Consider the following 72,089-nt stretch of genomic DNA (forward strand, 5'->3'; position numbering starts at 1 on the left):
ATAGGGTTGGCTTGGATGCAGTCATAGAGACATTCCTTCCATCTGGTAATAAAACCCATGATACCGTGACACATTTTCTACTTTTTCTGCTACAGGAAATGTTTATTTTTTCAGTGTATTAAACACAATTTAAATTTAAATTAATTTTGATACTGAGGGTGCATTTCTTTCTAACACAAACGATGCAAACGAGGCTAAGCGCGCATAATTGTTTTGATCATTTGTCACGGTTCTAACATACGTTTGCAAAGTTTACATAAACTTTGACAAACTATGCAACCGCTAAAGATGCGTCTACAGTTTGTCGTTCGTCGTTTGATAGTACAAACGCTACATTTGTTTCTAACTTGAACTTGATAAAACGATATATTTTTCTACGTTTGTAAAAAATCTGTTTACCAACAACATGTGCATGCATAATTGAAAGTTCAAACAGGGTCAGTAAAGACTTATTAAACGTTGCATTTGTTTCTACTTTCGTTTAGAAAACACCAACAAACGCCACACAACGTTTACAAAATTTTGGTAAGAAAGAAATGCAGCCTGAATAAATTGTTGCCAAAAAATTTAATGGTCACATTTTTTGTTGTTCCTTTATACTTATTTAATCATCCAGTGCAATTTTTAATTACAATTCAACTAGCGTCGGTTATTCAGAATTTTTTTTTACCGAAAAGGTATATAATAATATCTATCACACAACAAAATTGTCTAACCATTAACTAACTTTTCATGTACCTTTAAAAAAACTAAAAAACCCACTGAATATACAAAACATTCAAGTTAATGGGATATATAGTTCATTGTATTTGTTAATGAACTTCGATATTGATTCAAGACTACGGAAAATATCCATATGATCAATGGATGTGTCATTGCCCCATACACTACTTCAAGCTACTATGTAAGTCTGTGTTGTTGACTCAAGAATGCCGTACTGAGATTTATACTTGTTATATAAATAAGTTTTTTTTTTCTAGCACAATAGTTTGGAGGATATGTATTAATCACAATAGACATTTTAGAACAACTTTATGAATTTAATGTTATTAGGGTATATAAAGTTCCACGAAACAGCAACATATCGACAAAAGGACTTCTAGAAGGCGATATTCAGTCTTCAATTAATAGACAGGGGTCTAGATCTAAACAATATGCCGAGCTCTAAACCGTCAAAAATCTATAAAAGTTGGATATAAATTTATGAAACAAAAAAAATAACAAAATTACTCCTAATCAAATTCTTGGAACTATATTTTCACTGACAAAAAGCCAAGTTCAAAGAAGTATACACAGCGCTCGAACGTCTTTGCAGTCATTTGTTACTCAGAATGTAGGGTTTCAGCACATAAGCCATGATGATTTTGTTGAGAATCATACACTACCAATTCTCAAACACTTTTTGGCAACAACAAAAAATTAGCTATTATAGTACTGGACGGCACTTGCATATACATCCAAAAAAGTTCAGATTACAAATTCCAACGATGAAAGTAAATCAAAGTTTGCGTTAGCTGTTATGTATTTTCTTATCGGTTATAAAACAATTTAGGACATTAAAGCTCTTAAACTGCAATATTCAGCAAATAAAAACTCCGTTTCCAAGGAAAAAATCGGTTGCTATGGTGATAAAACTAAACAAAATTCCACGCATTTTTCTATTTAATTTGGTAAAGTAGTATCCAAACTTCATAACTACAGTGCTAACTATTCTGTACACATTTGCACTTTTCTGAAAAACACCATTTGATAATTTCGCAAAAATCCCAATTTCAGAAAAGTTGAAAATATGCATTTTTTCGCAAATTTTTCAAAAAAATTTACAAATTTGGTTGACATGCAATCTTCACTAAAATGAAGCTCAAACCAAGTTGTATCAATGTTAAATATTAACATGATTCTATTCATAATCAGGCTCTAAATTGTGGTGATTTTACTGATTTTTGAAAGATTTTACCACGCAATTTAGTAAAGCTTAATTGATATTTTAAATAAATTAAACATTTTTGTGATTTATCAAAAAGAAACAATATATTGAAAACAACTTTCAAACCTATGATTGAGTTGGATAAAAACCGCAATTTTATACGCGTGCATGCAAACTGACAAGTTTCCTGGTAGAGGGAGCCGAGGGGTCTTGATACAATACAATACAATACAATATACAATACAATATTTTTATTTTCCAAATTAAAGGGCCCATTAAGAGCATAACATTAATTACAACATGACATAAACATTACAGAGTGATTAAAGAAACATAAAATAATAATTGAAATTCAAATGCATGAAGAAAGGATCAGTGGTCAAGGGGAGATAATTTTGATATATTTTAGAGTATCTAACTAATTTTCTGATTTTCTTAGTTGCAGGCCTTTATCCAGGTATGCACATAAAATAGATAGAAATCTGCTATCTTCATTAATCATGATCCATGAAAAAAGATCATTTATATCTAAACTATCTAAACTGGGGTATTTTTTTATATAATCAGTGATATCTCTTCTGAGGTTATTGTAAATAGGGCATTCCAGAAGAAAGTGCATTTCATTTTCAATACAATTTGTATTACAATATAAACATATCCTCTCATGTCGAGGTAATATTTCATATTTACCACATACATTGGTAATTCGTTCATGTCTGCCAGTTTCTATTCTTAAACAGTGATTGCTAAGTCTGTATTTTGTTAATAAATGTTTTTGTGGGTGCTTTAAATCTAAATAATTTTCATAGTCAAATGACTTTTTGAATGAAAAATAAGTGTCCAATTTGCCTTGATTCTGTAAATAAAAATCTCGCATTTTCTCCCAATCATTTTGAAAATTTGATTTGAGCTGTTTTTTCAATAAGTTTTTAAATTTATTTTTTCCTAGATTTTTACATATATTTAGGTCAATACCCAATTTTTCACTGTAGAAAATGATATTAGAGAGCCATGAATTATTGGAACTGGTTTGACCTTTACTTTCTATCATTTTTAACTCAGCATAAGCATTTTTCAATAAATCAGATGGAGAATTCTCTAGTCTATGCCAATACATAAACATATGTGTTAGCAAATTTATATAAAGAGGATATCTACCCAATTCAGACAGGACTGCTACATTTGTGCACATCTTTGTAACACCAATAATATACTTACAAAATTTTAAATTTAGCTTCTCAAACTCCCAATCTTTAAATATGTCATAAAGGGACAAATTTTTCCTTTTAGAAGTAATGTTAATAACACCCCAATTTTCACAACCATAAGTTACAATTGGCTGTATACAGTGATCAAATAAATGCAAAAGAGTTTTAATAGGAGGATTAGATGATTTCAAATCTTTATAAAGTTTAAAACTGGCCTTTTGACCTTTTTGGAATAATTGTTTCCTGGCTTCATTAAAGTTTCCAGTATTTTGGATGACTATGCCAAGATATTTGTATTGTTTAACACATTCAATAGAATTATTTCCTACATTAAAATTTTCATTAAGGAGTCTACCACTCCTATTGAATATTATAATCTTGGTTTTCTTCACATTTATTTCCATACACCAATCTTTGCAGAATGTGCACAAAGTATCAAGTCTCTTCTGAAGCCCTTCTTTTGAGTCAGATATTAATACAAGATCATCAGCATAAAGTAGACATGGTATCTTTTCATCATTTAAATTGACATCATCATAATTGTTAGATAATATATCTGGCAAATCATTAATAAACAGTTTAAACAATGTGGGACTCAAAACGTCACCTTGTCGTACACCAACATTATATCTAAAAAAATCAGTTATTTTGTCTTCTACTTTAACACACACTTTGTCGTTACTATACATAGATTTCAAAATGTTATAAAAAATACCATTATTTGTATGCTGTAATAATTTGTATAATATACCAATATGAATAACCTTGTCAAAGGCCTTGCGAAAATCTACAAAACATACATACAATTTACCTTTGCCTCTTTTAACATATTTTTCTATGAGACATTTTAGTACAAAAATGTGATCCGAAGTGCGAGCTTTCTTAGAAAAACCAATTTGAGTTTTGTTTATGATATTATTATCAGATAAAAATTTATCAAGTCTGTTATACAGAATGGTATTGAAAAGTTTGCCAAGACTATTATTGATGGCAATACCTCTGTAATTTTCAGGGTTCTGCGGGTTATCAGATTTGAATATAGGAGTAATGTAGCTCTCAGACCAATTACTGGGATAAATGCCAGATAGAAGAATGGCATTAAAAAGTTTTAGTAAGCAATCTTGCATATAACTCTGTGAAACTTTTAACATTTCATTTGTAATAGTGTCTAGACCTGGACTTTTCCCAGATTTTAATTGCCTCAGGGCTTTTTGGAGTTCACCAGGGGTGATTTTAAAGTCAATCTCACTGAATCCAAAGTTTTTCTTTTCTAATAGTTCAAGTTTACTCTTTATCTCTTTTATCTTGGTCTTTATGTGTTCATTTTCAGGAATGGATGACAAGTCAGAGAAATATTTATACCAAATGTCACCATCTATGTTGTTTTTAGTTTCTAAATTAATTTTCAAGACGGAGTTGATTGACAAGGTTCCAATAATCCTTTGGATTTTCTGATTCTAGATTGCTTAAACGGTCCAAAATATTTTCTCTAAATTCTCTTTTCTTTTTCCTCCTTAGTTTGGCAAATTGTTTATTAAGTTTAAAAAAAGAGCCACGCACTATCGGATACAGCACAAGCACAAACAACACACAACATTTTCCAAAAGACCAAACTATATAATAAGTACGTCTAAACAAGGATTTTTACTAAAACTTCAGGTTCAAACAAGTGACAACTCTTCGACAGACCCAGTTATTGGATCACCAGTGAAGGTGGTATTCGAATGAAAACACATATTATACCCATAAGTTAACTGCTCTGAATATCAGCGCAACAATGTTAAATCTCTAAATCTGCGGATACACATTGTTTCTTTCTGATAAAATTAGATAATATTATTTGCTTGTGAATGACGGCATTGAAAAAATAGCATTAATAATTTCCGAATCATTCCCCTTTTTTATATTCATCTAATCGGAACAATATTATAAAGGACCAATTGTGAAACTCCTATTCTCGAATAAAATTGAGAATGGAAATGGGGAATGTGTCAAAGAGACAACAACCCGACCATAGAAAAAACAACAGCAGAAGGTCACTAACAGGTCTTCAATGTAGCGAGACATTTCCGCACCCGGAGGCGTCCTTCAGCTGGCCCCTTAATGTACATTTTTATACTTGGGCGTTAAATAAAATCTTTTAAATACTGCAGATTTCAATAAATTCTGTGTGGAGATTTCGCCATATCTTTCAGCCTATGGAATATTGTTTTGAGTTTTTGTCTGATCTGCAGTATTTCTCCAACAATTGTAGCTATCATCTGTACTCTGAGAATTTGTAGTGCATGTAGTAGCAATCGTATCCTTGTTTATAGATAGACTAAGCATTTTTAATTGTGTATTTTACTTTTAACCAGAGACATATAATACAACTATATGATTATGTTTTAGGTAGGTAAACATGAGGCTCGCCTGTGTCTTTTTGGCTCACCTGAAAACAAACAAATGCCAGTAGTTTGAAGATAACTGACGAAACAGCAAAAACAAACAATATTCAGTGGCAATTACTGCAAAACGGGTAACCCAAAATATAAAATTAGATAGGTGTTTTCATGCTGATCAATTTTGTAGTATGATAGGGTGGTATGGAAGTATAGTTTGCAAACATTTAATTTCTTTTGAGATGTTTAAAAATATAATAAAATTGATATCTCCGAGCTTTTTTTTAAGCTACATGCTCTGAATCGGACACGTTTTGCAAGGATTGTACAGGGCAACTTTATTATGTGGATATAATTTAACTATAGAAAGAACAGTGATATAAAATACGAGGTGACAGCTCATATAAATGTTTTCAGAATATCTAAAGGCAAATCGGGTAACCATGATTTTTCCTATTACATAAAATCGAAAGAAAAAATCGTGTAGATTCCTTTAGAAAGTTTACTATTTCTGAGCTACCTCTCCTCAATGCCCTTGGATAACTGTTGTCGTGCTTATCATTTTTGCGAATTACGTGATAAACCTTGCTCTTGTAGTTTTTAAAACAATGGGACATATTTTCTAAATACTTAAACTATAGATAGAAATGGTGGTGCTGATCATTATTTCTGTCAGTTTCAATCCAATTGCTTTAGTTTTAGAGGTATTATGAATATCCAAGACTGTAGTATGACCCATTCTTTTCATCTTTCTTTTTTTAGATATGGTGGCCCTATTAGTTGATCAACGTGGATGAAATAATAAACTTTCTAGTTTTCAGCCTAGCAGACAAAATTTGTATGCAATTCATGGAGCAGTTTCAGGAGAGGATTTTTAAAGAAATTTTACAGAGGACACATCACAGATGACAGAAAGATGAACACTTAGTGATAGCAAAAGTTGCTGCTTTGAACACGGGTTTATCCCCACATTTTGTGGCTGTATCAAGCTATATCTGAAGAAAGGTTGCCTTTATCATGCATTTATTGTATTTATACCTATCTTTTCAGAGGAGTTAGCTGTAGGTATGATCTGTTGTACTCAAATATTTTTATCAAATCCGTTTAATCTTTTTATTTATCAAAATTAAGTGAGAAAAGAAATAATTGTGTGTGTACAACCATAACAGCAACTCGCAGCACAAAACCAAGACATTTGAGGTAAATACATTATTAGGTCTTCACAAAAAACAGTTGTCTATAAAGAATGTCATATTTTAAATTCTTAATTTAGTAAAGTACTCAAGGGATTGAATTTGTAAGAGACTCCAATGTTATGTCCAATATATCTAGTATATAGATGCAACACATTTGATTGTATATATGCAAATGTTTCGATGTTGAGTTTAAAACTGGAGGCCTTAAAGAGCCTGTGTCACTCACCTGCATCTTCAACAACGAGCACTTAATGGTAAATATCATTACGAAAAGGTAATAAACTCTATACAAAGTTACCAGTGACTGACAATTTCAGTCATGGTGACTTCTTGAAGATCTTGTCCTGCTAATCGTTTTGCTTTTTGAAGTTTCTTTCTACATTTGTATCCATAATACTTTTCATTTAATAAAATAAATGGAGATTGTGTCAATGCCCTAGATTGCTTATAACTTTATAAAGTGACATAACTCATGAAAGGTTTAGTGATGACACGAAAATTCAAACTTGATCTAGTTTGTTGCAATGAGCATTGTGTTTACGGTTCATAATAATTTTGTTGAGACAAACTTAAGTTAGTGAATAGAAACCAATTTCAGGCCATAAGAACATATGGACAGACAATGGTAATACTTAATGCCCCTCCTCTGTGGCTGGGGCATAAACAAAACCTGGTAAAAATCATATTTCCAATCACGAGTCAACTAAAGATTTCAGCCATGACGATCTTGTCTTGTTGATCATTTTGGCCTTTTAAAATTTTCATCTGTCTATTACATTTTTAAGATATTAGGCAAAAACACAAAAAAATTGTGAAACTTAATCATCAAAGAGCAATAATTCATTTATGAAGTTGCTTGAAGAATTCAGCCATATTGACTTATTTGTAGATCTTGTCTTGCTGATAACTTTTCATAATTTTAAAATTATTCTATATATTACTAGTATAGTTTTTCAAAATAATCAGCAAAAATGAAGGAAAAAAAAGAATACATAAGCACCTGAGATCAGTTCCTTAGAGTTTGTTGGGTTAGTGTTGCTCATTCTTTAGTTTTCTATGTTGTGTTTTGTGCACTAATGTTTATCTGTTCGTCTTTTTCTATTATAGAAATGGAATGTCAGTTTATTTTTACCTATGAGTTTGAATGTCCCTTAATTATCTTTTTCCACTCTTTTAAGGGCAATAACTCCTTTAAGAATTCTTCTGAAAGTTTTGACATCATTATTTAAAATAGATAGCAGGTAAGTCTGAACATTCTCCATATCACTGCCCTTGTCAGATTTTCACTATTCATAGTTGTTTTGAAGATAATAGACAAAATGTGCAACTTATCCCCCTTTGTTAATTTTTAGCCATATCAGCCACGTCTGTTTGCAGACACGGTCATTGGATAAATTTGAAAATCTATACAGTATACCCTAATAATGACTGTGGCCAATTTAAAATAAATTTTGACCAGTACTTTCAAAGGAGAAGATTTTTGTAAAAGTTCATGAGGCCAGACATTAAATTATAAATTGTAATGAATCTTATTCAAATACTTGTATTTTTATTTCCTTAAGACATTTTCATCATGCTAAAATTAAACCTATATAAAAAATAGATATTATATCTTGAAATAAAATCATATTGCAAATCAGCCCTTTAAAGCATATATGTCTATCTAAAGATGCATAACCTGGGACTCACTATAAGGTTATACTAGGTCTCAAAAAAGCCTTACATATACAAATTCAGATAAAACATATAACAATAGAAATAAGATGTTACAGGTATAATCAACACAATAATCATGGCAAAGAAATCAAACACAGTCATATTTCATCAAAGTTGTTTAATATAACCACTGAATATAGGGATATTTCTTGTATCATACTGAATGGAGTTGGATATGAATAAGTAATACCACAAATCCCCTTATTTGGTTGGCCTATCCTGCAATGCAATATGAAATTATGACATTGCCATTGGTAATTTTAGTATTTAGGTCAATGATGACCAGTTGAAATCACAGAAACTACTTTTTCTGATTGGCTATGGCTTATATACTTCTAGTTTCCATGATGTTTTCTACATTATAATTTACTTGATAAAACATGGACAAGGAAATAAAGAATGGAACCTAAGGCACTTTTGCAACAACACAATGGAAGTCAAATTTAGCAAAACTTCAAATTCACAGAGCAGAAGTCTTATATTAGAATGCTCCTCAGTTGATGTAGATAAACAGAAGGAGCCAACCAAAAGAAATATTTACCATATGAAAAAGGTAAAAAAAACAAACTTTTGAGGACCGCATTTTGCTAGATATCTTTTTTGAATAAAAACCAGGTGCTCCTCAGGGCGCAGCTTTATACGACCACAGAGGTCGAACCCTGAACAGTTGGGGCAAGTATGTACACAACATTCAAGCTTGATACAGCTCTGAATTTGGATTGTGATCAAATTTTTGACATAATATGAGTTTCTGACATAAAATAAATGTCAAGATCTTACAAATCTATTGTGCAATATTGTGCAATTGAAGATTTCTTCTTCAAACTTTTCAAAAATTTGGAATTTGAGAAATTTAGGTAAAAATTTTGAAAAAAGCTACCCCTCCCTTTTTTTTTTTGGCAAATAGTCCAAAACTTGATACATAATACATAATTTACAAGAAGTGTAAGGGAGGTATTCAGAACATACCCAACATTGTAATGTTAAATGTTTTTGAGTTGCCTCTCTTACACTGCTTTTAAATTGTCTTAAGGTGGTACCCAACACCTTAACTAAAATTAATTTGGCTCGTTTAATTTTCTTAAAATTTTGACAAAGTATTTACTTTGACCCTTTGACAAAAATATAAAAATTTCAAAAAATTTGAACTAATTGTTTAATCAAAAAAATTACACTGGTTATATAGCAGTTTGACAAACACTTATTTTGATCATTGAAAAGCTGAATATTCCCTTAACAACACAACATAATTAAAACGTTTTGCTGATTTTACAGAGTTATCTCCCTGTAGTGTTATGTATCACCTTAATTGTACATTGACCAGAAAAACCTAGTTTTTCCCCTTTTTTGGCCCTTTTGCCCCTAATTCTAAACAATGTTGAGCGATAACCCCCAAAGTCAATACTAACCATCCCTTCATGATATGGAAACTTGTGGTATAATTTCAAAGAGATTCATACACTTGAACACAAGTTATTGTTTGAAAACTACAAAAATGCTTATTTTGGGCCCCCTTTTTGGCCCACTAATTCCTAAACTATTGGGACCATAACCCCCAAAATCAATCCCAACCTTCCTTTAGTGGTATTGAACCTTCTGGTAAAAAATTATAGAGATCCATTCACTAAAACAAAAGTAATTGTCAGGAAACAAGATGTGTCCTCGGACGATGACGATGCAGACGACATGATACCATTATACGACGCAAAAAAGTTTTTGCGGTCGTATAAAAACCCTTGCCATATTTGTTAGTTTATTACATTGAAATTGAATAACTCAAGTTGATATCAAGCAATTATGAGAATGGGATATGGCTTGAAATCAACTCAGGTTATTTAATTTCAATACCATACATGTAATTATAATTAAATCCCCAAAAAGTTTCTTTATTATTATATTGAAATTGAATAACTCAAGACCATATTTCATATATAATTCTTAATTTTTATGAAACCGTTATTAATCCTTCAGAACATTTATTCAACAAAGAAAAATAAGTATACAATAACATCCCAAGAACATTTACAATTACAATAAATTGCTTCGCCTAGCGCAGCTGTATACTACCCCAGATGTCCCAGCCTGAACAGTCGGGGCAAAAACGGACACAATATTCGAGCTTGATACAGGTCTGAATTTGGATTGTAATTAAATATTTGACACTTAATAGGTTTTTGACACGGAATAACTGTAGTGAAAGAACTTAAAATTGGTTATATATGATTTGCATTTATATTCAAATTTTGCTATTGTGCAATACACCATGCTGTTGAAATTGCCCCCCCCCCCCTTCCCCTCTTTTTTTTGGCTGTTGTGCAATACACTATGCTGTTTAGAATTGAAACCCACCCTTTTTTTTTGGGCCAAAAAACTATATTATTTGAAGAATTTTTATTTATTGAAATCTTAAGAAAATCCCCCCCCCCAATCCTCACAATTTCTTTTTTACCCCCCCCCCCCCCCCATGATTTTTTGTTTGTCACACCCACACCACCACTTTTTTATCCAAAGAAACCCAATTCTTTCCCTCAAGATTTGGTCAAAATCTCAATTCCATTTTCAATGGACTTTGCAACCATAATTACCCAGTTAATAATTTAAAAGCAGTGTAAGGGAGGTAATAAAACTTTAACATTTTACAGAATTGTCATTAAACCAGGACACCCTTGATTTTCCCTTTTTTTGCCCCTAATTCCTAAACGGTTTGAGCCATACCCCCCAAAGCCAATCCTAAGCCTTTCTGGTATGGAACCTTGTGGTCTAATTTCAGAGAGATCCATACACTGTTCCACAAGATATTGTCTGGAAACTAGAAAAATGCTTATTTGGGCCCCATTTTGGCCCCTAATTCCTAAACTGTTAGGACCACAACCCCAAAATCAATCCCAACCTTCCTTTTGTGGTAATAAACCTTGTGTTGAAATTTCATAGATTTCTATTCACTTATACTTAAGTTATTGTCCGAAAACCAAGTGTCTTTGGACGATGCAGAAGACGACGTGATACCAATATACGACTGCAAAAATGTGTGCGGTCGTATAAAAATATAACACATTTATTGTCAACAAATAAAAAATATTCCTAAAATAATTTTATTAAGGCACCTTAAACAAAACCTGATAAATGGTACCTTTGCAATTTAAATCAAAATTACTTTACTTCTATCTATAAAACATAGATTCAAATTTCAAAGTTGCACAAAAGAGTTAAAATAATATAATATATATAGAAATATATGATAATTCAAGCAATCCAGCACAATTAATCATGAGTAAAAAAACTTGCTAGACTAAATTCCAGCATAGTCTAGCTATAGAAAATGATAAGAAACAGTCAAATGGCTTATTTTGTTAAAAGTAACAAAATTGAAAATGGTATTCACTTAACAACAATTATGCTTTCAATAAATACTTAGCTGTTCTCTAAACATTCATGCATATTTTCCTAATGGCGAAACTTGTGCAAATTTTAGCAACATTCTTAATGGAGGGTAGATTCTGCAATATTGTTAGTAGTAAAGGATTAACAATAACACTAATTTCTGAATTTACAGTAGCAAAAATAGGCTTTTCATCAAATTAGGCATGAAAACAGTTATTTCTTACTTCATTTCTTTGAGACAAAAAAATGCTTATTAAAAATATAGCACCTACTTTTCTGGACAAATTATTTAGAAAAGTGTATCAGCTCTACCTCTTGATATGGAATATTTTTTGTTAAGTGGGTCTATAATTCAGTTTGACAGCTTAAGGCATACTTATTTTTGACCCTTTCAACCTGTACCAAGTAACAACTTTTCCTTAAAATTCAGTAATAAAAATTAACTTAACATTCTTAAGAACATTTCTGCATGGCTTGTTTTAATTTTTTTTCTAAATTTCAAATCAAATCTTACTCCTGAAGTGTTTCTTTCACCATTAGTTTAAAATGTAACCACTGACCTCTGTTGGGGTCATAAGAGGAACATAACTAGCTTGTTTTTAAATGGTTCATGGTTCTGCCTATTAAAGTGATACATACAATTTTCCTAGTGCATGAAGTTTTGAAGATAAAAGAGAAACAAAGGATATAGGGTATCCATCCATGACACATAATCAGTACATGCACAACATGTACATATGGGCCCTGTATTTTTATCGGACCACAGATGAATTATCATGTTGTGATTGGTTAAATGCCGTCACATGGTGACCCCCTACGAGACCGTATGGGGTAAGTAAGTTTCATATGGGGTTCATGACGCGTTAATGGCGACGTCATCTATTAATGTTGTTGTGTTTCATTGTTTATTTTTCAACAAAACGCCGTAGAAAAAGACCAGCGTCCGATAAATTCGTTATACGGTTAACTACAGACCCCCTACGGATCCAGAGAGGGTGAATAAAATTCATAGGGGACTCGGCCTCCGGCCTCACCCCTATGGATTTTACTAACCCTCTATGGATCCACAGGGGGTCAGTAGCGAACCATATAACTTATAATATACATTCAACAATGGAAGACATATTGGATTGGTTATCAGCACCAAAAACAAAAACATAAGTGAAAATCAGGATTACTTATAAAACATAACAATCCCATCGGATCTGTTCTTTATGTTCAGAGCTTTGAACAATTCGCCTTTTCAGAATCTAAAGGACTATGGGTAATCTCCATCATTGTTCCTACACCAAAATGAAAATAACGTTATGTCATTGGTTGGATTTCTATTGTTTATCAAGTTTTAAACCAATCACAATGTTTTGGTGTACTCTTTTTGAAATATTACCCAGAACGCATTAGATTGTGAAACGGTGAATTGAGACAATACGATAAAAAATATTATACCGGTATAATGGATATGAATGAAAATCATAATTTAGAATATCACCAGATATAAATTTGAAAACAAACACCCTACATATTCAGACTCACATGATCAGTCTAAAATGTCTCATTGATTTTGGGAATATTTGCAAAACTGTATTGACAATAAATAAGAGATAACTATTGATGGTAATAGTTCAAAGTGTTCATTTGTACCAGTTGAGCAAATTGAGACTTAAAATTTTAAATATTTTGGTAATTTATCAGCTGCACATCTGAATCCAAGATTTGATGCTGAACTATCTGGAGTATTCTGACTTCTTGCTTCACATCTATATCGGTAACAGTAGGACTGAAACAAAATGTTTATAGTACATGTATCAGAAATTTATGCAAAAATTATACAACTGAACACACTTTAGTCTTAAAAAATTTGAAATGAATACAATTAATAATTTCATTTTTCATGTAGGTATTAGATTTTTCAGATTTAGACTATATAATCTGTTGTAATTGTTACGATTTTAAGTAAAAAAAAACCTGAAATTGGTAAACAACATCATTTAACTCCTATCATGAGTAGACTGATAATTTCAGCAATGTTTGATTTATGTCATTTATATAATGATCTTATTTTGCTGATCATTTTTCATGTTTATGGTTATTTTCAATTTTCAATAGTTACCATAAAGAAACAAAAATATGGCATTTGAGGATGCAGCCATCTGACAAATGTCAAATGGAACGACACTCCTATAGCTCTTGACATATTTAGGTCTTACAGTTTGGTGGCAATGAAATATTTGTGTTTGAACATTCACAATGAGGGTAAATCTAAAAAGTGCTTCAGACACTAAAAATTAATAAAGAATAATTTTTCTTTTAAGTTGATACCAGTGCTGGTGAACTATGGACTTTTAATGTATTGTAAACGAAGAACAGACTAATCCTAAAAATTGATATGACTTAACTGTTTTAAAATAAGTTTAAATATTCATATATTTACAAAGGTATACTATTTGTATTATTCAATCACTCATACCTTATGGCACATATACGATCCTCCTTTCTTTACTTTATCTGTACCTTTTGATGGTCCTTTCTGTGAATAAATATCAAACAATATTTGTAAAAATAAAAAGGTTTCTATTCATGAATAATTGTATCAATGAATAATAGACAAGAATAACAAGTGTAACAAACTAATTATTAATACCCATTATGACCAGAACAATTTGAGATACATAATTTAGGATTAAACTGTATTTAATTTTATTTGATCTAACTGCTGTTGAAATCAATAATACGAATTTAACTTCACATAGAAGGTTTCACATGCATGCGATTGGTTTTAGCAAACATTGCTATTGTTTCTTTTAAGCTCATAGAAAGTGAGCTAGAATTATTCAAGACGGTTTGGATAAAACCTTTGCAGTAAAAATCAATACAGACAATAGATGAAGTATTCACAGAAAAAAATGAAATTTACAGAAAAGTTCCCATGCAAGTCCACAAAAAGTCATCTTTAAAAGATGACTTTTTGTGGACTTGCATGGGGACTTTTCATTTTTAAGAAATAAATGCTCTTAACATATTTTATTTACTCATTTTAAAAATGAGTAAATAAAATAAGTTAAGAGCATTTATTTCTTAAAAATGAATAGTAAGCATGGACTAATGTCAAAATGTTGTAAATAATTTTAGAAATGTAATTTAGGTACAGTAACTCTTCATTACAGAATCACAGATCATTTAGAGGTCAGTTGAAACCAATTTTCCATGATTCAATATGGATTCAAAATTAAATTGGTGGAGCTATGTAGTAAATAAGGATTCATCTACAAAATAAACACAGAATAACTTTTGTTTATATCAAAAATAAAGGTGGCTGAAAAAAAATGTCAAAATAGGTGCAATTTGGGTACCCTCCTGTTTAATTAATTATTCAATGGAAATCCAAGTTTAAATCAATAAAACTATCCAAAGGTTGCATCTTCAATGCAATATATTAAATTTTAATGGAAATCAAACAAGTGAAACTGCGAGCTACTGCTCACTGATGATACCCCCGCCGCAAGTGGATAATATTAATAGTGTAAAAATATGCGAGTGTTCGGTAAACAGGAAGTTGTCGAGTGATGAATCTGAAAACGCATCACACGGTATAGCTGACTTATATAAATCCTGAAACCAAATTTCAGAAATCCTTGTATTGTAGTTCCTGAGAAAAATGTGACGAAAATTTTCAAGTTGGCTATCATGTGTAAAATCATACAAGTGTTTGGTAAACAGGAAGTTGTCGAGTGATGAATCTGAAAACGCATCACACGGTATAGCTGACTTATATAAATCCTGAAACCAAATTTCAGAAATCCTTGTATTGTAGTTCCTGAGAAAAATGTGACGAACATTTTCAACTTGGATATCATGTGTAAAATCATACAAGTTTTATCGGTAAACAGGAAGTTGTCAAGTGATGAATCTGAAAACGCATCACACGGTATGGCTGACATATATAAATGTTGATACTAAATTACAGAAAGGGTGGATGTGAAGTTCCTGAGAAAAATGTGACGAAAGTTTCATGGGACGGACTGACTGACGGACGGACTGACGGACGGACTGACAGACAGAGGTAAAACAGTATACCCCCCCTTTTTTAAAGCGGGGGTATAAATAATATGTAAATCAAATATGTAAATCAAATATGTAAATTAAATATGTAAATCAAATATGAGCTTACATATAACATTTCACCTGCTACAACATTGTTATTAATTTAAAGGCCTAAAAACAACTACTAATGTCAAGTAAAAAATGTCAGCTGCAAATTGTCACATTCATTTTATAAACTCTGAATTAGTATATATTTCTTTATATCTATTGTTTACTTCAATATGAGATACAAACCTGATCCAAAAACTAACATATGGGCTTTGCTCATTGTTGAAGGCCGTACAGTGACCTATAGTTGTTAATTTCTGTGTCATTTGGTCTCTTGTTGAGAGTTGTCTAATTGGCAATCATACCACATCTTCTTTTTTTTAAACTTGCACCCAACTTAAAATATTGTTTACCTGAAGTTACTGGTTGATTGTGGTTTGCTTAACCTCTAGAGGCAAATATTTCATACATGTCTAAGACAAGAAGTTGTCTAGAACACACTAACAACGAATCATATAGGTTGTGCAAAGTGGGTCAACTCGTATGAAGTTGAAAAAACAGTGGAAAACTACTATTAGTTTGAGTTGGATAGGGACAGCAACATTGCCTTGCAACATGCCATCTACAGACCCTTCAAACACATGTTTCTCAGTTCTTGAAGTTGCTGAGAGCATGGTAACCTTTTAAACAACGGATCATATGTTACATCCTATTCCAACTGGACATGGCTGAATATTTATACATCTGATACAGCCAAATGAATACTCCTTTTTGCATAAGTTTTTCTGAAGGATGGTGAACTCCAGCAATAACAATAAGTTTGTGCAGCTTACAAGAAACAAGACAATATACTGAAAACTTAACCTGACCACCAGAGTTTAAAAAAGAAGTCAAGGACATATATGACATATTTTCCTTACCTATATTGTTAAACTATCATCTACAATTGCAGGGGGACAGATATCGGGAGCATTAAAATAAGGTCAATGACTTAAGAACAAATATTAACAAACTATCTCTTTACAATTGTTTTGTTAATAAATATGGATGGTATATCAATGTTTCTGCAAAAATCTAAATGCTGCCCCCAAATATGGAAAGGAAATTCAGAAATCTCACCAAACGAAGTAAAAAAGTAAAAAGGGAAGGGTGGAAATAGATAACTATAAACTTTAAAAATTCCTATTTTACATACAGGATTATCTTTAAACTCTGGTGTATGTTGTGTTTCCCACCAATCACTTGTCCATTCCCACACATTCCCTATAATATTTTTCAAGCCAAATTTATTCTGGTCTGGAAATGTAGTTACCTGAAAAATAAAAATGAAAAATAAAAATTTGCTACTCAGTGTGTTGCATAGCACTCATATAACTAACATATATCTTTTGATACAAAAAAAGTTTCCTCACCAAAATTAGATTCCTTAACCTTTGTGCTTTTCTGCAATCTTCCACTGAACAATATATCATCCTGTATTGTACTCATTAAAGCAAGGGTTAAAACCTCAATTATCATCAACTTAACACCATTTCTTTGCTTGTCACAAATTTAGAAATAGGCAAATACACTCCTATTTTGTGAAAATGGAAACATTATTGTACTGTTATTAACTATATCATGAACTATCTAGGTTTAAAAACAAACAAAAAATAACTTTAACTACGTAGGATTTTTATGACTGTAAATTCAGAAATTGTTGCAATTATTGAAGAATGGAGAAAAATGTCAGATTAATTATTGCAATATTAGGAAAAGCTGCATACAGATAAATTTATCAGATATCAGAATGTGGGTTTTAATTATTGTGATACTTACCCAGTTACATTATTTTCACATTTATAACAAACTTCTAATAAATTCACAATTTACACTATATACTGAAAATGAAATAAACAATGTATTACAAATCCGTATATGATATATATATATGTTAGACTCAGGTCGACGTCCAGCCTCTAATCGACGTCCATTCCTCAAATCGATGTCCGTTCCTCAAATCGACGTCCAAATCTGACGTCACATTCTTAAATCAACGTCCAATATTTTGATTCTCTAATCGACGTCCAATGACTGCATGTAAGTGTATGAAATGAGTAAGCAACCCAACGACAAGGAAAACCAAACGACATCTAGAAGCTTTATTAGTTTTCATAAATGGACAAAATAAAGAAGCACAACCAATTGTTTTGAGAGTATTATAATTCGGATTCAGTTTTTTTTTCAACAAATTTCTGAGTTTTACACACGTGACACACGTGAACGCAGAAATTTGCATAATGTTTTTATCTTGTGCGGTTGCACCACTGTTTTAGGTTAAGTGCTCACGCACATGTTTAACCCCGACATATTATGTATGGGCCTGCAGTGCATTGGTTTTCGATGGTTTATGTCTGTCATATTTTTTTTTGGAATTGTTTTTCTTTATAAATAAGACCGTTAAGTTTCTTATTTGAATTGTTTACATTTTTTATGTTGTGGCCTTTTATAGCCTTTGCGTTATGGGTTTTTATCATTGTTGAAAGCCGTATGGTTTATAATTCAATTTGCTCACATCCCAGTGGCGGATCCAGAACTTTTCCTAAGGGGGGGCCTGCTGACTGACCTAAGTCATGCTTCAATGATTCCCTATATAATCAACCAAATTTTTCCCACAAAAGGGGGCCCAGCCCCCCCTCCCCCCTGGATCTGCCTATGCATCCATTTCATTTGAACTCTGGTGTATAGTTGTCCCTCTGGAAATCATAATAATCTCTTAAATTAAAAAATTGATATCACAACCTGTTTACATACTTAGTGTAGTATGTAACAAATCCTAAAAAAAAAAAAACCACACTCATTTCTTTTTAATGGCATACGATACAGTTTTGATCCAATATTGAAATTTTAATGAAAATTTTCATGTAGGCTATTTTTTACCTGATTAAATCAAATATGTTATAAAAAATATACCTTCATGTGCTACTTTTTAATTAAATTTAGGTTCAAAATTCGGATATTTCCTCAAAATACGCATTTGTGGACATATTTTTCCTTTCGATAGAAAAACATAACTGTTTTGTGTTAAAAGATGAACACGAGCTGTTCAGTTCAGTTTTGTATTCTGTATCCAAAACGGACATTGATTAGAAAGGCTCAAAATCGGACGACGATTAGAGAATGCCAAGAAATAGACGTCGATTAGATAGGCATAAAATTGGCCGTCGATTTGGAATGTTATTTTATTATGAAGTCTCATTTGGACATCGATTAGAGACCGGACGTCGATCTGAGTCTTACATATATATAGCTACAGACACACTTACTGGACAGGTTGAATCATAACCATCATCAACAGTGTTTTCCTTTGGAAATTCTCCATGCCATATGTTCATCCAATGTTCTTTCTTGGGATTTTCACTATTCCCCCATGGATATAATCTGAAAGAAGTAGATAAAAAGAAAAACATGAAAAGTAAATGAATGATTTATAGGTTGTGGGCTTGTGGCATTAATGTCCTTTTACCTGTCAATTTTTTAACCTTACAATCTCCCCCCATTTTGTACCTAAAAAAGTCCAAAATGACAATTAAAAATTGTCAAAATCAGATTGGAGTTCCAGTATTACTATTTTATAATCATTCAAACCAAATTTAAGTTATCTCAGAAACTAGTGATGGATGGACAGAAGTTTTTTCATAATATATATAGACCCATAAATCCTAATCAACAATCAAAAATAATCAGGAAAATGAAAATGAAGATTGTTCAAAATTTCGGATAATGTAAACATTTTTGTAAATCTTTTATTGAATTATCACACATGTGAAAATTACCACCTAAGCCAAGCCCTACATTTAATCAATCAAATCCTGTAAATGAATTCCAATTCAAAATATCAATCTTTACATTTGTTTAATTGTTATGAAGACTATTTTAAGCAAACTAGAGTTTTACTACCAAGTACCAACTGATAGACAATAGCTTAAAATAAAAGGACCAGTTTAATTATAAGGTATAAGGCCAACAATATATGATTAATAATTACCGTACTGTATTCAACATTACTTTTGTTTGTTTTAATGACTTTTCTAGCTTAAATTTTTTATTTATGAAAAAATAGGACTGGATGAATTTTTCCATGTATAACTGAAAATACAGATCCTTGTAATAGACATATATATTGTAACAGATGGCAACTGTTTACTTTTGATACAAGATAGATGTAACAAGGACAAAACTAATCATTACTTTTGATACAAGATAGATGTAACAAGGACAAAACTAATCATTACTTTTGATACAAGATAGATGTAACAAGGACAAAACTAATCATTACTTTTGATACAAGATAGATGTAACAAGGACAAAACTAATCATTACTTTTTATACAAGATAGATGTAACAAGGACAAAACTAATCATTACTTTTGATACAAGATAGATGTAACAAGGACAAAACTAATCATTACTTTTGATACAAGATAGATGTAACAAGGACAAAACTAATCATTACTTTTTATACAAGATAGATGTAACAAGGACAAAACTAATCATTACTTTTGATACAAGATAGATGTAACAAGGACAAAACTAATCATTACTTTTGATACAAGATAGATGTAACAAGGACAAAACTAATCATTACTTTTGATACAAGATAGATGTAACAAGGACAAAACTAATCATAAATGTATTTGACATGACTTATAACAATATATAGACATTGCACAAAGGTATTTTTCAGGTGTTTTGACAGCAACATGCAATCCTTATTAAAAAATATACATTTATGATATTATTCCAAAATTCATGTACTTTTTGTTTGAAGAGGAAAAACACTACCATGAAGGAATAAGCTAAATTTACAAAATGTTAGGCAATGACATGCATTAATGAATTATCCAAGACCAAGAAAAACTTGTCTTATCAAAAGTAAGGGTTCAAAACTCCAACCTAAGCATTAACAAACAAGAATGTGTCCATAGTACACGGATGCCCCACTTGCACTATCATTTTCAATGTTCAGTGGACCGTGACATTGGGGTCAAAAATTTAATTTGGAATTAAAATTAGAAAGATCATATTATAGGGAACATGTGTACTAAGTTTCAAGTTGATATGACTTCAACTTCATCAAAAACTACCTTGACCAAAAACTTTAACCAAAACATTAACCTGAACTTCGCACTTTCATTTTCTATGTTTAGTGGACCGTGACATTGGGGTCAAAACTTTAATTTGGAATTAAAATTAGAAAGATCATATCACGGGGAACATGTGTACTAAGTTTCAAGTTGATTGGACTTCAACTTCATCAAAAACTTTAACCTAAAGCGGGACGAAAAGACGAACAGACCCACAGACCAGAAAACATAATGCCCCTCTACTATTGTAGGTGGGGCATAAAAAAAACCTATGCATGTATATTCTTTTATAAGAAGCTCTACTGTATGGGAATGTTGAAAAAAATAAGTACATTTGTGTGCCTGTCCAAAGTCAGGAACATATGGCCTTTGTTAATCTTGTATGATTTTGAATTTTGAAACTCACCAGAAAAGTCTTTGTAAATAAAGGCAACAGTAGTATACCGCTGTTCAAAACTCATAAATCCATGGACAAAAAACAAAATCGGGATAACAAACTAAAACCGAGGGAAACGCATTAAATATAAGAGGAGAACAACGACATAACACTAAAATGTAACACATATAGACAAAATCCCACGAGAATAACAAATATAACATATATATATAACATAAGCATTTCTTTTCCCATTTTAAAAACCTAACGAAAAATCTCCTAAAAATGTCAAATACTGGTAGGAACTTCCTGCACAATTAAATACACACACAAGTACGATGTATGTTTTTTCTGATTTCTATGTTGTGTTCTGGCAATAGATGTTTATCCTTCTGCTTTCTTTTTAAACTATGGAATTGTCTGTCCTCCTCTGCCTTAGGCATTTTAAATTGCTCATGGTACCTCCTCATTCATTTTGGCCTTCATTAGCTTCTAGGGTTGAGGTTTGGCTTACAGGAAGGGGTAGGTTAGGCTGAGTTTTATGGTTTATAGCTAGTGTTAAAGGTTATGTATTCAGTATTTCTCTGTATAGTTAATGAAGATTAGTACTACATGTTGTACTAAAAGTAAATGAAGGGACATTTTTTGGACCATAGCCTATTGATAATTTAAACTCAATTGAAATCGCAGATGAAGGTCATTACTTGGGTATGCTTTCACTTCTACAATGTCAAAGTTATTAACCTGTTGTTTTTACCACCCCTACAGGCATACTCAAACTCTGCCTCTGTTGGAAGTCTTTTTTCTGCCCATTTACAATACTCAACAGCATCATTCCATGAAATATGAATAGCTGGATGATCCATCCTGTAAAAAAGTAAGATAATCCTTTTTTCGTTTCTTTGATATCATTTATTAGACAGATGTTTTTTTGCTATTTATTTAACATTTTAACAAGAAATTTTGATTCTTAAACTATTTATAAAAGCTGACTAGTTAACTCTAAATATCTTATCTAAAAATTCCAGATATCTCAAGGTAAAATGCCGATTCCAATTTAAAATAGAATTGCATCATATTTGCCCCTGCTATTTCAAGATTCCAGTTAATTCAGAAATTATTGCCCTATTCATTATTGCCATTTTTTTAATTTGACAAAAATTTTACAAGATTAATTATTATTATCTCTGAAAAATCTGCATACATTTACAATGTTTACATTGTATATGGATTAAACTCCATGTGGTGAACCAACGCCTGTGTGAATCATTTCTATAGAGTTCCTGAAGTGGATACCTTGGTATGCAGGGTTATAATAACAAAAAAGTGACAATAACACTTCAAATGGTCTGCAATTTTTTTTTGCTATGGTCTACATGTTATGCCTGCATGGCAGGCTTCATTAGGACAATTTTTATACAGAAATTAATCCCTGAAGTATTCAAAGTGGTACATTGAATTTGACGTCCTCATGGTGAGAGAAACAGATTCAATGTACCACTTTGAGTACTTCAGGGATTAATTTCTGTATAAAAATTGTCCTGTTGAATTGTCTGTTTAGGATGCAACCTTCTGATGGTAAAGGAAACCACCTGTAGTATACAAAATGTCCTGCACTTAATAGTTGAATAATATATCAAGACCTCTATTAGTCAGATAAGTCTTACATTTTACAAAATTTCTACTAATATACTCATGCAAAATACATTTATATTTAGTGGTATACATTGTTTTCCATTAGTCATACTTTGGCCTTTTAGGTGTCAGACCACCAATTAAAAATCCCTATCTGTTCAACCAAATTTTGCAATTTTCACAGCTTTCTAAATATTTTACCTTAAGTTTAACTTCAAGGAAACCAGGTATATCCTGAATTGTACATGTATCACCTTCCTACATGCCAATTTCCAACCAATGTTTAAAGTCTTGTAACAAATTTCTGATTTTGAAAAGACAGGTACTACCAAAATAACTCCCGGTTTTCTGGAAATCTTAAATTAGTGTACTATGTAGCGCATTTATCCTGAATTTTTAATGCAAACTCATAGACAAGTGAATTTTGGCTCAAAATGGTCTAAATATATTTCCCTTTCACCAAAAGTTTCATTTCTGCAAATTTGTTGGTTAGTTTAAGTAAACAATGACATCAAAAGCACTATTTTGTGTCAAAGTAGGACTACTTTTACATACGTTCTAAATTGGAGGGAGTAATTGGTGGTCTGACACCTAAAGAGCCAAAGAAGTTGCTCAGAAATCTTTGCTTTGCTTTATTCTTAATCCTTAGTCAATTTGAAGTCAGAAACATCCTATCTGAGCATAATGTGACTTATATTACAAATTTCACAGCTCAATTTAAACTGACTGTAATGTATGACTTTGATAGAAAATACTTGAAAATTTCATTTTGGACTACAGGAACATAAACTTTCAATATCAAGATAAGTTTTGTTGATTTTTTTCTTGTTTGCTCTACTTCTTAAAAGACTGTCCACAATTTTTACAATGGGTTAAGTAAAAAATTCAATGTATTGAGAGTCAAGGAATATTGACCCCCCTTTTTTACACCTGGTGTAAGTAATGGGACTATTAAATGATCAAAAGTGCAGTCATGGTCATTTAACTGTTTTTATTTTCTATCAGTTGATACAACTTAAGGCATAAAACTTTCATTTGAGATAATAAATGGGATTTTTGTGAGTTTTTGCAATGTTTACATCAGGCTATGTTATCTGCCAAATACATGCTATGACTCAATGATATAAGGGATAAAAATCAAATAATTTCATTAAATCTTGATGACAAGAACTTTTTTTGGTGGTAAAATAACCATGTTTTAATGTACCACAGAAACTTCTTGCTGTGCATTTATAACAATTTGGGACATTTTTTTATGTGAAAGCATATTGTCAGGGTGGGACAAGCTAAAAATAGCACAAATTCAGGTCTAAGGCTCTAAATTTGCAATATGTGACTTTTTGCCCCCAAAAAGATTGAAATGTGACTACTAACACTTCATATGATCAGTTAAGTAAAAAAAATCAATTGTTTTCTGAATTTGGGGTTTCACCGCATTTCCCTTAAAGGTGTCAGACCACCAATTAAAAATCCCTATCTGTTCAACCAAATTTTGCAATTTTCACAGCTTTCTAAATATTTTACCTTAAGTTTAACTTCAAGGACACCAGGTATATCCTGAATTGTACATGTATCACCTTCCTACATGCCAATTTCCAACCAATGTTTAAAGTCTTGTAACAAATTTCTGATTTTGAAAAGACAGGTACTACCAAAATAACTCCCGGTTTTCTGGAAATCTTAAATTAGTGTACTATGTACGTAGCGCATTTATCCTGAATTTTTAATTCAAACTCATAGACAAGTGAATTTTGGCTCAAAATGGTCTAAATATATTTCCCTTTCACCAAAAGTTTCATTTCTGCAAATTTGTTGGTTAGTTTAAGTAAACAATGACATCAAAAGCACTATTTTGTGTCAAAGTAGGACTACTTTTACATACGTGCTAAATTGGAGGGAGTAATTGGTGGTCTGACACCTAAAGAGCCAAAGAAGTTGCTCAGAAATCTTTGCTTTGCTTTATTCTTAATCCTTAGTCAATTTGAAGTCAGAAACATCCTATCTGAGCATAATGTGACTTATATTACAAATTTCACAGCTCAATTTAAACTGACTGTAATGTATGACTTTGATAGAAAATACTTGAAAATTTCATTTTGGACTACAGGAACATAAACTTTCAATATCAAGATCAGTTTTGTTGATTTTTTTCTTGTTTGTTCTACTTCTTAAAAGACTGTCCACAATTTTTACAATGGGTTAAGTAAAAAATTCAATGTATTGAGAGTCAAGGAATATTGACCCCCCTTTTTTACACCTGGTGTAAGTAATGGGACTATTAAATGATCAAAAGTGCAGTCATGGTCATTTAACTGTTTTTATTTTCTATCAGTTGATACAACTTAAGGCATAAAACTTTCATTTGAGATAATAAATGGGATTTTTGTGAGTTTTTGCAATGTTTACATCAGGCTATGTTATCTGCCAAATACATGCTATGACTCAATGATATAAGGGATAAAAATCAAATAATTTCATTAAATCTTGATGACAAGAACTTTTTTTGGTGGTAAAATAACCATGTTTTAATGTACCACAGAAACTTCTTGCTGTGCATTTATAACAATTTGGGACATTTTTTTATGTGAAAGCATATTGTCAGGGTGGGACAAGCTAAAAATAGCACAAATTCAGGTCTAAGGCTCTAAATTTGCAATATGTGACTTTTTGCCCCCAAAAAGATTGAAATGTGACTACTAACACTTCATATGATCAGTTAAGTAAAAAAAATCAATTGTTTTCTGAATTTGGGGTTTCACCGCATTTCCCTTAAAGGTGTCAGACCACCAATTAAAAATCCCTATCTGTTCAACCAAATTTTGCAATTTTCACAGCTTTCTAAATATTTTACCTTAAGTTTAACTTCAAGGAAACCAGGTATATCCTGAATTGTACATGTATCACCTTCCTACATGCCAATTTCCAACCAATGTTTAAAGTCTTGTAACAAATTTCTGATTTTGAAAAGACAGGTACTACCAAAATAACTCCCGGTTTTCTGGAAATCTTAAATTAGTGTACTATGTACGTAGCGCATTTATCCTGAATTTTTAATTCAAACTCATAGACAAGTGAATTATGGCTCAAAATGGTCTAAATATATTGTAATGCCGACATTCCCCCCTTTTTATAGTAAACCTATGTCTGTATAGTTTCTCGAAATTATTGAGGATAAAACGATAAATGTTAGTGAGATGTCTAATGTTACAAGTAGTGTAAAACTTGTCATTGTTATTTTGGCTGTCGTTTTCATAATACGACAGATCTGTGTATGTTAGTTTGTTAAGAAGTTTTAGTTCACGTACTGATTCCGTATTTTCGCGGTAGTTACCTTATTATACAATAAACTCAAATAAAACTGTTCTAATGATCTACTAATAAATTTAAAGTCGAAACCCATCTTTATTGATGAAGATCAATCGTTGTTTACAAACAGTATCAACATTACGGGAGTTTCCCTAATATGATCCATGGTTGCCGATTGGTAAACAATATGTAACAAGCTCTGTCATTGGTCAGTCGAAAGTATAAATACCAAAACAACAACAGAAACGACAGAGTGTTTGGTTGACAAGAATGGGTAGTGACAAACTTTAATAAATGCTGGAATATGTAGCTTATTGAACGTTACCTTTGTTTTAATTTAAGGTTGTTGGTGCAAATATTTATTGGTGCAAACTTTAGGTGCCAAATCGGGAGCAAATCCTTGGTGCAAATATTTATTGGTGCAAACTTTAGGTGCCAAATGGGAGCAAATCCTTGGTGCAAATATTTATTGGTGCAAACTTTAGGTGCCAAATGGGAGCAAATCCTTGGTGCACATATTTATTGGTGCAATTGATGGTTTAGGTGTAATTCCTGGGTGTAAATATATTGCTTGGAGCAAATAATGTTTTAGGTGAAAATCCTTGGTGTAAATATTGCTTGGTGCAAATAAATATATAGTTTTGTGCAACTTGTTTTGTTAGGTGAAATTCCTAGGTGACAAACTTTAAGAAAGTCAAGTATTTAATATTTATTACGGAAGCTTTATGGTAGGAACGATTTTGTGATTACCTATAAAGAATTGTTGATTGTTGATTGTATTTATTATGTCTTAAGGAATTGAGACTTATTATAAACTGTGGGTTAGTGAATCTGGTTGATTTACTTTAATGTGATCGAGTTTAGCGCTACACATTGGTAGTTTAATAATATTTAGATAGTGACAGAGTAAAGTCTCTGTTTAGGTTAGTTATAGATAAGACCAACCATACTAGGAACCGGACTAGGCCAGGAACAGAGCTGTACCACTACCAGTCCAGCATTTTTATAAATAATAATAAAGCATCTAAACTGTTCTATTTCATGTATTTTATTTCACGAATATTTAGTAAATATACAGTAATAACAAAACAAATATAAAATCAATATCGGTAGAGTGTTTTGGTCGACGGTAAACCAACTAGACGTCGACCCTAATATTTTATCCTAATATACATACACACAATAAAAAGATCCCTTTACTTTATGTTCATTGTGTTCTCTGGTGTCCGACTCTAGCACCCGAGAGGCAGTGTTACAATATTTCCCTTTCACCAAAAGTTTCATTTCTGCAAATTTGTTGGTTAGTTTAAGTAAACAATGACATCAAAAGCACTATTTTGTGTCAAAGTAGGACTACTTTCACATACGTTCTAAATTGGAGGGAGTAATTGGTGGTCTGACACCTAAAGAGCCAAAGAAGTTGCTCAGAAATCTTTGCTTTGCTTTATTCTTAATCCTTAGTCAATTTGAAGTCAGAAACATCCTATCTGAGCATAATGTGACTTATATTACAAATTTCACAGCTCAATTTAAACTGACTGTAATGTATGACTTTGATAGAAAATACTTGAAAATTTCATTTTGGACTACAGGAACATAAACTTTCAATATCAAGATCAGTTTTGTTGATTTTTTTCTTGTTTGTTCTACTTCTTAAAAGACTGTCCACAATTTTTACAATGGGTTAAGTAAAAAATTCAATGTATTGAGAGTCAAGGAATATTGACCCCCCTTTTTTACACCTGGTGTAAGTAATGGGACTATTAAATGATCAAAAGTGCAGTCATGGTCATTTAACTGTTTTTATTTTCTATCAGTTGATACAACTTAAGGCATAAAACTTTCATTTGAGATAATAAATGGGATTTTTGTGAGTTTTTGCAATGTTTACATCAGGCTATGTTATCTGCCAAATACATGCTATGACTCAATGATATAAGGGATAAAAATCAAATAATTTCATTAAATCTTGATGACAAGAACTTCTTTTGGTGGTAAAATAACCATGTTTTAATGTACCACAGAAACTTCTTGCTGTGAATTTATAACAATTTGGGACATTTTTTTATGTGAAAGCATATTGTCAGGGTGGGACAAGCTAAAAATAGCACAAATTCAGGTCTAAGGCTCTAAATTTGCAATATGTGACTTTTTGCCCCCAAAAAGATTGAAATGTGACTACTAACACTTCATATGATCAGTTAAGTAAAAAAAATCAATTGTTTTCTGAATTTGGGGTTTCACCGCATTTCCCTTAAAGGTGTCAGACCACCAATTAAAAATCCCTATCTGTTCAACCAAATTTTGCAATTTTCACAGCTTTCTAAATATTTTACCTTAAGTTTAACTTCAAGGAAACCAGGTATATTCTGAATTGTACATGTATCACCTTCCTACATGCCAATTTCCAACCAATGTTTAAAGTCTTGTAACAAATTTCTGATTTTGAAAAGACAGGTACTACCAAAATAACTCCCTGTTTTCTGGAAATCTTAAATTAGTGTACTATGTACGTAGCGCATTTATCCTGAATTTTTAATGCAAACTCATAGACAAGTGAATTTTGGCTCAAAATGGTCTAAATATATTTCCCTTTCACCAAAAGTTTCATTTCTGCAAATTTGTTGGTTAGTTTAAGTAAACAATGACATCAAAAGCACTATTTTGTGTCAAAGTAGGACTACTTTTACATACGTTCTAAATTGGAGGGAGTAATTGGTGGTCTGACACCTTTATGTAACACCAAAATATCGTCTAGTTTTGCATTTATTGAAGTAAGTTGAAGAAAATTCCTATATTTAGATAGAAAAAAAAACACATTTGTCTTCATTTTTACCTGTTTTTGATAGAAGAGTCTGGTCCTTCAGGATGTTTCCAGTCAGCCCCATCTACAGGTATCCACCATGGGGCTGCTTCAACCTGAAAGTACAGATTTATTTACATGTGAAATGAATGAGTTGATTTCTATTAAAATCAAATGTTTATGTTGCATTTACATCATGTATATTGATGAGTTTTAGTAAAAAGAACATTATTTTCAGATTTCTTATCAATTATAAAAAATGTACTGGTACATAATTAATTTGTTGCAATTTATCTAATTCTACTGACAGGTTTAACAGAACTTATTTTATATATAATAAAAGAAGATGAATTTGTGTTTAACGTCCAGTGTTAAATATAATAATAACATGCAGTACATGGACAAAAACATGATAGAGTCAAATATATATGGATTCTGTTTTGTGCTAAACTGGAACTACAGATTTTTAATCAGCTAGTTAGTTCACAAGTTAAGTCTGCTTTAAGACATAATATGTAACCCTTCCCTTACATATTATTCTGTCTCCTTGAAAAATCTACTCTGACTTAATTAATTCTTAATGCTACATGCTTTATATCATAGAAGCAACCAGTTGCTACTTTCAAGTCTAAGATTTAATCTGGCAGACTAGGGATCAAATCCACAAACTCCCGTCATTGAAGTAAGCATGGGACAACCAAAGAAGACAGTTTCTGTTTGATTAATAACTAATGTTCATCTTGTTGGACACTATACCATGCTTACCTGTTGATTTACTTTTTTTAATGTTTCTTCACTCACATATTTATCCATTATAAAGGAATTTCCAAACTTTTCAGCCTTAAAATAGAAAAACAAAAAACAGTTTTACAATAGGCTATTTGCCAATTCCTGTACTTGGTCCTATAATTAGAGATCCCCTTTTTAGTTGTCTCCTTTATGAGGAACAATAATTTTCATTAAAAATGGAGCTAGCAGAAAGAGAAAATTTACCTGTGCGTAATGCGAGTAATTTTTAAGGTTTTCAAATCTTTTTAATACATCAATTTGTTGTTAAGCTAAATACTTTTGATATCAGAAATTATTTTTCATGAAAAATTAATTAAACTGCCGCTACGTACTACAGTACATGAACACTTTCAATTCATCATGCTTTCCATTGGCAAAAGATGATTTTGTCCGAGATGGAACCAGTCTACAATTAACAAAGGGAAGTAATTTGTTTAAAAAGTGTTTAATAACAGAATCAAATCAGTAATTGGCAAATGGTCTATTGAATTTCCTTTTATTCTACAGGATCATATTTACAAAAAGGCATCTGCTTGAAGGGCAAAACAGCCAAATGGACGTCATAGTCACAATGAAAGTAATATATGACTACTTTCAGCATAGACCATTTTTGAGTTCTTTTTAAGAATAAAATATGCTATTGGACCAGGGTTCATTTGGAGTTATTGACATCAGTGTACAATCAACTCTTAATTTGACATAACATATATATCATGTATATAGGCATTGTGGCATTTATGTACAGGAAATTGCATGTACATGTATTTGAAAGTTTTCTATAATAATAACATAATTTGACATATAAGATATTAATTCATGCACAGGGGTTTGTTACAATTGCCGGGTTTACTATCCATAAGAACCCCTAAAAACACGTGTTTTTTAGAGGTTCGTATGGATAGTAAACTAAACCTGGCAATTGTATCAAATCCCTGTGATTCATGATTCCTTATGACTTTTAATTCACAATGCAACAGTAAGATTCTCCTCAATTACCTCTGTTTTGTAATTTGTCTTCGTCACAAATATTTCAAACTCTCTATTGCTAACTTCATATTTGTCTAGGTAGAAAGGGTTAACTTTAACTAATCTTTCTGGACCTTCTCCATCTACCATAAAAATTGGTTTATTTGTGCCCATAGAGAATGTTCCACCTTCAATAAAAACCATTTCGTTAGTCCTTTGGTACTTAAAATCATCTTTTTGCAAAAGTTCATTTTGTAGACCTTCGTCTTCTCTGTCCACGTTTATGTTTATTTTTTCGTCATATTTAGATTTGTCACGACTAATTGAACAGCCACACGATTTTTCCTTCGCACTGTTACAACTATCATCTTTGACATCACATTGTTCTTCAAGATAACACGCACAAAAACATGCAAACAACACAACAGTTCTTAAATGCGTCTGCTTCATCCTACTTGTCGCTTATATCATTTACTTATTGCACCTCCAGACAAAAGAAGTTTACTCTTCTACTTCTGTGAATAATTTTCCAGCTACGGGACACCTTTCTTCTCATGGGTGATTCGATGGCAGCTAGTGTAATTTAATCTTGCAAATCTATTCAGAATCTAAAAAAAGGAAAACCTGTAAAAAGTTTTAAGTTGTTGAACTGGTCTTAGATGTTTTATTAAACCTTTTCAACATCTGTCGACACCGACTAATGACACCCACAGTTTACAGGTAAAATGGATGGGTCGTCTGAAAGTAAAAATCATCATGATTATCATCACGTAACATATTGGATTGGCGGTTTTATACTGTTTTGACTATATAGTTTAAGAATATATATCAACCAAATGAATAAATTAATATATGTATGGTGGCCGGATGCGGCCATTTATTTCGCCTTTTCGCGTTTTCGTGAATTCTCCGTTCATTTTGCAAACGCGAAATTGGGAATTTGAGAAATCGAGAAATTAAGAAAATCGGGAAATCGGGAAATCGAGAAATCAAGAAAGCAAAAACGCCAAAACACGAAAGAGGAAACACGAAAACGCTAAGACGCGAAATGAATTCTCGATTTTGCGTTTTTGCTTTCTCTATTTCTCGATTTCCCGATTTCTCAATTTCTTGATTTCCCTTTCTCGATTTCTGGATATCCCCGAAACGTCTACCATACATATGTCTCTGTCATATAATATTCTTATTTCGTATGTATTTGCACGACTCATGTTGAATTGATTAAACAAATATTCCAATCATTCAGAATCCTAACCCATTTTCTCTTCACTTTTGTGATGATGTGAGTCTTTCGCCAATTATTTGCCGCATGCCAATAACGATTTAATTTGTTGGTGTAAAAGCTTTTATGATGTTTTTCAAAAATGAAAAAGAATACTGGTCCGTCCGTATCACACTTGTGAACACGACCAACTTTGTGTTTTTCCACCGGTCTTCACCTCAGTCGATGTACATTTTCAATTTTTACATAATTACATATTGATTTTTTAGGTCGAAGGAAAAGATCAAGTTTTTTTTTTTTATTATTATTATCAACGACGGTCTTCTCCGCTTCAAGATATCTTGTTCGAGGTAAAGTTTTTCCTTGATGAATGTTGAAAAAAAAATATAATTGACCCCTCGTTTCAATGCTACAACATTTAAGCAGTGATTGGTGAATACATAATTCAAGTGGAACACCAAATTGGTGAATTGGAATGATACAAAGTATTGAGTGCATTATGGTGGCATCCAAGGCCAAAACTAACAGACATGTGCCGCCCTTGTAAACCAACATAATCATTGTTTAATTTTAAAATATCAACTACAATAGAACATGATTTGTTCTTTTCGTTTTCCAAATTCAACCAGGACAGCTAGAAGCTAAATGTCTAAAAGATGAAATGTGACTTAAAGTCTTATCATTTTCTTTATAACAAATTAAAAAAAAACATGTCATTTGGACTCTGTATGAAAGTTTTATCATTGTCAATGATTGAAAGCAATAAAATCAATAATGATCTCAATTATTTTTTTATTTTTGAGACGACCCTTCACATTTTACCTGTCGTAGTCGTTCTCAACTGTAGGTGTCGAGAGATGTTGAAAAGGTCTATTAAGAGGGTGTCCATGGAAAAACCAGGCAGTGGGTGGCACATGACATATTTTGTTTTCAAATTTTTTTCAGCTATTTCATATCACAAATTTATTCTTTCTCAAAGTTAAATTTTGTTTTTTTAAAACTGTAACAAATAAAGAGAAAAAAAAAATACATAGAAAGCACTGAAAATTCATTGAAAAGGGGAGATAACTCTTCATTTTGTACAAAATTGTGTTGCATTGCTAGTGAACTTTAAAATCATTTTCTGAGCCATCCACTGTTGATTCAAAAATATCTTTGACATATATATCATTTGTATGGAACCAAAAATTCAGTGGGAATTTTTTTTTGTTGTGCCACCCATATCATAGGATTTCCCTGAAATTTACTTGGACAGCCTCTTAAGTGTTTCACCTATTACAAATTTAATTCCCCTATCATTTCAAATTAAAAATTTCGGAAACCTATTTGAGGTCCGATTTTAATGATTTTTTTAAATGTCAAGATCATGAATGTGTACAGTTTTTTTATGCCTGGATATTATGAAATGTTTCAATGACATGTTATAACTGAGAAATCATTGCCGTTTGCAGGGGCGGATCCAGCCATTTACCAAAAAAAAGGGGGGGGGGGGGGGTCCATGCAACTATATGTCACCATTCAAATGCATTGATCGTCCAAAAAAGAGGATTCCAACCCCTGGAATACTCCGCCCCCTGGATTACTCCGCCCCCTGGATCCACCACTGGTTTGTAAACAAATATGGACATTTTGCTTTTATAGTCATGATTTTTTTCACAAAGTGTGCCAAATTCATATCTCTGTGCAATGTAATAATGATAATACGTGTTAATTAAGGTATATGATTAGGGGGTTGGGGTGGGGTGGAGAGAAAAAGAGAGACACTAGCTGTACATTGTAAGAGGCTACAAACACTTCTGTACAGTATTGAATGAAGAAAAAAATCATTCAAATCGGACAAGAAATATCGCCAGCCTAGAACTGTTATGAAAAATAATTTTATTAGCAATCATATAACACATCTTTGCATTCTATATCTAATGGCAAACATGACTAAGTTCCACACGTGAGAAATCATGAATAAAAAGTCATCAAAAGTGCCCAAAATAGGAGGCGCAAATGAAATTTCTGTCCCTGTAATGCATTTAGTTATTATAGTATTAAAGAAAAACTGTTGCAGCTACTGATGACACTGGCGACGGAACGAATTACAGAATAGACCAATTACTAGACATCGTTTTCTCGCGAAGCCGGTAAAATCTTAAAACTCATTGTAACCCAACGTACCCCCATCCCCAACTCACGCCTAATTGGTAGCCAAATGCGACAAAGAAACAAGTCTTCTACAAAAGCGTAAGATTTTAACGAAAAGTTCTCTGAACAATGGTAATGACGTTATAATGAAATCTCTATGACTACATATAAGTAGAAGACGTTTGACCACGTTACCGCAATGAAGAAACTACAATTTGCAAAAGTTGCACCGCTTGGAGTGAAACCGTCTGAAGATTATGATAAGAAAGGGTTATCGATTCAATCTGAATGTCCCAAGGATTTATTTCTGGCTAAAAAGGGATACCAACAAACCAAACTATCGTAAGTTAAATCTATCAGTATTATGGTGGTGCCATGATTTCGCGTTTTTTCCTTTCATATTTTATGACGTAAAAATGCAAATTTGGATGAAAAGGTATGTTTACAATAAAACAGAATAAGACGCCTTCTTTATTAAAGATACTATGAATATAAATAAAATTTGGAGTATTGGTATGATTGCCAATAAGACATTCAAATATCTCACGGTTTCAATATACAAAACACTATACCGTTATTCGTTTGAAAAAGGTTCTGTTGATATTTTACTCGTTTTATCACTATATCTGGATGCCAGAGGAAGAATTGGCGTGGTTTTAACTAATCAAAACCCGTCAACCGGTATGCGGTGACCACCTGGATTGGTTAAAAAATAAATAAAATGCAAGTAAACTATGTTAGTCTTTGGCGATGTCTAAAATCGGCAAAAAATCACTCATATAGTTTGAATGGATCATTTATGATGTTATTACAACTGGGTCGAGACCTTTGTCGGTGGACTGTTTTTCCCATTTTTTTGGTATAATATTTATTAGTAATTTGTACATGTTTCCTGCGATCAATGATACGTCTACTCTAAGTAACATAAGAATTCTCGTAATATAAAATTGTTAGGTAAGTTCAGATTTGACATCGCGAATGGTCCACATAAGGAACTACTACTAAAATTCGATCATATATAATTTCTACTCGTTTCATTTATAAGATTCGATAGAATAATTAATATGATTTTGAAAACGATCACCTTTTAAACCTCTATCTTAAAAGGCTAGCTGGTTTATATAATATCATCGGCTTAATATATGTACTTCTTCCGTATATGATATTCTTATTATGTACTTCTTCCGTATATGATATTCTTATATATGTACTTCTTCCGTATATGATATTCTTATACATGTACTTCTTCCGTATATGATATTCTTATACATGTATTTCTTCTGTATGTGATATTCTTATATGTATTTCTTCCGTATGTGATATTCTTATACATGTACTTCTTCCGTATGTGATATTCTTATATGTATTTCGTCTGTACGTGATATTCTTATATGTACTTCTTCCGTATGTGATATTCTTATATTCCACAGGAACCGTTGTAGTTAGGTGCCTTGTTTTCATAGCTGGTGGGGAAGAGGGACTTTCAGCATATAAATAGTCATCTTCGACTAGTATTGGTTGTGTTCCCCATTTTTAAAAACTAGTATAACAACAGTCAGATGATATGAAAGCGACTGATCTGACACAATGAGCGATTACACTTTCTCTGGGGAAAAAAAGAAATATAACAGCAGTGAAGTGACCTGACACAATAGTTTCTAATAACATTCACAGATATTTTTCTTGTAACACTCACTTTTGGTATTTGGTATTGCTTTGTTTCATTAAAAATAATGGACAACGTAGATACAAGTATCTTGTCTTAAGGAGGGATAAATCCTACTTTGTAAAGGATCACTCTGATTCAAACAAAAAATTCTCTGAAACTGACATTATCAAGATGCTTGATTTCTTGATTGACAACATATTTGTTACGTTAGGAGGACGTGTTTTTCAACAGACAATCAGCATTCCAATGGGAACAAATTGTGCCCCTCTTTTTGCCGACTTGTTTCTTTATTATTGTGAGGATGACTTCATTCAGGAACTTCTTAGGAATAAAGATAAGAAGTAAGCAATATCTTGTAACTCTACTTTCCGCTATAAAGATGATGTTCTTTCACTAAATAATTCAAAATTTGGTGACTATGTTGAACGCATCTATCCCATCGAACTAGAGATAAAGGATACTACAGATACAGTTAAGTCGGCCTCATATCTTGACTTACATCTAGAAATTGACAATGAGAATGAGGGTCGGTTGAAAACAAAACTTTACGACAAAAGAGATGATTTCAGTTTCCAATTGTGAACTTTCCATTTTAAAGTAGCAACATTCCAGCAGCACCTGCATACGGGATAAATTCCTCCCAATTGATACGATATTCCCGTGCTTGCATTTCCTATCATGATTTTTTTGATAGCGGGTTGCTGCTCACAAGGAAGATATTAAATCAAGAGTTCCAAATGGTGAGATTGAAATCATCCCTTCGTAAATTTTACGGACGCCATCACGAGTCGGTTGACCGTCATGGAATAACCGTTTCACAAATGATATCGGATATGTTCCTTACGTCGTAACTACAATCCCCTTCCCTTTCATGAATGTGACCTACCGAATTAGACTATTTACCGGATTTGTTATCACATAAGCAACACGACCGGGGTGCCACATGTGAAGCAGGATCTGCTTACCTTTCAGGAGCACCTGCGATCACCCCTAATTTTTGGTGTGGTTCGTGTTGCTTATTCTTTAGTTTTCTATGTTGTGTCATGTGTACTATTGTTTGTTTGTCTGTTGTTTTTTTTTTTTTTTAATTTTTAGCCATGGCGTTGTCAGTTTATTTTCGATTTATGAGTTTGACTGTCCCTTTGGTATCTTTCGTCCCTCTTTTTGAAATCCTTGTCATATAATTTTACGAAACTTCCGTCTAACACGTTTAACCCGGCCAAATTCTGCATGTATGTGCCTGTCCCATGTCAGAAGTCGGTACTTCAGTGGTTTTCGTTTGTTGCTGTGTTACATATTTGTTTTTCGTTCATTTTTTGTACATTAATTAGGCTGTTAGATTTCTCATTTGAATTGTTTCACATTTGTGATTTTGGGGCCTCTTATAGCTGACTATACGGTATGGGCTTTGCTCATTGTTGAAAGCCGTACGATGACCTATTGCTGCTAATTTCCGTGCTTTTTTCACTCTCTTGTGAAGAACTGCCTCATTGGCAGTCATAACACATCTTCTTTTTGATATTTTGCAAAGATTTTTTATCATTTAAAGATCATTTTTAATGGACAATTTTGAAATGCTGTTTTCCGTGATTTTTTTTCTTTTTTACAGATAAAAGGTTTATATTTTTTTTTTGCAGTAAACATTTAGATAGTCTGATTAATTTGTTAAGATATCAATCACTATATGTCACTTTTCCATGAAATCATGGTTATGAAACTTGGACAGAACCATCTGTAAGATCAAGATCAAGATATAAAATCTGGTGACATTTTCCCCCTTCATATTTTCCTGACAAACGACAGTCACAATTACACTTTAAATCTGTGACAGCAGCAACAGCAGGCGAGACATTTAGTTTTCGTTGGATCCTTTTACGACTTTCTATTTTCAATAAATACTTAATGGGATAGCTCATATACATGTACTAGACTATGATAACCAAATGAATCATTTCTATTTCTATAACAAAGATGATCTGTAAACCATCTATATACTTGGCCAATAAGCTTATCACGAATTTCAAATTTACTTTGTAAAAGTCTGACACTACATTTCTATACGAAATTTAAGCATGTTCAAACTTTTAATATGAACACCCAGATGTTTTAAAATAATTATTTATACGTAGGACTTGCACAACTTGTTTTCACAACTTACACATCAAGTAACTGTAAGTTTCCATGAAAACTACATATGTTTAATCCAGTATATTATAATTTGTTTTACAGAAAGTCCAATGTTTAAGTCTCGTTTAACCGATGTTTAAGTCTCGTTTAACCGATGTTTAAGTCTCGTTTAACCGATGTTTAAGTCTCGTTTAACCGAGGTCTTTAAGTAAATGTTTATTTGTCTATTTAGGTTTCTTACTACTGTACCACCTACGTTGTCAGGTGAAAGTCCGAAGTTTCTGAGGAAAATAGCAGATCATCGTAAAAATTTCCCGAATACATATAAAACATTGACAAGGACAAGGTAGGTACATGTTCATTAAGATTAAAAGGTTAACATGTAAATGATTAAATAAATGCACAAATCAACTAATTTTTTGGGTATACAAAACTTCCTCTGATATGGTCAAACTCAACAACATCCTACCGTAGTCTAAGATCGTTCATCTTGTCAGTTCGTTAGGTATTTGTGTTTGAACTTAACACACGGGGAAACTCCGCATTGATGTCACTACGGTACTTCTGGCGTAGAAAAACAGTGCAAAATACGTTTTTTCTGCACTTTTGAATAAAAAAACATTTCTAAAGGTAAGTTTTCATTGTTGTTCTCAATTATTGCCAAAAAATGCCAATTTTCTAATGCCCGTTTCAATCTCAACTTCAGAATATTTAAAAACATTCTAGAACTTCACAAAATCCCATTTCCGGCCTCCATTGCTTTGTGTACATTCCATTCAGCGTCATCAATCTTGTGGCAGGCAATATAGGTCAAGCAAATCGTATTTTTAGGAATTTAAAAATGACATGCTCCTTACCTCTTTCTCGATTTTCCCGCGAAAAAAGCCCAACCAAAATGAAAGGAAAACTATATGAAAAAACGATGTCCATGCCATAATTTTGAACAGGCATATAGAGTTGGTTAATAAGAAACAATTTACATTTATTTTTCATAGAATTTTCTTTTTATTCATTATAAAAAGATCGATATTCTGACCATCATGACTGTAGGTAAATATTCATACAAAATTCCCTTGATGTCAAAAGGGATGGCAAAAAAAGAGTTTTCCTGTTGAATAAAACCCAGAACTATTGCAAACTATTTTGAAGCAATATCCCACAAAAAAATAACGTAATTGCCGTAGACTGAAAAATCCCCTAATTGACCGTAGAGCAATTTGATTGGATATAACGAATTGACATCACGTGATTTTGACGCCATTGAAATTTTAATGTAAACAAACAAGGTCAGAAGGTTCCGTATGGGACATCATCGTACATTTAGTTACTGACAAACAATTACGAGTTATCAAGCTTGCCAATGCATGGTTATAAAAAATTAAAGCTAAGTCTACAGAAAAAATAAGAAAAAAATAGCCTTAGTATAACGACTTATCATTACACCTGGATATTCAAACTAGAATCCTTTTTGTTCAAATATTATCAATGCCATGTGAGTAAAAATAAAGTTGGATTTATTCTTTCACCTTATACAGTTGAGACACGATTACTTTAAAATTTCGCAATTATTCGTAATTATAGTATTAAATCAGTATTAAATCAACAGTGGAGGGCGGATATGTATATATTAGTATTTCTTTCTTTGTTTGATAGGTTTATTTCTTTATCATACTCAGTAAATCTGAAAATGTCGAAGCAAATAGTATAAACAACAAAATAAAATAAAAGACATGACACACATTTAAAATAAAGCGGTCCCTTTAAATTGCTTAAATAGCTTATATGGTTCTAAGTGGTGTTTGCATATACAACAATGTATATATGCTCTTATTCACACATAAAAGACATAGAACTAAATATTTCTATAAAACATTGTATATCTGCTGGAAAGGTGTATTCAAAATCTACATGTATTTATAAGCTTTCATAAAGAGTTTCTTTTCTGTTTTATAGGTCAGAAGATGTAGAAAAGGAGTTTTGTTCTGGTGATTTTAATGCGAGTTGCTTTGAGAAAAATGAGCAAGCCAGCTGTTGTAACATAGCAGAAGATGCTACTACCTGTAACGACAGAATAGAAGAATTAGTTGTTAATAACCGAATTCTTAAATTTAGACTCATGTATTTACGTAGAAAGCTTCGTAAACAATTGCGAAATAATCGAGTATATCCAGCCTAAAACACGTTTCCATCAAATCAATGTGAAGGTTTATTTTTAAAATAAATTGATATTATATACACATCGTATTGCTTTTTTTTTATGACGATAAGAATTTATCTTAGTTTCCACTATCAAATATGAAACCGTCTAGTATGTTCAACTGGAAACGTAAGAGTTTTTAAAGATTTTTTAAAACTATTTTATGTCATATTTTCCTTCAGTCACAGTCCCTTATCTCATCCTGTGACCCTCAGAACGGTACATATTTCCTTTAAGTTTTGGGAATGTTAAACTTGTTTCCTATTTTTTTTCCCTTGTGGCTTTAAAAAAAAATCTTAAATATATATGTCCGTCGGTTTAACCCTACAATTAAAGTACACCTTCTAACACACATCAAATTGTACGGCCGCTCCTGGTGAATGAAACACAAAGGTGTAAATATCCAAACATAGCATTTCTCCCTAAACATTCGTTCATTTATCAAACTAATAAAATAGTAATTGTCTGCTTTACCCTTTATTTATACCAGACATGAGATTTTTTTATGCTAATGACTCACCTTCCATGTTAATTACTCAATATTATGTTCGCCGATTAATAAAACAACATGTTGGCTACTATATGTATTATCCTATATGAATAAGTATACAATAGGGATGCTTTGTCTTTGAAGTTATAAAACTCGTCTAATACAGATCCAACATAAAACACTGGCACACACGGCAAATAAAAATTACTTAATTATTCATAAAGTCTTAGAGGATGGTGTAAATTACATTAAGGCGAAAACAGTTATATCATATAATAGTTATATTCGATTCACATGACTGTTCCACTTACTATGTGACTAAATGATTCTGTTTTTTTCCGAACAAATGTTAACTAACCTTTTGCCAATTTTCACAAAACACCGTTCAAAGTTTCGTCTTTTTAACTACATAATATGTAAATACCGGATGGTTTTTCTTGGTAGGCACACCACAAAAGAATTATTTACATAAAAATAATCAGAAAATGTTCTTGATATCAGCTCTCGATATTTACCTTTTTTTTTTTTTTTTTTTTTTTTAATGAAAACTATAACAAATAAACTTCTTTCAGAAAAAATAATTATATTTTTATGACGCAGAAGCTATACAATTACAAATCTGTAATAACTAATAAGTTTCCTAACAAATATTTTTCCTAACAAATATTTTTCATATTCAAGAGGCAATTAACTTTCTAATTATAAATCCCATTTAAATTATCACTAATCAAACACATTGTCAAACATTTGATTATTATGATCATTGCAAGTATAGTCAATACTGTATATCAAAACAAAATAATACGTATTTACTCCCATTTTTAGAATTTTGTACTGATATTTCAGTTGCATGATTGATTCAAAAATGTACTCATAATTTACCAAACCGTATATCTTCGATTTTATATTCGAGTTGGTCATATTTGTGTTCCTTTATTTATAAAAAGAAAGAAAATGACTTGAATGCAACACTTTTTCCTATCATCATTATTTGAATAACGTCCAGTGACGCACATTTCATGAATACTTATGATGAAAACAAGCGAAACATTTCAACACAATATAACCGAATAAAATGTGGTATTACATAAAAGCTTCTAGGTATATTTATTCGGGAAATATTTAGAATGGAAATTTCAAATTGATCGTGTATGTAAATGCAGTTTTCGTACAGAATTAAGAAATAAAATTGAGAATGGAAATGGGGAATGTGCCAAAGAGACAACAACCCGACCATAGAAAAAAACAACAGCAGAAGGTCACCAACAGGTCTTCAATGTAGCAAGAAATTCCCGCACCCGGAGGCGTCCTTCAACTGGCCCCTAAACAAATATATACTAGTTCAGTGATAATGAACGCCATACTAATTTCCAAATTGTACACAAGAAACTAAAATTAAAATAATACAAGACTAACAAAGGCCAGAGGCTCCTGACTTGGGACAGGCGCAAAAATGCGGCGGGGTTAAACATGTTTGTGAGATCTCAACCCCCCCCCTATACCTCTAGCCAATGTAGAAAGGAAACGCATAACAATACGCACATTAAAATTCAGTTCAAGAGAAGTCCGAGTCTGATGTCAGAAGATGTAACCAAAGAAAATAAACAAAATGACAATAATACATAAATAACAACAGACTACTAGCAGTTAACTGACATGCCAGCTCCAGACTTCAATTAAACTGACTGAAAGATTATGATTTCATCATATGAACATCAGGCACAATCAATCTAAATATTGGTAGTATAAGAATATTTTTTAATGCTTATATTTTGCCCTTAGTTGATTTTTGTTGCTCAATATGAAGAAATAGTAATTCAGATGTAATTAAAAGAATTTTTAAGATGTAGGAAAGCACTTCCAGAATTATTCTGGATGCATCAATACTAACACCTACCGTAAATTCATTTCATGAAAGAGCTAAAATGGTTAAATTTCAAATCTAGGATTTCTTAACATAAATGGATTCGTGTTTATAAAATTCTCAATAATAAAGCATCTAATTACCTAAAAAGACTATTTTGTACAATTATAAATACACAGCATAATTTAAGTTTTTCTGAAAATAATAATCAAGTATTTGTGAGGTCTTATAAAAAATCGATGAAAACCCTTTCACAAATAGCTCCTCAATACTTTGGAATAACCTGCAAAATAAAATAAAACTATGAGAAAATCTTGGTACTGTTAAAAGAAAATGTGTTGATGTTTAACTATAAATGATAAGTAACAACTCTCTAACTTAAGTGTTTGTATATAATGTATTATTTTGTGTCTTTTGTTCTACAGACAATCATTTAGCATTAAATTTTAGTGTTCAAAAATTGTACAATTTGTAATACTTGTTTTGAATTGCTTTTAATGATAATATTTGTAACATTTTCTTGGTGTGAGGGCTTCAAGGTAGATAAGTGAAAGCTTATTGAGACAATCTCTTTAAAGAAGTCCTTATAATTTTTATTATTAAAACGGCTATTTTCCCACTATATATAATATAGCTATTTTTAGTTAAGAGAGGTTACCAGTACGTTAACCAGTCACTTATTACAAAAACCAAAAATACAAGGTACAGTCTAACAAAAATAACAAAGTTTGAAAAAAACACCAAGTGGGGACACACAACTCTTGGTAACTGTTTATTAAAAAAAGACCAAAAAAAACCCAAAAAAATAAAAAAAAATCAAAAGTCAACTGTATACCGAACACATCTTTCATTTGAACATTTTATTATTAAACTATACTATACAGTAATATGCGAGGTAACACTATGAATTGGCATGCGATTACATTACCAATATCGGAATTACAGTCTTATAGGTATATTTAATATGTTTATCTTTGTTAATAAATTGGTCCTTTGAGAGAAGCTATACAATAACATTATTCCCTTTTTATTATTTACCATATGACCTTTACTAAATAAATAATAATGTCTTGACGAAAGCAAGTTACGTGTTACACGTGGTACACAAGTTAAATACATTAAATAGGTTAAAAGTGATAATCCAACTAGCCAAAAGTAAGGATATACATAGAGTTCACGAAATTATCGAAGTTATAGAGTGTAAACTTTAATCGTAAATGTACTGCAGTTGGATTTATTATGTGAAAGGATTAAGGCATTAATGAAAACTAAAATTAGAATGTTGTCATAACCTAGGACGTTCATTAATAGGAGCATTTCTATAATTTTTTTGGAACTATGCATGTAATAACAGCACAAAATACAAATAATGACAAACGTTTCCTTTCTGGAAATCATTATACAAGTAACCATGTTGAAGACGGCAATAGCGATAATGGATCGGACTCGGACGAAGCCTCACAAGACGACATCAACGATTTGACACATCATTTTTTGTTGGAATGTGACGAACACGTTTGTTCAAGAGATACTTGTAAACGGATTACCCTAAATGTTAGTGGCCTAAGATTTGAGACACAAGTCCGAACACTGAAACGACTGCCAGAAACATTACTTGGCAACGATGAAAAACGCAAAAAATTCTGGGATCCAAATAGAGGTGAATATTTTTTCGACAGACATCGACCTAGTTTCCCTGCTATCTTGTTCTTCTACCAAAGTGGAGGTAGGCTTGTTAGGCCTATGGAAGTTCCCACGGACGTCTTTTTAGGGGAAATACAGTTTTTCGAAATGGGGAGAAGTGTAATAAATTCGTATATGAAATCTGAAGGATTCATAACAGAGACTGAAAATCATGTCATGCCAAAAGGCAGCCTGAGTAAAACAGTATGGGAGTTTCTTGAGTATCCAGAAACATCAGTTGCTGCTAAAATCTTTGCAGGTGTTAGTGTAACATTTATTGTTCTATCTACCGTATCTTTTTGCGTTGAAACGTTACCAAAGTATAAAAATGTTGGTTGTATAAATGTCACAACGTTGGATGCCAATGGAGTACAGGTGGAAAAGTTAGTTCCTAATTTTGGCCACCCACTTTCAGTAATCGAATCTATAGTAATAGCTTGGTTTGTATTAGAACTGATACTCCGTTTCATCTTTTGTCCCTCACGTATTGCTTTTCTAAAGGATCTTATAAACTGGATTGATGTTGCAGCCATTTTTCCATACTTTGTATATCTATTTATGTATGCTGCTTCCGGGAAATGTAAAGTCGAACAAGATTCTATGGCGGTATTACGTGTTCTTCGTGTTACCAGAATTCTTAAACTGAGCAAACATTCGGAAGGACTTCGGATCTTAGGAAAAACTTTGAAAACAAGTATGAAAGAATTATTTATGTTTGTACTATTTTTAGGGATTGGAGTTATTATATTTTCCGGTGCGATGTTTTATGCAGAAGAATCTATTGAAAATACGCAATTCACAAGCATTCCTGCTACATTTTGGTGGGCAGTCGTTTCTATGACAACGGTTGGTTATGGAGACATGTATCCAGAGGGCGTTCTAGGAAAGCTTGTCGGAAGTATGACTGTGCTGATGGGACTTCTAGCAATTGCACTCCCTGTACCTGTTATTGTTACAAATTTTAATAACTTTTACCGATCTGCTAAAAACAGTTAGTTCAGCTTATTCTTACAAATGGAGAAAATATGATCCGCTAATTATTCTAGCCCTTAAATTCGTTTTAACAAAGTATTATAAGTCTTTCAAATATATTTCTGTCAAAATTCACAATCCGTCTTTCAAAAGTTAGTATTTTTATTTTTGACATTTATCTTAGGCCCACAAGATCTTAAAATTATTAACAATTGATATAAACAATCACCTTTCAAAAAAGACTTTTGCTACAGGATGTCCTATAGTGAGATGTTTATATAGATAAAACGTCTTATTTGATAAATTCCAATTTTAAGCAAATATATATTTCATAAATGTGTCCAATTATAGCCTTGTTTCAACGTTTTCAAAGGATTGATAAATTTTACTTTTTTTCGTAATTTTAGGGGTCAAATGATGACTCTTACCTCCTTCCTAGAATTTCAAATACACCTAAATTTCTATTTACATAATAGTTTTTTTTTAAATAGCTTATTGCTCAACCAGTGCTTACTTTATAAAGGCTTTCTGTAATTTCTTAATCAATAAAAGTATAACTTCTCAATTATTTTATATTCATGTAATGTGTATTCTGTTACAATAGGATTTCACATTTACAAAAACTCACGAAAGATTCATGAATACATTTTGTGTACTTATCCTTTTTCTTAATTCTTGTGTACGTTTGCAGTCTTATATCTTACAACAAAAAAGACAATTTATAGAAATAAAATATTGTTTATCATATATTGATAGTAACAAAAAAGTACATCGGAAGTCTCAATTCTTAAATTGAGACTGTAATGTAGTTATTTGTAGGATGTTTCGCTTGTTCTCCTTATGACTGTAGGTTTATTGAAATTTTACTGCAGTCATTGCGAATTGTATTCGTTTCCTCGAATCTAAAATATATCTTTACGTATCCAACATATGTTTATATTTACAATGCAATTGTCGGGATGTCATCATTTGTTTGATATGTCTTTCTGCTGTAGTCTGTTAATTATTAGTATTATTCCACCTCTATGTGCTTCAAAGGTGGTCAAGATATGGGATAAAATGTTAGTTGTTGCTACTCTTTCCTTTGACGATGAACAGAAGTAACCTACACTACAGTGGAGGAACCCGTATAACCTGTAGTAAGACCATCACCAGAATATGCCTTTTCAGCTTTGGACGCTTACTTAAGTAAATCTATTAACCATATGTTGATTCTAAAAAAAAATTAAAGAACTTCTGGATAATTTTAATTCTCGATCTTAATTAGTTCTATTAAAACTTTTATTTTCCAACCCTCTATACAACCTTTTCCCATGTGAAATTGAAAAATCTTCTAAAAGAAATAATCCACAATGTTTTTTTTACATAACAATGGTAGCATACACTATAAATTTATTACTTTGGGATACCATACGACATATTGTGTTAATAGTGAATATAAAGGTTAAACATGCTACACAGAGGAACAAGTGATCATTATGCTGGAGTTTCTTATTGTCAACATATTTGTTGAACTTGGAAGTAGACTTTTACATTAAATTATCGGCATTCCTATGGGAACGAACTGTGCGCCTCTCCTTGCCGACCTCTTCTTATCACACGAATCGGAGTTCCTTTAGCCACTTGTCCAAAACAAGACCAAAGAAGCCAGGTCATTTAATTTCACGTTCAGATATATTGATCATACTCTTTCCATTAACAGTCAAAACTTTTCTGATTGGGTTCCATTATTATATCCACCAGAACTAGAAATTAAAGAAATAACAGACACGGCTTCCTCCGCCTCATTTTTAGACTTATACGTCGAATTTGACATACACGGTCATCTCAGTAATCAGAATCTTTGACAAACGAGACGATTTTAATTTTGAAATTATCAATTTCCCCACATTACAACCAAGGATTTGTATAGTAAGACTTACTATACAAATCCTTGTTACAACCAATACCGATATACTAACTTCAACTGCATATGGGATATACATTTCCCCCCAACTTATTCGATATTCAAGATCTTGCAGCTCCTACTCAGACATTGTAAAGCGTCACCAGTGTCTAAGGAGAAAACAGTTGAACCAGAAGTATGCCAATGAGGGTCTCGTCCTTTTTCTAAAATAGTTCATGGGAAGGTACCAAGACCTTGTTGATTATTATTCTGCATCAACTTCCCAAATAATACATGATGCTCTTGAAGTATAGATTCTTGGTACTGACGTTGTTTATCATCTTAATGACGTGTTATTCTTTTTACAAGGTAAAATAGGCTAAACATATAAACAAGTGATCAGTATGCTGTAGTTTTCATTGACAACATATTTATTTAATTTGGAGGTAGGCCTTTTCTACAAGCTGCTCAGACTTTATAAAACATCACCAATTTCTGAGCAGAAAATTGGTGAACCAAGTTCTATTTATAAAAAGTTCATTGGAAGATACCCAGCCATTGAGTTGGCTTCTGAGACACATAATAACAAAAAATCATTTCATGTATATATATATATATATATATATATATATATATATATATATATATATATATATATATATATATATATATATATATATATATATATATATATACATTCTTACCCCCCCCTCCCCCCCAAAAAAAAAAGAAAAAAAAAGATTTTTGTGCAATTCTTAAAAGATTAATCATTAGATAAACACAATAGACACTTTGGCTTTGTTTATGTATATGTTTGTGATTAGATCAGTTTAAGATGATATTGATATTTAGTATGCAAATTTATTGGAATTTGCATTTCTCGTTTCCATGAAGAATATAAAGCTCCTCCCTCTCATCATGGCTCATTGACTTTGAAACTTTAACTGTGTTCACAAGTTAATGTTTCTGTTTAGGTTTATTTGAAATGAACAAATTGTGATACGTCAATGGTATTTGGTATGCAGTTGTTTTAGCATTAACACATCTCATTTCCATGGAGATTGTTAGCCATGTGCCGTCGCACATTATTTATTGACTATGAACATTTGCAAAACTTACATGTTTTTAAATCTCAACATTTGCATTATCAAAATTACAAAAAAGGCGCGAAATATCTCTGAGTTATTGTTTTTCCATTTTTGCCAAGCACTTTGTCTATATTAAAACTTTAAGGAATTTTGGTCCTCAATGCTCTTCAACTTCGTACATTATTTGGCCTTTTTAACTTTTTTGGATTCGAGCGTCACTGATGAGTCTTTTGTAGACGAAACGCGCGTCTGGCGTATATACTAAATTTAGTCCTGGTATCTATGATGAGTTTATCTATATGCTATTTTGTGTTTCTTTGTTGATACAGATATTGTTTTTATAATAATCTAGATTATATTAAAATGTTTACTGTTGTTCCCCAATTTTTGAAACTTTTACCTATTATGTCTGTTTGTTTGCTCACACATTGCTGTCAATATAATAGAATTAAACGAGACTTTCATACAAGTGAGAGGTCTAGTTAGGTATAAAAAGCAGATTTAATCCACCATTTTCTACATAACGAAATGCATGGTCCAATCAGGAATATGACAGTCGTTTTCATTCCTTAGGTGTGTTTGAGCTTTTGATTTTGCCATTTGATAAAGGACTTCCCGTTTTGAATTTCCCTTGTAATTATTTTTGTTATTTTACTTTGTACAGAATATTAAAGCATACACAACTATTGGTTCTATATATCTTAATGCTCGCTCCTCCCGTTTTAGCACATATGCTGATTTGCCGAGACGAATCGATTAGTTCTCTTATGAAATTCAGTAAGTTCCATGGACACGGACTTTTGAACGCTCTCCACAAACTGTCGAAAATTCTTGTTAACCGTAAGAAGCGGGTGTGAGCCTAAAAAAAACGTCTTCTCTAGCTTTTAATAGCTTAAGGCCTTTCCGATCTTGGTCTTTTCAACAGTGTCGGAGGTTCTGATTACTTCCAAACTATGCGAACACCATAATTTACTCTACTGCAACGTCTTTTCTCATTCCGACTTCCAAAATACCGATACTCGACGGCGATCATTTTTCGGCATTGCTATACGGCACTCAGGAAATCACTTGAAGATGAAACTAGTTAGCTTTCTCCAGCAATAAAAATACTGTGATCAGAGAACAAAATGACAGTCCAAAGTCATCTATGAAAGATACGGCGCATGTTAGACTATATTAACTTTGTATCATAGATCAAATTTATTCGTTTAGTGTATATTCGCTAGCTTTTGTTAATATGTTCTTTAATTGAGGTGAACCATTTCAATTGATATTTTAAAGTGTATATCTTCTGTTGTGATGTTATACTATTGCTTTAAGTTGGTTGAAGGCTGCTGCCTCTTTAAACGTTTCAACCACTTGCATTTGTTTGCACCTCTCCTATGTCAGAAACCTAGTGTTCAGTGGTTGTATTTTGTTGATGTGGTTTATAAGTTTCTCATTTCCCGATTTTAAGGAAATTCAAGTGGTCCGGATAGATTTTGATGTACAGAGATGATCAGATAATGTAGCTAAAATTTGATGAATATAGTTACCAAAGGTACCAGGATTATAATTTAATACGTCAGAAGCGCGTTTCGTTTACATAAAACTCATCGTTACTTTACCTCCAAATTCAGAAGTAATTTAAGAAGGTTATTGGGTAAATTATGAGACTATAGATACTATATAGAGACTGTGATAGAGGATGAGAGGAAAACTTTAGTCGCCAGATGTCTTGTGGATCCTTTTCCAGGCTAGTATTCCTGTTAGATTGGTAAACATTAACAGTTCTGTGAAGATTCGTAAAAAATATTTATTAGAAGAAATTCATCCTGTTGTTAAATATGACAATATTGTACATGAAGTTAGAAATAATTGTAACATGAAGGTATGATTTATTTTGTTTAAATCGGTAAAAGGTATTATTCAATGTGATCTGATACGATTAAACCCCCTATTACCACGGTGATTTAAAGTGTTTTAAGTTTTCTAGTTTAGACACAATTACCAATGGAGTTCAAGTCAACACCCCAAAGTTACCAGATCATTTGAAGGAATTCATATGAAGAGTTGTGTTTAATTGAGTAATTCTAAAGATGAACGTAAATTGACTGAAGTATGACCGGACTATTTGGGCAGTGCAATGAAATTAGTTTTTAAACAACATTTAGTATTTCAATTGTTTTAATGTATATTTAGGTTTTGCATTTATTTTATTATTCTAGACTTTGTCGTAAATTTAGGCATACGTGTTTTTCACGGATTATGTGTCATAATCTTGGACAAGTGTCTTAAATGCATCTACTCTATTCATTTAATTATAATTTATTATCTGTGACAGTTTGGACTATAATTTACAAATACGTGTCGGACACTAATTACTCTTTTAATCTATTGTTATTTCTAATTTGTCATCTGTTAATCTGCTTAATCCTTTAATTGCTTGTGCTTATATATATTGTTATTGTTTGTATGTTACATTACATTTAGTTTGGAGTTTGTTGTTCGGTCTCGCCGGACTGCTGAAATAAAAATTTAAGGAGCGAAATCTTCCTTCTTGATTTACATTTAGCAGGAACGCCATTTTCACCCGGCTATAGAAGCTTGAATTAACAATCAGAATGCTTTTCCTAAAAATAAAACTGATTTAGGACTAGTTCCTGCTCATTTATTGAACATATCCAATAAGACAACAGTTGAGGCGCACACCACAAAATTTTGAATGAAAAGAAGAAAAACAATTTAAGGACCAAATTGACCAATGTGTAGTCAGACCTTCCAAATCAGATTGGGCATCCGGGGTGGTTCTCGTTAGGGAATAAATACAACTCAGTATGCTGGTGTTTTGATTACAGGAACTTAAACCAGTTTTATGTACGGAACGCGTACCCACTGCCATAAATATCTATGTGCCTGGATTGTCTAGCAAACGCAGGTTTATATTCAGTCTGTGTTCTTCATTCAGTTTATTGGCAACTTCGTATGGCGGAGGAAGACAGTCATAAAAGTGCTCTTATAATACATTACGAGTTCTACGAGTATATTAAAATGCCATTTGGTCTTTACAATTCTCCTCGTACATTTCAAAGGTGTATGAAGTTGATTCTTCGAGGTCTACAGTGGGTGAACGTCCAGCTGTAAATACTTTCATACTGCTGTACCGTCATTATTTATCTGGTAAGAAATTTCTGTTACGTACTGACCGCGGCTCTCTTAAATTGTTATTTGAATTTAAGGATCCACAAGGCCAAGTTGCAAAATTGTTTTCGCAGTTTAATTTTGAAGTACAATATTTTACCAAAAATGCTTGAAGTCATCAGAAGTACTGGTTAAATTTAAATCTTTTGCATACAAGAAATTGGAGTTTTACATCAGTAAAGATTATTACCCAATGATGGGATTTGTAATCAGTTACTAGCATGTAACAAAATGGATATTAATTATTAATTTAATACCAAACCCAATCCAATAAACTTGCAGAAAAGATAGTAAACCGCAAACAAAAGGTGCAAAAATGAGAACACCATATCCGGATTTCGAGAATTAATGTCTCTTCAGTTAGGTTAGGAATCGAAACGGTATTTGGAAGGCCATATAGTTTACCTCAATTAGAATAAATTCTTGAATTTTGAAGAGTCGAAATAGGATGAACGGATCATATAAACCCGAAGGCAAATATAGTACAAACACAAACGAAAAAAATATAAACAACTCTTAAAATGAAAACATATATATTTACAGTTTATGCTGTCCGATCATATTATAATATTAAATTGTAAATAGCACATATTTATTTAAATAATATTTTGGGAACAAAGTAGACTCTCAGAAGGGTGGCATTGTTCAAAACTGACTCGAGTATTTTCATTTATGGCGAATATGCACAGTGTTAATCATTTCAACTAGTTTAATCGATTTTTCTTTAACTGACATGATAAACGAAATAAAGTGGAATTGACGTGTATTCTTGAAACTTATTTTAAAGGGATATTTTTTACCTAATTTGCATTGTTTCCTGTTGGTGCTGAAAATTCCGCCAATCTACATTTTCAACTCTTGCACTTGAGTGAAGGTTCTTTGGAAACATTAATATCTTGAATTCGTGCTTATTGTAAAATGTATATAATTATTTCTGAATTGCATGATAAGGTAATATGAAACTTAAAGATCTTATTATTGTTTTACAAAACGGTAAGCCAAGTTTAGCTTACCCAGAGCTAGGACGTTAAACCTAATCTCCTCGCCTTTTTGGAAACTTGGATTAAAAAATACTGAATAACGAATTAACTGTAATGAGTCATTGGACGTCGAGACAAACGTGTCCAAGTTGAAGTCAATATTAGAGGAAATTTACCAATGAGCACGAGAAAATCTCCGGTCATCTGCTGTATGACAGAAAAAAGATAACGACACCCGTATATCTCAAAACCAATTTTGTAAAGGCTTATTGGTTTATAAATTTATCATATTTTCAAAATTTTCAAGAAAGTATATCTGGTCCATTTGTAGGAGTAGACGTAGTACTTTATAGATAGTTATCAAAGGTACCAGGATTATAATTTAGTACGCCAGACGCGCGTTTCGTCTACACAAGACTCGTTAGTGACGCTCATATCAAAATATTTAAAAAAAACAAACGATCGCAAAGTTGAAGAGCATTGAGGATCGAAAATTCCAAAAAGTTATACCAAACACGGGTAAGGTAATTTGTGCCTGGGATAAGAAAATCCTTAGTTTTCCGAACAATTCAAAGTTTTTTAAAAGAGAAAATTTATAAAAAATGACCACATTATTGATATTCAAAGTCAACTGGGCTGGTGATACCCTCGGGGACGAAACGCCCATCAGCAGTGGCATCGACCCAGTGGTGTAAATAGTTATCAAAGGTACCATCATTATAATTTAGTACACCAGACGCGCGTCTCGTCTACATAAGACTCATCAGTGACGCTCATATCAAAATATTTAACAAGCCAAACAATCACAAAGTTGAAGAGCATTGTGGATCGAAAATTCCCAAAAAATTATACCAAATACTGCTACGGTATTCTGTGCCTGGGATAAGAAAATCCTTAGTTTTTCGAAAAATTCAAAGAAAAAATAGATACAAATCAGAGACTGTTCATCATGATAGATTGAAGAAATATAAATCTGATGATGTTCCAGCCTGGACTATTGCTGTTCAGAAAGGAATGTAAATCAAAAGTTAAGGTACATTGCTGTCAATCATTTTTCTCTTTTTTTTAAGTCTTAGTTTTATTTCAGTAAAATGTCTGAAACATACAATTGTAATTGGGCTGACAGTTTCATACATGTCCAAGACCAAACAAGATGTGGATATTGACGATATCGACAATGTCGACACGATATCAAATCGATATTGGCAAACGAATACGCCGTGACAAAACATATTGTCGATATCGACAGTTTTGGAACGATATCGAACCGATATCGACGAATGAAGATAGCATGAAAATACATACTGCCAATATCGTCGACATCAACAATAACAACACGATATCGAAAATTTCTGATATAAAAAATGTATGAACAAACTAGACGTCGATATTGTCGATATCGATAATAAGGATACTATATCGATATAGAAAATTCTAAACCTTTCCCCGATTATATATGGTATATGGATATACATTAAAGGAGAAAAAACATAATCTTAACAGAAGTGTTGACAACCCAGGATTAATTAAAAAGAAGGGCAAACCCGGTAACAAATAAGACACACAAAGACAAACAACAACATTTGACATTGAAACTCAAAACAAATGAAAAACGCAGACCCCGAAATACTTAGGCGACCATACCATAAATTCTTATTGTTTGCCACAGCCATGTCAGAAAGACATACACCTGTGCGAGAGATTCGTTTCCAAAAAGTTCTGTTATTCCAACCACTATTTCGAAATTATAAACAGCAAAGCAAATTCCAGCTGATCTATGCTTGCTAGCTGCTTGTTTACTCTTGTCAGTTTTACATTCCAAACCATCTAGATCGTCTTTAAGGTCCGTTTTATTGCTTGAATCCTGAAACATAACAGTATGTTAACATCATTTTGAATATTTGCAAAGTCAACAGATACGTTTAATCGCATCGACTCTTTGATGGTTATGTGCAGAATACATAGCAATGGGTTTCTATAATTATTTTTTAAAGGGTTATAAATGAATCAAAATATTCTTCATTTATGTATATATGTTATCACAAGGTAACAGAAAAAAGGGGGGATTACTCCATCCACTGGATTAAATTAAGAACACGTTTTTGTATTTAATTTGACATACTGTTTAATATACAATTATCTAACAATATTAGGCAATATTATACATCATTTCGCCAGTTGAACAGTAATATATTTTTCAACATTAAGTCATTTTGTTTATTACAAGAATAATAAAAATAAGTAATTGGGAACGTACCGTTGAAATCCTTACATGAAAAACCTTGTGGTCTACACAAAAATTAGATCCCTTCAATGGAGTTTTCATGCAGCCTACATTGATGTTACCGAGTTCATTCACAATAAACATCGCCAATATCATTTTCAAATATTAGCCTGGTTCCCTTCATATGACCATCGATTACCAAAGCTTCACTGCAATCTGCAAAAGAAGAAACATATGTATGTAGAACAAATATATGTTAACACTGCAAAAAGCCGTATTTGTTAAAAATATTACATTTTTAATAATAAATATGGATAAAATTGAATATTACAGACTTTACAAAATGCATGTATCATTATTAATCAAATAATGGGTTGGTTTCTGTACCTTTTTAAGGATGGTGTTTTTCCATACAATACAATGTAAAATATTTTACCCCAGAACACCCATTTATTTTTTTCATATAAAACTTAATAGTCCATGAGAGGTCATTTACCAAAATTTTAAAAGATTTTTCGATTTTCATTCTTTTGTTTCGAGACCCAAATAATAACAATGCAAATATAAGGTAAAAGTTCGAGTCAGCCTTTTCCCGCCATATTTTAAATCTAAAATATCTCGAAAAGGAGGTCCATGACCTATCAATATTTTTAGCTTATCTTTATCCTTAATTGATGCTCTACCAGCTTATAGTATCAATTTTAATTTCTTAATTTTTACCTTACCTCACCTAAGTATATCCTTAACATATATCAATTGGGATTTTCATGTCTTTAAATCGTTTTTAGACGAATATCTATACTATTAAACGAGAAGGCCTCATTTTGTGTGTCGCTTCTCTCTCCCCCACAATAAATTAATCATCAGCCCTCTGTGTCCTATAGGTACCGTGCATAGTTGCATTAGTCATTTATTTTTATGACTATTCAGTTTGGGTTATTTTGGGAGGAAAACAAAAAAAAGGCGTCCGGCTATTGATTCCGTATTCAAGCCGACTTTTAATTCAGATATGACTTCCGGTTTTAACATTGAGAACCAATCGCATGATAGATAAGATAACTAGAAAACGAATAAGCCAACCAGGGCGTTGTCAATATCGTGGCTTTTAGGTCGTAAGAACCACTACTATTAGGTGGCAGAAACCAGTTATTTTACAATAAATCTTTAGAATTTCATGGATTTATGATTTTATTTTCTTGAAAATTCATTCAAGCTTATATACAAATAAAATGTATGGTTTCAAGGAACTAAGATGTGTGCGTGCTTATGTTAATATATAGAAAACCTTTAAATTTGGGTGTCTGTCCAGCATGGAAATTTAAAAATTTATAAATGCATTGCAAATAAGGCAAAAAATGTGATGCTCTGATACCAATCTAATCCTCACCTGCAAAATCCTGCTAAAAGCCGATCAGAATTTTAGCCAAAATTCAAGAGAGAAAGGATATTCAGTGAATTAGAGCCTTGTCCGAACCTATCCTTACCATCAAAATTTCAAGATATTTTTGTTAACATAAAACTGAATTTTCCCCCCACTTTGATTGGATGCCGCCAAGTGAGGAGACCACAATTTTGACATCTGATTGGACCTATATGTGAAGGAAATCCCCAACCTGTGTATGCAACTACTTACTTGTGTAGTACAATAGCCTAGAATTTACATTCATTTATTTTTTCAGTCCACATGATGCAATTATATACCTCAATACTTAACTATAACAAAATTTCTGCGTGGGACACATGTTCTGGTACACCAAAACTGGTACCTGCCACCTTTAACTTAAGGTGGCAGAAACCAGTTATTTTACAATAAATCTTTAGAATTTCATGGATTTATGATTTTATTTTCTTGAAAATTCATTCAAGCTTATATACAAATAAAATGTATGGTTTCAAGGAACTAAGATGTGTGCGTGCTTATGTTAATATATAGAAAACCTTTAAATTTGGGTGTCTGTCCAGCATGGAAATTTAAAAATTTATAAATGCATTGCAAATAAGGCAAAAAATGTGATGCTCTGATACCAATCTAATCCTCACCTGCAAAATCCTGCTAAAAGCCGACCAGAATTTTAGCCAAAATTCAAGAGAGAAAGGATATTCAGTGAATTAGAGCCTTGTCCGAACCTATCCTTACCATCAAAATTTCAAGATATTTTTGTTAACATAAAACTGAATTTTCCCCCCACTTTGATTGGATGCCGTGAAGTGAGGAGACCACAATTTTGACATCTGATTGGACCTATATGTGAAGGAAATCCCCAACCTGTGTATGCAACTACTTACTTGTGTAGTACAATAGCCTAGAATTTACATTCATTTATTTTTTCAGTCCACATGATGCAATTATATACCTCAATACTTAACTATAACAAAATTTCTGCGTGGGACACATGTTCTGGTACACCAAAACTGGTACCTGCCACCTTTAACTTAAGGTGGCAGAAACCAGTTATTTTACAATAAATCTTTAGAATTTCATGGATTTATGATTTTATTTTCTTGAAAATTCATTCAAGCTTATATACAAATAAAATGTATGGTTTCAAGGAACTAAGATGTGTGCGTGCTTATGTTAATATATAGAAAACCTTTAAATTTGGGTGTCTGTCCAGCATCGAAATTTAAAAATTTATAAATGCATTGCAAATAAGGCAAAAAATGTGATGCTCTGATACCAATCTAATCCTCACCTGCAAAATCCTGCTAAAAGCCGACCAGAATTTTAGCCAAAATTCAAGAGAGAAAGGATATTCAGTGAATTAGAGCCTTGTCCGAACCTATCCTTACCATCAAAATTTCAAGATATTTTTGTTAACATAAAACTGAATTTTCCCCCCACTTTGACTGGATGCCGTCAAGTGAGGAGACCACAATTTTGACATCTGATTGGACCTATATGTGAAGGAAATCCCCAACCTGTGTATGCAACTACTTACTTGTGTAGTACAATAGCCTAGAATTTACATTCATTTATTTTTTCAGTCCACATGATGCAATTATATACCTCAATACTTAACTATAACAAAATTTCTGCGTGGGACACATGTTCTGGTACACCAAAACTGGTACCTGCCACCTTTAACTTAAGGTGGCAGAAACCAGTTATTTTACAATAAATCTTTAGAATTTCATGGATTTATGATTTTATTTTCTTGAAAATTCATTCAAGCTTATATACAAATAAAATGTATGGTTTCAAGGAACTAAGATGTGTGCGTGCTTATGTTAATATATAGAAAACCTTTAAATTTGGGTGTCTGTCCAGCATGGAAATTTAAAAATTTATAAATGCATTGCAAATAAGGCAAAAAATGTGATGCTCTGATACCAATCTAATCCTCACCTGCAAAATCCTGCTAAAAGCCGACCAGAATTTTAGCCAAAATTCAAGAGAGAAAGGATATTCAGTGAATTAGAGACTTGTCCGAACCTATCCTTACCATCAAAATTTCAAGATATATATTTTCATAAGTACTCAGACGGGGACAGAACAATTATTTTCGCGTTTATCTGCATGTATACAATAATTGTCATCAGTCGCGTTGATATATATCTCTATATAATATAGCAGTGATCGCCTAGTAGACATTTGCGGAAACTAGGTCTACACTTAGGATTACACCTTAGATTTACGATTACAGTTAAAAAAACAAAGGGTCATCTCAAAATGAAAAAAAAAAAAACAAAAAAAAAATAAAGATACATAGTATTAAAATGATGTTTTTCATTATGTAAATAAGTCTTTACGGCGGCAAACGAAGGCAGCGCATATGGTCACAACAGATGTTAATCGCTGTCGTGGATGTCTCTTCAAAGTCCCCATAACTTTATATTTTTTTAATTCTCCGATTGCGTGTTCAACCTTAACTCTATAATGGGTTATCAGTCTATTTAACTTTCTACATTTTCTCTGCATATTCCGGGGTTTTCTAATAATTTGCTATCTAGTATGAGCTGTCAGTACTGGATGTCTTTTTTGATAAATTTTGTCGCCCAGCAGAAAGCTCATCCGGGAAAGGAAGTTGTTGTCCAATATTTCGCATCAACATATATTGCTGAGCATCGTTTTGATGTCCAATAAATCCACATTCGACATAGCATATCCTGGCTTCGTTCGATGTAACAACTTGGGTATGAATGCAGTGATATTGTCTGTGTCCCGAATAATATTGTTCCTGTGGTTCTGTTATCGGCCTATAAATTTCAGTTGAAGTTCCGTCAATAGCCCCTAAGTAAGTCCTGCCATTCATCCAAAGAAGACCATGAATGTGACGACTATATGTTTCTTCAAAAATAGGTATACATGCATGCATTTCATCTTTAATAGTCGAAACACTAACGTCAAATATTACAGAAAGCATGTGATATGACGGATACGATCGTAACCAGATCATAAAAAGAAGTATTCTGCTTCTTGAAGAAAGCGTATGCTTTCGACCGGTTCTCTGTCTGAAAAGAACGTTCACATCGGCTACAATTTGGAGCAAAGTTTCAGGAGTTTCACCTGTTACTTCAAAGAAAGAATATCGGTTGCTTGTAAAAAAAAAACAGTTATCAACGAAATTCTTTATGTCGCTACATGTAGTACTTAAACAACAATTTGTTGAATCTCATTCTCCAGTACTATCAAAGTACCAGGATTATAATTTTGTACGCCAGACGCGCGTTTCGTCTACATAAGACATCAGTGACGCTCATATCAAAATATTTATAAAGCCAAACAAGTACAAAGTTGAAGAGCATTTAGGATCCAAAATTCCAAAAAATTGTGCCAAATACGGCTAAGGTAATCTATTCAAATAACAATTTATAAAAGTAAACCATTATAGGTCAATGTACGGCCTTCAACATATGCATACTTTAGAGTGGCATACTTAAACCATAGTTTAACACAACGACCAATATTAAATATGCTAATTATAGTTAAATATTTTGCTTGAAAACTCAATTGTTCAACATTTAAAATCATCATAAATGAGATAGCATTGGGGTTGAACGAAAGTTTGTATTTACACTTTGAGACGACCAAAGTTTAAATGGTACCTGTAAGTGTATTCGTAATTCTAATCGTAAGTGTATGCGAGTTTTCGCAAATGTCTAGTAGAAGACAGTTGAATTAGATAGTTAATAACAAATTCACTTTAATTATAGTATATGTATATTCATAGTATACAGAAACACAAAAATAATGGAATTTAACAGAAAAAAATAATAACGGACTTTGGAAGCAAGGGAGAGGGCTTAAACTGTTCAACTTAAAAAGTGCCTATGAATTTTGATACCTTTTCTGAAATTATCCATACATGAAATCTTTTACAAAAATTCTCTTTACAACAGTTTACATACTTTCAACAAAGCTCTAAATGCCTGCGATTTCGAGGGTGTGTTCTAGTAAATTTTTAATCCTGGTATCTTTTTTTTTTTACAACCACTGGGTCGATACCACTGCGGGTGTAGATTTATTTCCCCGAGGGTATCACACACCCAGTAGTCAGACTTCTGTGTTGACTTGAGTTATCATTGATATGTTCATAATTAAAAATTTACTGTAAACAAAATTTAGAATTTTCAGAAATACTGAGGCTTTTCTACCTCAGGAATAGATCACCTATTTGGCAAAACTTTTGGGAAATTTGGTTCTCAATGCTCTTCAACTTCGTACTTTATTTAGCCTTAAAAACATTTTTTGATTCGAGCGTCACTGATGAGTCTTTTCTAGATGAAACGCGCGTCTGGCGTTAATATAAATTTTTAATCCTGGTATCTATGATGAGTTTATTTAATGTATCACCGAGGGTATATTTCAAATATCGGTTTTTCAAATAAAATGTTGGTTGACCAACCATTTATCTTGAAACTCGAATCATGTTTTATTACTCATCAGAATATTTTATTTATCAGGTATCTTATATAGATTATCCCTGCCCTTATTATTAATTTGAAACGGTAAATACACAGATCTCAGCCATAATTTAGTAGTTTTTTTTAGATGTTTTTATGCCCCACCTACGATAGTAGAGGGGCATTATGTTTTCTGGTCTGTGGCTCCGTTCGTTCGTTCGTTCGTCCGTCCGTCCATTCGTTCGTCTGTGCGTCCGTTCTGGTTAAAGTTTTTGGTCAAAGTAGTTTTTGATGAAGCTGAAGTCCAATCAACTTGAAACTTAGTACACTTGTTGCTTATGATATGATCTTTCTAGTTTCAAAGCCAAATTAGACTTTTGACCCCAACTTCACGGTCCACTGAACATAGAAAATGAAAGTGGGAGTTTCAGGTTAAAAGTTTTTGGTCAAGGTAGTTTTTGATGAAGCTGAAGTCCAATCAACTTGAAACTTAGTACATATGTTCCCTATAGTATAATCTTTCTAATTTTAATGCCAAATTAGATTATTACCCAATTTCACAGTCCATGGAACATGGAAAAGGATAGTGCGAGTGTGGCATCTGTGTACTTTGGACACATTCTTGTTTCCTATATATTACAGTTACAATTCAAGTTAGATTTAGCAATACAATTGTCGGTATGATGTGTTCCTGACCACTTTTGTGTAAAACGCTCTATTAATTTGGGTAAATATTTTTCTATTTCACTTTCCACCTAGTGATTGTTCAAATAAAGGACCTGTTGCTCTCCAGGGTCTAAATTCCATTCGATCAAATTTGTACATTATTATACGAATATGCAATTACTTCAAATGTAGTCCCATTCCTTAAATCTGTGAATAACAAGAATGTGTCCATAGTACACGGATGTTTCACTTGCACTATCATTTTACATGTTCCCTGGACCGTGAAATTTGGGTCAATACTTTAATTCGGCATTAAAATTAGAAATTATCATAGTTGACATGTGTACTAAGTTTCAAGTTGATTGGACTTCAACTTCATCAAAAACTACCTTGACCAAAAACTTTAACCTGAGCTTCACACTATCTTCTTCTTTGTTCAGTGGACCATGCAATTGGGGTCAATACTTTAATTTGACATTAAAATTAGAAAGATCATATCATAGGGAACATGTGTACTAAGTTTCAAATTGATTGGACTTCAATTTCATCAAAAACTACCTCGACCAAAAACTTCAACCTGAAGCGGGACGAACGAATGGACGAACGAAGGCACAGACCAGAAAATATAATGCCCTTCTACTATCGTAGGTGGGGCATAAACAAATATCTCATAATTCTACCTTAATTAAAACCAGCTGTCACGAATGTTAAGCTCTTTTTATCTATAACGTGATTCGACCATTTTATTTTCCGCGTTACATGGATTTGCACTTAATAAGACTCAACGTTGATGATTGTTTTTTTTTTCTATATTTACAGTTACCTTTGCCGGATAATGGGTTACATATCAATTTGTGCCTGGGTTTGTACACGTTGTGCAGCGCTTCGGACTACCCTATACCTAACTACATACAATGGTGGTTCCCTAAAGAGACATACATGCAGTAGTGAGTATTTCGGTATGTTGTATATATTTTTATTAATTATTTCAAAAGCCCCTGAATCAATTTGACTGTCCCTTTGGTATCTTTCGTCCCTCTTTTGTAATAGTTTGGTTTGATTGCTATTGTTATGTTTTGGGACATCAAGAGCTGACTGTATATATATATGTTTTGAAAAGTATGCTAGATTTATTCTTGTATGAAACATGTGTACTTAATTTCAAGATGACTTCAGCTTCATCAAAAACTTTAACCTGAAGCGGGACGGACGAACGAACGGACGCACAGACCAGAAAACATAATGCCCATAAATGGGGCATGCAAATAAATTCAGAGAAAATTGTGCATATGCAAGACTTATGGTATGCAAAGAAACTATACTTTAATAGATGGAAGTAATTTTGTTTTATGACAAAATTAGAAAATTAGGATGCTGGCCGTCCATGTACATAACCATAAAATAAGACGGGGAGGATATAACTTTGTGTATACATTACAGGGGTCAGATAGGCAATCTCAGAGTACTCGGTGTGCAAAGTAATATGTTTTTGGTGTGTGGATTGGTTGATTGTCAGAATTAAAAAAAAACATAGTAGGAGGAAACGCAATGACATTACCACGTATTTTTTCAGATAGTGACTTTTTCAAATGGGCAAATGGGGTTTGGTTGTCAAAGAACCCGGAACATAGGTAAAAAAACAGCCATAAGAGTGGACACGTAAAATTGCAATCAAACGAGGGATGCATTGTTTGGATGGGTTTAGAAAAGTAGAAGACAGTAGCAGAAAAGTTAAAGACGTCTTTGGGAGATTTAAATAGACATGTTATAACATTGCCAGTCTTCTCTTCAAACTAGAATCATCGAACAAATATGGTATGGGACCATGAACATGATAAGCTTGACGTTGCAAAGTGCCAAAAAAAGTTTAAGATATGCAGCCAAACTTGCTTGCCAGCAAGCTTACAAAGAAATCAAACCGATCAAAAACAGGTTTGTTATATATCGTCTAGAAAAATACATCAAGAGAATAACTACTTAAAATAAAGTCACACACATACACAGACAATGAACAAAAACTAAAATCACAAAAATACTGAACTCAGAGGAAAATCTCATCGGAAAGTCAATAATCACATGGCAAAATCAAATGACAAAACACATAAAAAACAAACACATTCATTGATTTGCGTGTCTGACGTCAGAAAATTGTATACGTCACATATATTTGTCTTTCAATATACATTTGTATATACAAACAATTTTAAAATTCACATGGGCAATGTTAGTATACAGGTTTAAAAAATCAAAAGTATGTAAGAATTAATTTTAGAAATAGACCGAGGTTTAAAATAGTCCGAAAGTTATATAGAATTTATAAGAATCCACAAATAGTTCATTCCACTACGTGATTGCTTAATTTGACTTTTGTTGTGGTACAGAGTCACGTTATAAGAACCAAAGAAACACAAAAGGTCGCATATACAAAACACACCAGCAAAAAATGAAAGATAATACAAACACATTGACATTGTTAGTACCGAGCCACGTTAAATGGACATCACATAAAACAATCCAACAGTAAAAGTAATATTCATAATATAACAAAGACAAATGAAAGAACAACATAACACGTTGTTAAGATGATAAACAACACCAGTACGCAGAATCAATACATCAAGACCATCATGTATTATTTGTGAAGTTGATACAGAATATTTACCAACAAGGTCTTGGTACCTTCCGATGATTTTTTTTTAGAAAAAGGACGAAACGTTCTTTGACATACCCCTGGTTCATCAACTTTCTACTCAGACATTGATGACGTTTTACAAAGTCAGAGTAGGAGCTGCAAGCTCTTGGATATCGAATAAGTTGGGAAATATATATCTCATGTGCAGGTGAAGTTGGTATATTGCTACCAAGGTGGGGGAAATTTATAATTCCCAAATTAAAATCGTCTCGTTTGTCAGATTCTGGTACTGAGATGACTGTGTAAGTCAAATTCAAGATATAAGTCTAAAAATGAGGCGCAGGAAGCCGTGTCTGTTGTTTCTTTAATTTCTGGTTCGGGGGGATATATTGATGGAACCCAATCAGAAAAGTTTGGATTGTTTATGGAAGAACATCATCAATATATCGGCAAGTGTAATTAAATAATCTGGCTTCTTTGATCCTCTTGTTTTTGACAAGTGTCTGAAGGAACTCCGATTCATATGAAAATGAGAAGAGGTCGGCAAGAAGAGGCGCACAGTTTTTTCCATAGGAATGCCGACAATTTGTTGGAAAAGTCTACCTCCAAACTCAACAAAACATTGTTTCGGTTAGAACTAACATGTGTATGTTATGGACACTGGTATTGTGTTAAATTTCAAATATTTTGTCAGGCAAAACATTTAGTATCGTCCAGGCATAAAATAAAATAATAAAAAAAAGAACTAAAATAGTAGCATCGATTTATAACTCTTTGTCATAAGAGATTTAACTGTATTGATGATTAAACAATAAACACCATTATATAAATAATACATTGCTGAGAGGGTGAAAGAGCAGATTGTTACCCCGAGAAAAATTGTCAACCGCGGCGAAGCCAAGGTTGACAATGCTTTATCGAGGGGTAACAATCTGCTTTATCACCCTCTCAGCGATGTGCTATTCAATTTATTGTACTGAATGTCCTATGGTTATTGTCTTTTACAGATTAATTTTATTTCAAAACGTATACCAAACAACGTTACGGGTATTAGAAAAACAACAAAAATGAGGCAAGGTGTTTTATTTTCAAAGTTTTTATTTTGACAGTCAAATACTAAAATATTCGCCAATACACAGAACTTAAGCATTGTATTTAATTACTTGATGTAAATTCAATTCTTTGTCCTTTAAATTATCGATTTTGATTGGATCCGGACGAGAGGGTGACATTAAAAAAATTGTTACCCGCTCAGCCATGTGATAGAGTAAATTAAAACCCTCGTGTTAGCCAATCAAATTATGGAACTTTAAACATGAAGTGTAATAATACACAATATTATTCTCTGATGCTCATTTGTGATCTGTAAAAAAAAAACACAACTCATTTTATTAAGGTACACAGATGGGTCCAATGAAAACTTGTGCATGCATTAATTTAGTGTATTAATTATATACAATAGCCATCCCCTATTTTCAGGCAGAAAATCAAGTTAATTTTATATATGGAACACTAGTGTTTAAAATGATTGGGTTAACATTATATGAAAATAACAAACAATATGCACAATATCACTCTACGTCATGAGAGATATTTACAGAGGAACGGAACGGTAAGGTTTTTTTTTACATTAGCATAATATTGTTGCAGCTGAAGTGGCTACATTTAAGTTATCACAATGTAAACACAAAAACACAGTTTAAGGTATTTATCTCTTCAAGTAAGGGAACCCAAATTAGGGTTATAACAAATGTTCACAGTCAAATTCAGAACACTGATGTCAACAAGTAGGACAATATTTGGTTCAATTCATGCAGAAAAAGGAGAAATTTTAAACAGCTTTGCCATTACCATGAGAGGCATCTTGTCAAATGGATGTATATTTAGAGGGATATTTTTATGATTGTTTCTTATTGGTATATTCTAAAACACACACAAAAAAAAAAAACAGATTTAAAAAGCAAAAGGTATAAATATTACATATATATATATATATATATGGCACGAGGTTATAAGAAATGGGACATAGATAAGGGGTTTGCGCGTGCTAACAATAACAGCCGCAATGACCTGTTACAGTACAAAAAGAATAGGCGCAGCAAAATAGTTCCATTTGTTTTAACATACAATCCCGCCTTTACTAACCTTTCACGTTCGATCCGTGACAATTGGCAAAGTATTGCCAATCACCCAAAATTATCCAAAATCTTTCCCGATCCTCCTTTCTTAGCTTTTCGGAGACCAGCAAGTCTAAAAGACTTATTTGTGAAAGCTGCCGTCTCCTCTAATAAAAGCTGTTCAACTACAGGATGGTGCAAGTCATGTGGTAACAAACGATGTCTGATTTGCCAACAAATACTGAATACTCAAACATTTACTTGCCACTCCACTGGGTCTGTGTACACAATATTTTGTAATGTAACTTGCAAAACCCGTAATGTTGTATACATTCTTCAGTGTCGATGTGGCATGCAGTATGTAGGCGAGACAGAACAGCCATTCAACAAACGCATGCATGGTCATCGTAGTGACTACACCTGGAAGCCCGACCTCCCCGTAAGTCGTCATTTAAGATCACATGGGCACACCCAAGCTGATCTAAAAAAACTTACCATCACTATCACAGATCACAACGAGGATTGGTCAAAGGCCGACAGACTTGCTCGGGAAAGTTTTTGGATAAGAAAGCTCAGGACAGTTTCCCCAGAGGGCATTAATGAAAAAACATAGAAGAGTTACTCATTTTCCCTACCATCACTTATTTCCTGCCATCACTTGTGTCAAGTAACTCCGGTTTCCGTACTTGACTCTTACACTTTTCAGGAATTTTTAAATTACTAGAACACACCCGTGATATCGCGGGTCCATGACTGAATTAAAGTATATAACTATGCGCTAGCCTTATCTTAGTATTATATTAGTACTGTCATCTGATAAAGTCATGCCGATTATAAGATACAATTTTCTCTGCTTTCAAATCTTTCTGTTTGAACCCGTCGAACAGGAGCTTATCAATTATTGGTAATATTAATTATTTAGAAAGCAAAAGGTCCTGGAATGGAGTATTTTTTAATCAACAGCATTGTCCTATATTAGTTATAAATAAAGATAAATTCTTTGATTCGCTGTTTTACGTCATGCCCGCTAACAAATTGAAACTTAGTTTTAGTCCAGATTTTTAGTATTCGTATTGTTATCTTAGAAAGTCTTACGGATTAAAATACTACAATAGGTAACAATTTGACAATTTAGTAGTGTCAACCCTGTGATTATGGCCCGTGTATATAGCATATTAATCCTGAATACACCGTTTGGTGGTGCGCCTGTCAGATGCGGAAGGTACAGATAAGGTAATAGGTAACAGGTGATTATACTATTGGTATCGGTATCGGACACGACCAGGAACTTCCTAATTATTGGCAATATTAATTCCGTGGAAAACAAAAGGGCCTGGAGTGGTGTAATTTTTAATCTACACATTTGTACTATATTAGTTGTATATAAAGTTGAATTCTTTGTTTCGTCGTTTTAACGTGATGACGGCTGACAAATTGGACCTCGTAATTTTAGTATTATAGATACCAGTTTTAATAACAGTTGGCAGGGATGTGTAAATACACAGCCTAGTTCTATTACTTAACCTTAGTAAAAATTTATTACTCATTTTTCTTATCATCAAATTACTATATATTTGGGGTGTTTAAATACGCAGTCTCTGTTACAATTTTTCTACCGTTGTCATATTTTAAATATTATACCAGCTTAGATCGGTCAGGACTGTTTATTGGGACTGTATTTTCACGCGGGTGTTAAACATGTCAACTATCACAACTTTGGGAATTTAGAGTTGTGCCAGTTCAAATCGTAAATAACTATTTTTATTTTGGCATATCTTTGTAGTCTTTGCGCCGTGTTTGGAAATTTTAAAATTGTTCCAGCGTTTGCTTAAATTGGATAAATTTCAAGATTTTGATAGAGACTTCATTTGAATTGACATGATTCATTTGTCATCAAGCTGTTACCGAGGAAGGATATCTGTTATCCGAAATATCTAACATATTGTTCGTTTTATTGTGTTTTTGGTGATGTACCCTTTTAGACTTGTTTTATAATATATATATATATATATATATATATATATAAAATGACTGAATAAATAGTCAACGATCAATCTTACAGGGCGATGGATCATGTAATATGATTCTGTACACTACATAATATAATATATAACAAGTCAAAAAGGGTACAACATCACCATTAAATAACTATAAAATGAACAAATATTAGATAATTCGGATAACTGATATCCTTCTTCAATAATAACACGATGTCAAATGAATCATGTAAATATATTAAAACTGAGAAACTATTTCTAAATCTCGAAATTTATACAATTTAAGCGAACACCACAGACGCTGATACAATTTTAAAATTTCCAAACACGGCGCAAAGATTACAACGATATGCCAAATGAAAATAGTTATTTACGATGTGAACTGTCACAATTTTAAATTTCCAAAGGTTGTGACAGTTTATATGTTATAACTGCATTGAGGGCAGTCCTCAAACAAAAAAAATAAAAAATGTCTTAACCGATCCAAGTTTGAATACTATTTCAAATTTGACAACGGTAGGGCAATTGCAACATAAACTACATATTTAAGCCTCCCAAACGAATAGCAGTCTAAGAATGATTAGAAAAATAAGTTTGATCTACTGAGGTAAAATAATTGAACGTGGCTACGTACTTGTACATCCATCCCGAATGACTGCGAGTTGTATCGGTCGTGCTAATAGCTCACATTGTCTTCAGCCACTTCATCTACTAGCATCTGATATATTAAACAAGTACAACAATTCTTCATCTGATCTCTTGACTATTAATTCCAGACATGGTGCCGGAATGTCAAAGGACACATTCAAGAAATTCAATTCATTACAAACAAGAGTTATGCAACTAAATAGAGATAATGTCATCAGTTCGGAAAGTTTTGCTTTAGCTTCTTTCGATAACCTCGACGAAAAACATAGCTATGCATTAGTGGGATCTGGAAAAGACAAGTCAGGTTTCATAGTACAACTATTCAGGCTGTGATACCTAAACCAAGCAAACAGAATGAAAATCTAGACATTGCAATGCATGAACATATTGAAAAAAAAACAGACCATAGAAAAGGAATTGAAAAGGCTAGCAATAGAATCTTACCATCAGACATAATCAAATCCTTGAAAGAACCCAACAACTTATTTGGTGAACCATTTGAGGTGAAGTTTAATAATTTCAAGCTTTAAACCTGGTAGATTTTCATGAATCTGAAGTTGAAAAAACATCAAGGGAATACATTCGAGAGTATGGGTCACCTGCAGTACTTGATGATCCTGCCGATTCCAAGGAGACAGTTTTCAAAACGCTCAACATTTTGCACGACCGGTTAAAGATTGGAAAAAAACTACAATACCTAGTTGATGATGGTGATCGCAAGTCATATGATCATCTCATTAAACTGAAAGCAGAATATGGGTGTTTGTTAGACTGGGGTTAGCTATATCCAGGAGAATGGCACATTTTGAAAAAAAAAACATCTTGCCAATATTCTTAAAAAATTCTATTATGTCGGACTACGGACTAAAAGAACTAGCAGGAATCATGGTGAAAGTGTTTGTACAGATTGTACAAAGTTTAGCATTACCCACAGATTCTTTTGTCATGTATGGGAGGATTATTTTAGATTTTGAGGTCTGGAAAAGATTAGTACAAGAGAAATCTAAACTTCAAAGCTTGCTTCACAGTGTGTTCACTAATTTTAATCAGTGGAGGTTCCTTAACTGTACCGCCAGTATTACGTGTCAGTTCTCGGAGGACACATTTGTCCACACCGATGTCATGTCTTATTCGTGTTCATACATTGGAATTAGAAGCAGAAACTGATATTTAAGGAATGTATCACTTAAAAACTGGCATGCTTAGTTTATGCATTAGACAGACACAACTACCTGTGTATGATTCCTTACCACTTAGCTGATATCCCGACTTTTCTTCAATCAGTTCTTGACCATTTTGAGGCAGGATGTTTTTCCGTTTCCACCGCTGGACAAAATTATTACTGTGTGGCTTCAGAAATGGAAATTAATTATAAAACCAAGCAGGCAATAAATTCATTTTGCCCAAACAATCTCTGGCTACACTATAACACATTACTTGCCATATAATGCACATCATTAAAATAATGTCATCATAGATACCAGGACTAAATTTAGTATATACGCTAGACGCGCGTTTCGTCATCAATAGACTCATCAGTGACGCTCGAATCCAAAAAAGTTAAAAAGGCCAAATGAAGTACGATGTTTAAGAGCATTGAGGACCAAAATTCCTAAAAGTTTTGCCAAATACAGCTAAGGTAATCTATGCCTGAGGTAGAAGGCTTAGTATGTCAAAAATTCAAAAATTTGTAAACACTAAATTTATAAATATATAAACCATATCAATGACAATTCATGTTAGCACAAAAAGTGCTGACTACTGGGCTTGTGATACCCTCGGGGAAATAAATCTCCACCAGCAGTGGCATCGACCCAGTGGTTGTAAATAAACTCATCATATATACCAGGACTAAATTTAGTATATACGCCAGACGCGCGTTTCGTCCACAAAAGACTCATCAGTGACGCTCGAATCCAAAAAAGTTAAAAAGGCCAAATGAAATACGAAGTTTTAGTGCATTGAGGACCCAAATTCCTAAAAGTTTTGCCAAGTACAGCTAAGGTAATCTATGCCTGACCAGTTGTGTATATAAAAAAACTGTTTCAAAATGCAGGGAGACACACAAGCTCTTCATTGAAACTGGAAAACTTACTATCAGGCAGTATTTGAGTGAACTTTACACCACATCATTATTCCAGGAGAATTCTGAGTGTCCACATATGCATATTTTCAAAACAACAGATCAGTCTAACTGCATGTTAAATTATAGGCAGTATGGGATCACAAATACGCATACTTTTGTTCTGTTTTAAAGCAGATAATTCAGAGAATTTAATGAAAAAAGATGCATGGGAGAAAGACAATGAATTTAAAAACCTTGGCGCCAATGAAAATATGGGAACACGGTGCTTTTGTTTGGTGAAGATAACATTGTGACGTCATGTCTTTATGATGTCATAATTTAGAATTATACAAACTTAACAGAGTGTATATTTTTTTCAAAAATGAAAGGGAAAAGGAAAATAAACCAATATAGCATTGGATACACAGTAACTGCATTTACAACACTTAGCAACATATCATATGGTTGTTGTGTTATTAATGGTGTTGCTCTATCTACAGATCCATCTACACAGGTTAAAAATAAAATCATCTGTCTGGTTACCCCGACTTGCAGAAAGAGTTTCAGTTGTACTCAAAAGAGAGTAACGATAAAAAATATTATGTATAAACTGAAAAATGTGCGATTACGGTCAAACTACTAAGACCGTATAAATTGTCTGATGATTATCTAGATGAATATCTAGAGAAGAAAAGTACTGAAAATAAAACAGAGATTTTTTTACATTTTAATGATCAATAATCTTATAATTTGTCATATAAATAAAAGTCCAAAGTATGATGTTCCCCATCGATTGAGTCTCGGTTGAATTTGGGAAATGAAGTGTACCAAGTGTAAATCTATTTCATAAAAATATAAACTGTTTAGAAAAATTAACACAGATCGTCCTGGTCGCAAGTGTGCTGCAATTAACAATGGGTTTCAGAATGGCGTGTTTAACTGCAATTTGATAATGATAGTGCACGACTAAATTTGACTAGTTCATGTATTCCTCCTATGTAAAAAGGAACAATGCAGAGAATTACAAATTATGTTTGTGACAAGGTTGTAAAACTTGCTGAAAATAAAACCGAACAAGTGGTTGAGAATTTCAGAAGGGGAAATCTAACCTTACAATGTTATATAAAATTACAAATTGATGGTACTTATCAGAGTGTGCATATAATAAGTAGGCATACATAGAAGTGGAAAGTTCAAAATTGGGAAGCTGAAATCATCTCTTTTTATTTTCAACCGACCGTCATAATCAATTTCTAGATGTAAGTCAAGATATGAGGCAGAGTTCGCCCAATTTGTGTAATGGTATGACAGACCTGATCAATTACATGTAAGCCTTGCTTCATTTATTAATCAACGTTTTCAGTAGAATTAACTGTATTGGCACATTTCCTGCCAAACCGTAGTTCCATATTTTGTGCAAGAGTTGTCGGTCTTATCACAACAAAGAAGTTATTTAAAACTACGGGAATTCCGGTTGTGCTTATTGAAATATTATAATGGAATAAAAC

General features: G+C 32.5%; 3 protein-coding genes across 3 annotated transcripts; 2 read left to right on the plus strand and 1 right to left on the minus strand.

The window, feature by feature from the left end:
- Positions 1 to 13,338: 13,338 nt before the first annotated feature.
- On the minus strand, positions 13,339 to 31,373 carry LOC143044990 (formylglycine-generating enzyme-like). The gene is made up of 8 exons (XM_076217272.1): positions 30,929 to 31,373; positions 29,909 to 29,983; positions 29,177 to 29,259; positions 22,144 to 22,266; positions 19,204 to 19,318; positions 17,094 to 17,210; positions 14,277 to 14,336; positions 13,339 to 13,586 (listed from the first exon to the last, which is right to left on the minus strand). Exons 1-8 carry the CDS (start codon positions 31,346 to 31,348, stop codon positions 13,470 to 13,472), a joined length of 1,110 nt encoding a protein of 369 aa, XP_076073387.1. The 5' UTR covers positions 31,349 to 31,373; the 3' UTR covers positions 13,339 to 13,469.
- A 3,037-nt stretch (positions 31,374 to 34,410) lies between these two features.
- On the plus strand, positions 34,411 to 40,286 carry LOC143049729 (uncharacterized). The gene is made up of 3 exons (XM_076223462.1): positions 34,411 to 34,595; positions 38,282 to 38,395; positions 40,003 to 40,286. Exons 1-3 carry the CDS (start codon positions 34,453 to 34,455, stop codon positions 40,223 to 40,225), a joined length of 480 nt encoding a protein of 159 aa, XP_076079577.1. The 5' UTR covers positions 34,411 to 34,452; the 3' UTR covers positions 40,226 to 40,286.
- A 3,446-nt stretch (positions 40,287 to 43,732) lies between these two features.
- LOC143049801 (potassium voltage-gated channel subfamily A member 1-like) lies at positions 43,733 to 45,820 on the plus strand. The gene has a single exon (XM_076223572.1). The coding sequence runs from the start codon at positions 43,939 to 43,941 to the stop codon at positions 45,277 to 45,279; it is 1,341 nt and encodes a 446-aa protein (XP_076079687.1). The 5' UTR covers positions 43,733 to 43,938; the 3' UTR covers positions 45,280 to 45,820.
- Positions 45,821 to 72,089: the final 26,269 nt, after the last annotated feature.

Source organism: Mytilus galloprovincialis, chromosome 1 (genome assembly GCF_965363235.1).
Source record: "Mytilus galloprovincialis chromosome 1, xbMytGall1.hap1.1, whole genome shotgun sequence".
NCBI lineage: Eukaryota > Metazoa > Mollusca > Bivalvia > Mytilida > Mytilidae > Mytilus > Mytilus galloprovincialis.

Excerpts from the sequence above, each read along its gene's own strand:
- LOC143049801 (XM_076223572.1), top strand. The coding sequence starts at position 43,939 with ATGCATGTAATAACAGCACAAAATACAAATAATGACAAACGTTTCCTT.
- LOC143049729 (XM_076223462.1), top strand. The coding sequence starts at position 34,453 with ATGAAGAAACTACAATTTGCAAAAGTTGCACCGCTTGGAGTGAAACCG. Across the intron at positions 34,596-38,281 it reads TACCAACAAACCAAACTATC|GTTTCTTACTACTGTACCAC; the intron begins GTAAGTTAAATC and ends TTGTCTATTTAG. Across the intron at positions 38,396-40,002 it reads AAAACATTGACAAGGACAAG|GTCAGAAGATGTAGAAAAGG; the intron begins GTAGGTACATGT and ends TCTGTTTTATAG.
- LOC143044990 (XM_076217272.1), bottom strand. The coding sequence starts at position 31,348 with ATGAAGCAGACGCATTTAAGAACTGTTGTGTTGTTTGCATGTTTTTGT. Across the intron at positions 29,260-29,908 it reads TAAAAAAAGTAAATCAACAG|GTTGAAGCAGCCCCATGGTG; the intron begins GTAAGCATGGTA and ends CTGTACTTTCAG. Across the intron at positions 17,211-19,203 it reads GTTATGATTCAACCTGTCCA|GTAACTACATTTCCAGACCA; the intron begins GTAAGTGTGTCT and ends TTTATTTTTCAG.